The sequence below is a fragment of the Podarcis bocagei genome (genome assembly GCF_964188305.1).
Source record: "Podarcis bocagei genome assembly, chromosome: 8".
Taxonomy (NCBI): Eukaryota; Metazoa; Chordata; class Lepidosauria; order Squamata; family Lacertidae; genus Podarcis; species Podarcis bocagei.
In genome coordinates, this window is record NC_138133.1 from 13,150,448 (window position 1) to 13,222,536 (window position 72,089).

General features: G+C 43.6%; 3 long non-coding RNA genes across 4 annotated transcripts; 2 read left to right on the plus strand and 1 right to left on the minus strand.

The window, feature by feature from the left end:
• Nucleotides 1–2,127: 2,127 nt before the first annotated feature.
• On the plus strand, nucleotides 2,128–6,434 carry LOC308594017. Of its 2 annotated transcripts, none has more exons than XR_014011228.1 (3): nucleotides 2,128–5,267; nucleotides 5,723–5,778; nucleotides 6,225–6,434. It is a non-coding gene; the product is annotated as an uncharacterized lncRNA (long non-coding RNA). The 2 variants fall into 2 exon arrangements; XR_014011229.1 differs by having other exon boundaries at nucleotides 2,128–5,126.
• A 6,974-nt stretch (nucleotides 6,435–13,408) lies between these two features.
• LOC308593991 lies at nucleotides 13,409–33,971 on the minus strand. The gene is made up of 3 exons (XR_014011195.1): nucleotides 32,801–33,971; nucleotides 16,716–16,894; nucleotides 13,409–13,661 (listed from the first exon to the last, which is right to left on the minus strand). It is a non-coding gene; the product is annotated as an uncharacterized lncRNA (long non-coding RNA).
• A 7,786-nt stretch (nucleotides 33,972–41,757) lies between these two features.
• LOC308593964 lies at nucleotides 41,758–46,215 on the plus strand. Its single transcript, XR_014011157.1, has 2 exons — nucleotides 41,758–42,709; nucleotides 45,191–46,215. It is a non-coding gene; the product is annotated as an uncharacterized lncRNA (long non-coding RNA).
• Nucleotides 46,216–72,089: the final 25,874 nt, after the last annotated feature.

Genomic DNA, 72,089 nt, shown 5'->3' on the forward strand with positions numbered 1-72,089 from the left:
GATCCTGAAGCTGAAGCTCCAATACTTTGGCCACCTCATGAGAAGAGAAGACTCCCTGGAAAAGACCCTGATGTTGGGAAAGATGGAGGGCACAAGGAGAAGGGGACGACAGAGGATGATATGGTTGGACAGTGTTCTCGAAGCTACCAACATGAGTTTGACCAAACTGTGGTAGGCAGTGGAATACAGGAGTGCCTGGCATGCTCTGGTCCATGGGATCACGAAGAGTCGGACACGACTAAATGACTAAACAACAACAACAAGAGCTGGAAGGGATCCCAAGAGTAATCTACTCCAACCTTCTGCAATGCAGGAATCACAGTTAAAGAACTCCTGACAGATGGCTTTCCAAACTCAGTTAAAAAAAACTTGTAACGAAAGTGATTCCACCACCTTCCAAGGCAGTTTGTTCGACTGTTGAACAGCTCTTAGCATCAGAAACTTATTCCTAATGCTTAGTCAGAATCTCCTTTCTTGTAATTTGAATCCATTGATTTAGGTCCTACTGTCTGGAGCAGCAGAAAATAAGCATACCATTCAGATAGCAAGTTGTCTCCTAAATCTTCCCACTTTCTAGCTATTGTCAGGTGTGTTGCTGATAGGAATACTTTCCGTTTTATCACTTTTTTTATTAAAAAAAGGAAGCTCTGTCCTACTCTGTCCTACTGCCACTCTCTGCAGTGTCTCACCAGCCACACCTCTTGGGATAACTTCTTGACACTTTGTGCAATATCATATTGCTCCCAAAGGCATTCCAGGAAGTTGTGGCCAGCAAAAAGCAACATGAAACTCTCTCCACAATTTTCTTCCATCTGCACTTTCTGCGGAGTTGCATTAAGGTAAGCAGCAACCACCTCCTGAAAATTTCAGAGAATTTTTTTAGCCACCCTCCCACCAAAACAGCACCAAAAATGCCCCCCTGCAATTTTCTCAGAGGGATAATTTGTCATGGGAAACCGGAATGGGAAACCTAGTTCAGCAATCAGCTAAACAATACTGTATGTATTGATGAACACATACCTGTCTACTTTTGCTGTTAGGCAAAGATCAGAAGATGACCTGGATGGTACCCAGATTCTGTGTACATATCTGTAGGCACAGACCATCACCCAACTCAAAATAGTCCAGCATGAAAATCCCCAAACTCAGTTCCATGGGTGACTCTGAGTCAACTCCCTGGGATAGTTTATTGTTGTACATTGCTTCTAAATTTATTGTTGTACATTGTTTTAATTGTCTGTTTTAACCATATTTGCACATCAGTTTCTAATGTTGTGAGTGTCCTCTATTTCAGAGGCTTCTACTCTGCAGCCTCTTATAGTTGTTTTAACTGCGAGTCTTTTAGTTCTTATGCTCTTACAGTTGTTTTAACTGCATGGTTTTTATTTGTTTTTAGTTCTTATCTGTTTTAATTATCAGTTTTTATCCATCCATTATCTGTGTTTAATCTTGTATTTTATTCAGATGTTTTATCCTATGCTTGTTTCTTTGTCCTTATTTGCTCTAACAATTGTCGGTTAAAAAAATAAATCCTAACTGCTATTTTATTTATATGGGGTTGTTGTTTTTTATCCTGGTCTATGACCGTAATAAAGTTCATTCATACCTGTCTATATTACATTAGAATGCCATGTAAGGATGCAGGTGGTGCTGTGGTCTAAACCACTGAGCCTCTCGGGCTTGCCGATCAGAAGGTCAGCGGTTCAAATCTCTGTGATGGGGTGAGCTCCCATTGCTCTGTCCCAACTCCTGCCAACCTAGCAGTTTGGAAGCACGCCAGTGCAAGTAGATAGATAGGTACCACTGCAATGGGAAGGTAAACGGCATATCCATGTGCTCTGGTTTCTGTCACAGTGTTCCATTGCGCCAGAAGTGGTTTAATTATGCTGGCCACGTGACTCGGAAAGCTGTCTGTGGACAAACACTGGCTCCCTCAGCCTGAAAGCGAGATGAGCATCGCAACCCCATAGTCGCCTTTGACTGGACTTAACTGTCCAGGGGTCCTTTACCTTTTACCTTTTATCTTTTAGAATGTCATGTGTTCCAGAGTAAAAATCTGTTGGATTCTGATTCATATTTATTATCGTTTTATCTTTTAGACAACCCTATAAAATAAACAGTTCCGCATACATACTATTTTTGAGCAGGTTCACTTTGCAGCAATGTTATGGACACCTCCTACCAAGCTACCAGGCTGTTGCTTGCATCTTTGTACACAAGCATAATTTAACAACAACAACAATTTATTATTTATACCCCACCCATCTGGCTGGGTTTCCCCAGCCACTCTGGGCAACTTCCAACAAAATATTAAAATACAATAGTCTGTCAAACATTAAAAGCTTCCCTAAACAGGGCTGCCTTCAGATGTCTTCTAAAAGTCTGGTAGTTGTTTTTCTCTTTGACATCTGGTGGGAGATTCCCATTGTGGCTTCTAGCTGAAGATTCCTGCAGATTGGCTAACCAATTTTAAGGCATATCCATAGACAAGCTGTCCTCCCTCATTACATTTTTTTCCTGTTAATTTCCTTAAATTTTCATGTGCTTACAGGCATTTTGCATTCTGAGAGTCATCTCCATGATCTCCACACTATGTTTCTTCTTCATCTCCTATTTTGCTGTTTACGTTTTCCAGTTGGAATGATTCATTTTGGCTCATCAAGTTTTGAGAGATACCAAATGGGAAACAAAACAACAGAAGCGCAAATTTGTGCTAAGCTATACAGAAACTTGGAAACAGAACACCCAGAATATCACATTGTGTATGTAGCCTGTTGTGCGGAAGAGACTAATCAGGGATTTAATTCAGCCATGTTTTGGCAAGCTTAGCCCTGGAACTTGTGCTTAATGCTCAGTATTAGTTGGAATCAGACTGAACAATGTGTGCCTGTGTATGTCCACAGGGTTTTTCATTCCCTGTGAAGAGTTTATGAAAATAACGTAGAAAAATCTTTGAGGGACTTGGTATATGTGTACAGCAGAATGATGGGAAACAGGTGGTAGAATGAAGACAGAATGACAGTAGACTTCAGGGAACAACACAAGAGAAAGGATATTGTCGCCATGTTAACATATGGTATGCAGGCCTCTTTTTAAAAAACATGGAGGAGCATTTAAAAGCATCCCCGCACCCCTGCACTCTGAAGTAGTAAATTCCATTTTATCACTTTGAGATTCTACCCACCTTCATGTGTAGACCACACCTCAGACTGTACCACTTCAGAATGCAGGTGGGAACGCCACAATAAGAGACTGAAACAGCCCACACTCTGTCTTTATATAAGGCTGGATCGACAGTGATCTTCTAAATGTTACTAAATAAAACATTCTATAACACTTAATAGCCGATTTCCACTGCTGGTGGCTTGCTGCTCAGCAGTGCCCTCTGGTTCACATTTTAATAACGCATTTTTAACGTTATAAATGACAAGTGTAGACCTACCCTAAATAATCGCCCTTCTCTGATTCACTATTCAGTCAACCCAACTGTAGTCCTAGCATAGCTGCCTGATTCTTAATTATGACATTGAACATCAAATACCATATTACAAAGTAGGAATGTTTCCAGAACTTGAAAGAATATTATTACTCTTTCTTCTCAGTCTTCCTTTGAACACACAGCCAGCAACATTGAGCTCCATGCCATTGAAATCCCTATTTGTATAATGGGAAATTTACCACTGCTGCAAACAAAGCACAACTGTGAGATTAGTAACTAGCAGGATATAGTGGTCCATGTAACTCAATATTTTCCACACTGACAGACAGCAACAGTGACGCAATACTACTTATCTAATGCCAAGGGACCAAGATTACTCATCACTAAAGTCAATGCCAGGTGTAAAAATTTTGAGAATATGGAAGAGAGTTAACACGTGGAAATATTGTTTCAGAAAACAAAAAAAGGACCAGGCTTTATGCTTTGTACTTTCATGGTAGCTGCTATATTTTAAAGGACTTTGGTCCTGCTATACTAAGGAATTGCTTGGCACATAAAGAATTACCAGTAGATCACTACTTTCTCTTGTGCCAAGTCCCAGAAGACGACCATAGGTCAAGTACCTAAAACAACTTAAAATGGCAGTGAGAACATGGCGGGGGGGGGGGGGGAGAGTCTAGAAGGCAACACATGAAACCATTTCAGCTAACCAGACAGCTTTCTGTGAGCTTAAACCCAGATGAATGTAAAGCCCAAAAGTAATTTACATTTGATGCTGATGAATGTACATCTGAAGAATAATTCATACCCTACTGCTGTGTAATAAAACTACTTGAGAGTGTGGCTTTTTAAAAAAAGGTGTCACAGTAGGATGACTTGAGGGGAGGAAACACTGCTCATTTGCATATATCGGTGCAGTTTTATTGACTGACAAAATGAAAATGAACAAAACAACTGGTTGTAAGGCAAATAGTGACTATTTTGACCAGAGTTTGAGTTAAGGAAATGCCTACTGATTCTATTGTCAAACAATAACACAGTGAAATCTCCCTCTTAGACAGCAGAGTGGGTGGGGAGAGGGAGAGAGAAAGAAAGAGAGAGAGAGAGACTATAATTTGTGATAATTTTGTTTGAATTACCAACATGGTGAATTTTGATGTGGTAGCATCCAGTGCTAGATTTCTCAGCTAAATTGTCCAGTCGGCTAACTTGGTCTAAGTAATAACTTGGTTCACAGCCACATATATATCTAACGGGAAGGCAATTATGAGCTCATACTGCCACAGTAGGGGTGATAATTCCAGTGGGCAGGGATTGGGAGGGAATAGGTTCAGCCTTCTAGAAACAATTCCAAAAAAACAGAGTTTCAGACTTAAGGAGCACCAGGAACCATCGTTCCCATGGTTCCCAGTCACAACCGATGTTGCTCATCCCATGGTTCCCAGGGAAACAGAATGGGGGGGATGGGTAAGTGTTAGCAGAGTGACTGAAATAAAGCAGATGGAGTCCAGAGAGTAAATAAAATGGATAATGTTTTAGTTAGATGAATGGAACATAAACCATATATATATTGAGGGAAACCTTCTTTTCAGGCCTAGTTGAGGGCAGGGAGACATATTCAGCCACACATACGGAGGTAAAGCTCCTTCGGAAGTACTTTTCCCTCCAACTCCTCCAACTGTCAAAGGTCAGCCATCTTCTTCATTGACAGCTAACTCCTAACTGACTAGAACTTCCAGCTGATCAACGTCTGCTGTCATCCAAGCCAACAACAGAATTAAACCCTTAGGTCATGCACTGAGTAACCCCTGCTGTTGTACTTCCAACAGTAAGAAGAATGCTTCAAAATGCTTGTCTCAAAGGGATAATTAATAGGCCATGGGGGGGGGAGTGCTTAGAAAATAAAAACTTCAGGACAGGTCTACCCTTCCCCTCAGTTTCTCACTTTACTTATAGCATGGGTCTGTGGCACATTACTGAGCTCTCTCTCTCTAGACTTTGTGAAATAATCAGGGGTCCTTTTTACTCTTTAGGTCAAGGTTTCTATGCTGTGTGATTTTAAACATTTGGACTAAAAATTTTGAGGAGATTGTCCCCACCCCCAAGTTGACAGGCATTGCCATTCAAATGGCATGTATGCACCGTGTCTCATGATCAATTACGTAGGGTGGGATTGTCTGGGTCCACCAATATTTTATTCAAGTTGGCACCCTGTTTGTCTGAATGCAGCATTTATCTATTCTGTCACTTTCATTTCATGTAATTAAGCTTTCCCACATTCAGATTACAGAGCTTGTGATTCGCTGTCTATCACCATTTCTCCAAACTTGGGAGCAGAGGTGAGTGAACTTGCCTATGGGAACACAGCCACCAGTTGCTATCACAACAAAGGCCCAGTAGAGATGGGAAGTTTTATATCACTTGTCCTGTTCATCTTCTGAATCCCAGTGCACAACTAGTCCTTCTTTGGTGCCTCTCTACTGCCTAGTTGGCTCCTAGTGGTGAAGTCCTCTGGCTGCTAGGTGTATACTCCTCCACCAGCTCTTGACATTGGCAGGTCCAACACCATCTCAGTTCCTGGAAGTCTGGGCTGAAGAGAAAAAGTCTTGGGTCATGGTCCAGTTGTAGTGAGTGAGACCATGGTGGGGAAACTGCTTAGAAAAAACATAAATAAATTCCCAGACACTCTCCACTGGCAGTCCTACAAAGAGTGCATTGCAGTAGTCCAGATATGATATAACTGAGATATACATTTTGCATTATGAATACTCCTTCACCCATTTAGAAGAGAAGATGCTCACCATCGCCTGGATGACAGGAAGCCTTGCATCCGATCATCTAACGAGGGCAGTCTCCTGTAATTGCAATGCATGCAAAATGTCAAGAAGGGAAGTGCTCTTGTCACATCCCTGGAGCTGAAACCATGTTGCACTGATCGATGCTCGTGTCAGATAGTGAGACGAATGAGAAAAAATTCCTAATCACACCATTAAAATTGATGATGGATCTGATTAGTGTGATTTGGAAGATGGTAGTCTGATTTTTTTTGAAACTGAGCAATCAAAACAGCTTTTGGAAAATACTTACTAAAACATAAGCTAACATGTAAATGGTTATAGACAATTCAAGGATAGCATTTCCCTGAATATTTTATCCTTGGTGAAAGCACTGATACCAACCCTGTTGGACATGTTAATTTATTTTTCATTATATTTGTGTATTCAAATTTCCTATACATACTGCCAGATGAGGACACTATTATTATTTCCCCATGGAAGAATGTGCAGTTGTCATAATTCTTAAAGAAATTATTCTGAGCTATCCATGCATTGACTTTCAAGCTACTTTACATGGAATGAAAATTGAACACGCATACAGTAGCGTTGCGGTGTGTACCAATATGATTCCCACCCCCCAATGGTGTGAAGTTAGCATAACTTCTTATAAAATACATCTCTCAATGGACTGCCTTGATCCTGTTTCTAGCCCTTATTGTAAACATGTTCTAGAAGGGATGAGTAAATATTCTGACCTCCTAATACTTAATGTAAAGATCACACACTAATCCTCTGTTACTAGTGTGATGGGAATTGGGGTTGCTTGTGCGTAAACTGCAAACTGCTCCAAGCTAAGCCAAGCCGTGTAGCTAAAACTTTCCCCGGTTGACAGCCCTTGAAACGCGACTGTCTTAGTCACTGGCAGAATCCGTCAGTGTGCGGGACCTAAATTTGCGCCAACATAGGAGTTGTTTGACTCCAAGTCTCCTCCTAGATTCCCTGCGTGGAAGCCTTTTGCGCAGCGTGGACGTGCCAAGCGGAGGTCCTGTGCTCTCTCCGCTGATTTCACTGGAAGAGTCTCTGAGCCTCCCCTCCGCCTTGCTCTCGGCTTCCCCTTTCTCCCTGGTGTCCCCTGGATTTCTTTCCCCCGTGGGAACCCTCTCTCTCTCCTTGCTAGTTCCCTCCCCTGCATCACTGGAGCGACTTTCCTCTCCTCTTCCCTCTGATGGCAGTTCACTGACATCCAGCAAGGATTAATGATCACCTTCTATAGGAAAGATTGGGTTCTGCATAACCAAAGAATCTTACTCCAAAGGTAAACTCAAGATTTGGGAAGTATACAAGATAACCAGTAGTCATTTCTCTCTAGGGCCATGTTCATTCAACTACAAACTGGGCACGCTAAATAAAATTGCAAACAGACAGGAACTTGTAGGAAATAAAGTTACAAAGGAATAAAAATGTTAGCAACTCAGTATTTCCTGAACTCTTCTATCTAGCCTGTGTGTATTTTTCTGGTAAAAGCCTCTTGCATATTCTACTTATATATAATCATGCTGTTCACATATATTTTGTGCTCAGAAACTGCAAAGTAGACAAACAGACACTGTGGTACATGGGATCGTGTATTTGATTTGCGTGAGGACGATGGGTGAGGTGGACCACTCAGTCATGAAACTCTGGGTGGCTGTGGGAAAATCACTATATTTCTGTCTCCTTCTCAATTACCTCAGGTTGTTGTGAGGATAACATGGAAAAGGTGGGAGGAAACTGGAGAATGAGCTAAACTACAAGACAACCAATCAGTTAACAGTCATTGTCCCCTCTCAAGAGTCCACATAAGAATACTGAATACTGAAAACAAGGTACACGTGACATCCCATCTTTCATGGCATTCTTTGACCCACATGAACAGAAAACAAAGAGGAAAGTCCATGTATTAGGCCTGGCCTCCAGTTTTCCCAGCTTCCTTGGACGATAAATGTCAGTCGTAATTAAAGTTACTCAATTTCTGATAAAAGCTGATGACCTAGAAAACAAAGCCAAAGACCTAAGGCTAGCTGGGATGCCAGCAGAAATGAAACCCTTAGGATTAGCCCTTCTTCAAATCCCTCTTGTTCTGTGACAAGTTTCATTAGCTGCTGACTTAGTTTAAACTGTCTTGCATTGATAGGCACTTAATAAAGGTGCAGCCTCACAAAGCATATTTTCAATATTCACTCTCAACGTAAGTAAATGCCCTTGAGAAATCTCTTCTGGAGGAAAAGAAAGAACCATCCTGCAACCATTTTCTTGATAGCTCACTCTTTTGCATTTCAGTCCAAATCTTTAAAAAATATTTGTATATTCATTTTAGGACACACACACCCCTGGCAAAAAGGTAGAATAAAATACTTTTCATGAGTATATTCTGTTGTGTAAAATTCCCTTCTCTACACAACTAATTAACTACGCATCAATGTCAATCAACCAATTCACAATACCAAATTCACAATACCAATATTATAAATATGTCAGGAATAATGATGAAATACATGTTTGTTTCAAAATATACTACAAATACATTAACATCATTCAATAAATACTCATATCAATGTCAATAATACTATCTTTTTCTTCTTTGGCGATCAGTTGTAGCCAAGTAAGTTTTTCTTCCATAAACACGGTTTTATCAATGAGTCCTTAAGTGACTGTGGAGGCCAATTCTGGATCCACAAGTCCTTCCACAGTGGGGACATTGGTTTCCAGGCAGGTATTGATCACTGGAAGAAGCAAAGATCACCAGCGTTGAAGCAATGATTCTTCAACATCAACTTTGCTGGACTGGTCATGTTGTGCGGATGCCTGATGATCGTCTTCCAAAGCAGCTATTCTATTCCGAACTTAAAAATGGAAAGCGTAATGCTGGTGGTCAACAAAAGAGGTTTAAAGATTGTCTAAAGGCAAACCTTAAAAAAAGTAATATAAACATTGACAACTGGGAAACACTGGCCTGCGAGCACTCCAGTTGGAGAACAGCCTTTACCAAAGATGTTGTGGGCTTTGAAGACACTCAAACTCAGAACGCAAGGGAGAAATGTGCTAAGAGGAAGGCATGCTTGGCAAATCCACACTGTGACCAATTCCCACCTGGAAACCAATGTCCCCACTGTGGAAGGACATGTGGATCCAAAATTGGCCTCCATAGTCACATACTGTATAAATGTATTCACACCCACATTTAACTCGAAGAAATCCAAAGGCTAAATCCTGAGCAATTTTTAGCACATGACTGCTGTGTTTAAAAGGCATCCCCAAATAAAAGAGAGAATGGGGGGGGGAATAGTAGTGTTAAAGCTATGGTTTTCCCAGTAGTGATGTACGGAAGTGAGAGCTGGACCATAAAGAAGGCTGATTGCCAAACAATTGATGCTTTTGAATTATGGTGCTGGAGGAGACTCTTGAAAGTCCCATGGACAGCAAGAAAACTAAACCTCTCAATTCTTAAGGAAATCAGCCCTGAGTGCTCACTGGAAGGACAGATCCTGAAGCTGAGGCTCCAATACTTTGGCCGCCTCATGAGAAGACCTCCTGGAAAAGACCCTGATGTTGGGAAAGAGAAGGGGACGACAGAGAACGAGATGGTTGGACAGTGTTCTCGAAGCTACGAACATGAGTCTGACCAAACTGCAGGAGGCAATGGAAGACAGAAGTGCCTGGTGTGCTCTGGTCCATGGGGTCACGAAGAGTTGGACACGACTAAACGACTAAACAACAACAGTGGTGTTTTACCTTGAGAACAATAATTGTCCCTGTTTTATTTTTTATTTTTAAGGAACAACTTACTGTGGCTTCTCTTGAAAAAGACTTGCATTCTCCTCCATTGAGAATACAACTCAATACACCTTGCAGCATGCTAATTTTAAATGCTGTTTGTAATATCTTATGAAATAGATTTTCTAGGGTGTTTTTTCCCTCTCCATACACCATACCGACTATGCCAAAGCCTCAGTGCTAAATCCCTTAACAATTTCATTGGCATATCTAATCGAGTTACATAAAGATTTAAGTCATTTGGGGAGCCGCGGTGCCTCATCCGCAGCTTTACAGCAGACGGTAATTCCATTTATTGAAGGCTTGAAAGTATTTAGGTTTAAAATGCAGAAGACAAGAAATGACTCAAGCTTCCAAGGCAACACATCTTATGAACCAGTCCAGCGAACATTCAGGCCTCGGGGCAATAGGGGTGGCAGTGGGTGAGTGGCTGCACAGAGCCAGCAGATGTCCAACAGCAGGGGGGAAACTAATGGCAAAGAAATGCCCCACAGCTTGGAGGGAGGGTTGCTGAGGAGCTTTAAGGTGTGCAAGAAAGGGAATGGCAATGGAGAAGGCATAAGTGTGTGTGTATGTGTGTGTGTGTGTGTGTGTGTGTCAGAGACATGGTGTGATGGCCTGGGAATCCGATTCAGAGGCTGAACCTGAGGAATCCCAGCCTGAACAGGAGTCCCCGCCTCCAGGGCCATCTGAGCTGGGGCAGGGGCTTGAACCTGAAGGGCCCTTACCTGTGCCGGATCTTCAGGAGCAGACACCAGCTGAATCCACTCTGGCTCCGGAGGTGATCGAGGACCCATTGCTTGCAGGTGCTACTCTCCCAGCCCTGTCAGGGGAAGGTGAGGTTGCCTCTGGGTCCAGTAACCCTCCAGCCTCTCCGGAGCTGCAGAGGCTCAGGGCAGAGAGGCGGAGGGAACTAAGTTCTCACAGGAGGAGCGCTCGCCTTAATGCCAGGAGAGGCGAGTCACCTGTGGGCCAGGACTTCCCTATGCCTCAGAGGAGATAAAGGCCAGTCAGCCCAGTCCCAGGTTGCAACATCGTTGGTCGGCGGTTCGAATCCCCGCGATGAAGCAGCTTAGTCATGCTGGCCACATAACCCGGAAGCTGTACGCTGGCTCCCTCGGCCAATAAAGTGAGATGAGCACTGCAACCCCAGAGTCAGCTATGACTGGACCTAATGGTCAGGGGTCCCTTTACCTTGACCTTTAGTTAAACTGCCAGAATGTTGTGTCTTGTGTGAGAGAAGTGCTAAACCTGACAGTGTGTGTATACTTCACTTTCTCTTTAAAGGTAGACTTTTGGTTATTGGAATTTTTATTGGCTAAGTCAAGCAAACAACGAGAAATGGAGCAACAGAGAAGAACCATAAAACTATATACAGTGGTACCTCAGTTTTCAAACGTAATCCATTCCGGAAGATCGTTCGAGTTGTGAAATGTTCAAAAACTGAAAACTCAATAGCCGACAGCTAGGCCTCAGGATCTTGCACTCAGTGGAAGCCGCGTGGCATATTCAACTTCCAAGGTGTGTTCGAAAACCAAAGCATTTACTTCCAGGTTTATGGCGTTCAAAAACCAAAATATTCGTCAATGGAGACGTTCGAAAACCGAAGTACCACTGTACTAAGTCTATGTTTTGGCTCTATGTGTGCCCTAAATTATGAGATGATTCAGGGAAGCTTCCCATGTTCCTGAGCCCTTCCCGACTAAACTCTGCCCCCTGTTTGGTCTGGTGTGAGTGACCTTCTTCATATTTCATTTTTTCCTGTCATCGCTTAATATCACTATTACTTGTTAACACTATACTTTGCAGTCATCATCACCATCATTTGTTGTAATTACAAGTTGGAAACTAGTACAGCTACAATTCAATGTTTCCCCCTCCTACTTTCAATCTTGTCCTGTATGGCTTGGTGTGAACAGGACGCAGCATCCAGAAATCCTTCTCACTGAGCCTCAATATTTTCCCAATATTATCATGTGTCATTTACATTTCCTCTACTGTTAATCTGCAAGTTAAAAAGATGCACTCTCTCTCTCTCTCTCAATGTTCTTTCCTTGCTGCTGGGTCTGACATTCTGATGTTTCAGTTAGAGAGGTCCAAGAGGTTCTCTTTGCTGTGACTCAATAATTTCCCATCATTCTGATGGCAAACAGGATTGGGAGAGAGTGATTATTCACATTCCAGATTGTGTTTCCTTTTGTTAAAAGATAAATAAATCTGCATGAAAATTCATAGGGAATTTCCATGTGCATGTCTCCTAAAAGACACATTTCCTCTCGTATAATGCATTTTGTTCATTGTTTTCATGAATATCAGCACTTGTATCTGTATGTGTTCTTTTCCCTAATATACACATTTTTTGTACATTGCATTGCAAAATTCAGCCAAAGACATAATGACTTTTAAAAGAGGCCTTTTTGGACTGTAAAAATATTTTAGCGATATGAAATCGTGCACAGAATTTGAGAAATGAGCAGCGTGGGTGGGATGAAATGATATTAAGATGGACTTAGGGGGGTTAGTAACAAGTATAATGCAGCAACTAAGGATAAGAATAAAAACACCAGTGCAGAAGGGGTGGGGAGTCAAAAAGAAAAAATATAAGTGAATGATACATTGTCTGTGTAGTGAATTTTTAAAAAAGTTTTGAAAAACCCATTAAAAATTAATAATAACAAAATTCGGTCAAGGGTGAATTTTGTGGTTTACATCCTGCATAGGTTCAGAAAGTCCAAATTAGGTTGGTTCATGTTAACTCCAGAGTTTACTCCCATCCCTCGAGTGAGCAATCTGCTCCTACTTTCAGAGCTCTTGAACTTGGCTGCAACACCAAGGGTTGCTTCAGCTCAGCAATAGCTTTCACCTCAGCCTGTCTTGAAGAATACATTTCCCTATATATATATAACTTTGCATTCCTGACTGAACACTGCTGACTTGTTTTATAAAACATCTTTGGGGAGAAGAAATGTGCCAAACTTGTTTCAAGGCCTGCCAATGAATGTCACCTGAAGGTGTGTCGCCCTCAATGCTATCTTTTTTTGTTCTGTTTCAATGCGGCTGCCTTCATGCGTTCGAACCCTTTCACATTACGTTTTCCAATAAATTAATAAGCAAGAATGAGAGAAAACATGATACGCAGTCCATGTGCATCTCACACAGAGAGCTCTTGTTTGGTTACCTCTGCCTTCTTGTGTGAAAAACAAGGAGTGTGAAGCCAAACCAGAGAGAATAGTGTAATGAATGTTTCTATGGCTACAAGGGGAGTTGCTGTGCACTGAGCCTTTTCGATGAAGACATTAAGACAGTTTGACAAAGTACCAGTAAAGAGGGGAGAAAGGAAAGCTAAAGAACTGAGAAAGGTCAAACGTGGACTCGACACTTGTACAAAGCATGCCACTTTTATTTGATTACGAAGAGGCCTGCAAATTAATATGCCATTGTGGCAATAGTAACATTTCCAGTTTTAATACTGTTCCTTCTCTGAGTTCATGGGAGTCATGGTTAAGAAAAATATGCAAATCTGTGCTTTTTGTTTCTTTCCTTTTTTTGATATCATACACGACTTCACTTAACAATAATTTTTACTGACAGCAGCAGATCTTCAGCAAACTGGAAACCCAGAGCTGTGAATCCTATAGGCAAAGAGGAACAGTTGAGAGATCATTTACCAAGCAAAAGGAGATTGGTGAGTAGAATTAAAGTATGTTCTTACTGCTAAACGGGGTGGGCTTGGAGAGGGGAGAGTATGACAAGCAGCACATTTTCCCTCAGACCCTTCTTCCACAAGTAGCCAAATTTCTTAAGCTTTTCTGTTGCAAATTCTTCATAAGGCCAAGAGTCATGACACACCACGTTCCTTAACATCTCTGTAGAGTGCCTTCTAAACCTCCTTTCCAACCAGTGGCATGAGGTAAAGGATGGTTGCCCCAGCCACAAAATTTCAACCCCTGGTGCTGCCTCAATACATCTGTGTGCTTCCATTGCTGGGCTCCATTGAAAATGGTTTCTCCATGCGAACCAGGAAGTGACCTCTGTAGACAATGAAACTACTCCTAAAAAATATATTATAATAATCTCTGTGGCTGCGATCTCCTGGGTGATGCGGATGCCATTAGGCAGTTCAATGTGCATGCACTTTCTTGGTTCCCCTCCCTCCCAATACCCCTCTCCGTAAGGACCCAGACACTAGCAAACCATGTTATGCCACTGTTTCCAACTCCAGACTTGCTTTCTTCTCTCTCACAAGTCCCAGCTAAACCGTGTTTATTAAAAGGCAATGGATGGTTTGTACCCCTTCCCATGTACCAAAGCAAACTGTTAACTGAATTTAGGTTATTATTTTTATTATTTTCAAAAAAAATGGTTTTCCAAATTTATAACAAACATATCCACAAACATAAAAAGAAAACATCAAAAAACAAGCAAGCAAGCAAACAAACAAACAAACAAACAAACATATATACTAACTGTAAAAATTCCACTTTTGTTATCACTGTTGGTGACTTCCTCAAATCCCCCTGGCTGAGTTTCCATATACATCATTGTAGCAGTTTTCCAAAACTAGTTTCACATAAATTTACTTGGTCCATTAACATCTTTCTTTCTTTTCATTTTGAGTGTTATTATTAAGACTGGTTTCAGGACAGCATTATCCACTACACCTGAGGAGAGAACCCTGGCTCTAAAATGAAAAGACTCCTACAATCAGAGTAGTGGCTGAAGTTTCAATGTGCTACCTGAGGACAGAAACTGCAAGTTGCTAGTCAACCGGGAGCTGCGAATTTGGTGCGTGGTACTCTGATCTTAGGGGACAGAAGGGCAGACAGCCACGGGCAGAGGAAGGGGTGTGTGGTGGGGGCAGTCCGCCCCAGGTGTCTTCGCTGAGGGGGTGACATCGTTTTGACAGCTGGGGGAGACCTGGGAGTCACGGGCACGTGGTGCGCCAAATGTTTGCCCTTGGCGGCTCACTCCGCCCCCGGCTACAGGGTGCAGGCACTGTTCCATGCCCCCAAGTGGCTATTTCATGCCTGGGAGGGCACCCTCTGTGCCCTGCACCCCTTGGGAGTGCCCCTCCCTGGGGAGCACGAGAGGGTGAAATACTTTGCTAGAAAAATGAAGTTGCTGTGAGTTGCTCAGTTTAGAACCAGGAAACCATTCTAATAAGATAATAACCTGACTGTCTCATCTAGCATCCTGGTCTCACAGCGGCCAATCAGATGCCTGTGGGAAACCAGCAATCAGGATTAGAGCATAAGAGCTCTCTCTCTTCCTGTGGTTTCTAGCAACTGGTATTCAGAAGCATTGAAACCAGTATGCTTCCGAGCACAATTCAAAGTGTTGGTGCTGACCTTGAAAGCCCTAAGTGGCCTCGGGCCTGTATACCTGAAGGAGCGTCTCCACCCCCATCGTTTAGCCCGGACACTGAGATCCAGCGCCGAGGGCCTTCTGGCGGGTCCCTCATTGCGAGAAGTGATGTTACAGGGAACCAGACAGAGGGCCTTTTCGGTAGTGGCGCCCACCCTGTGGAACACCCTCCCTTCAGCTATTCTATCTTTAAAAGACATCTGAAGGCAGCCCTGTTTAGGGAAGTTTTTAATATTTAATGCTGTACAGTGGTACCTCAGGTTGAGTACTTATTTCATTCTGGAGGTCCGTACTTAACCTGAAACTGTTCTTAACCTGAAGCACCACTTTAGCTAATGGGGCTTCCCGCTGCTGCTGCGCCGCCGGAGCCCGATTTCTGTTCTTATCCTGAAGCAATGTTCATAACCTGAAGCACTATTTCTGGGTTAGTGGAGTCTGTAACCTGAAGCGTATGTAACCTGAAGCGTATGTAACCCGAGGTACCACTGTACTGTTTTTAATCATTTGATTGGGAGCTGCCCAGAGTGGCTGGGGAAACTCAGCCAGATGGGCGGGGTATAAATAATAAATTGTTATTGTTATTGTTATTGCTGCAACCAACTGTGGAGGCAGAGCATCAATAGCGCTCTCTTCCATGAATGTGTCTGGTCCTCTTTTAAAGCCTTCCAAGTTGGGAGCCATCACTGCCTCCTTTATGAAGTGAGTTCCTTAGTTTTATTTTGGGTTTGCGGAAAGTAATGGCCAGCGATGATTTTTATTTCATTTAAGAAACCAAAACAAAACTCCAGTGCAATTTCATATAACTTTCTAATGTGAGCGGCTAGATGCTGGAAACTAAGGCAGATGGGCTACATTTTACTAAGAATAATAGTACATCCATCACCTGCAAGTTAGATGTTTAAGGCTTAATGAAATATTCCAGCCAAGGCAAGCAGATTTGTTCATATGTCAATAACTGGGAAACTGATTATTTTGCAAGGAAAATAAAGCAAAGAAATAAAATGAGTCAGCCATTAAGACAATCTACGGAAAATTTATGAGTCTGCAAAAAAACCCGGCTTGCTGAGCATTGGAACAAATTGGAAAAATCGAAGAGAAAACTGGATGTGAACCTTTAAATGTGCTTCTGACCTATGCAAAGTGACTTTGCAAACAAAAGAAATAAATGGCATCATATAGTTAATTATTAAATCAGTATACATATGGGGGGGGAATCTGTTTGCAAACTCAGCAGGAACCCCTCCATGCAGTCTGATTTTTTCTCATGTTAATCTTTTAGTCCCAATTTCATTCCTTTATTCATAAGTCTGAAAGCCCATTACCTTAAAGGGTTTTTTAATGCTCTCAAATTTGTCTTAAGTAACACGGTGCAAGTTAAAGCCAGTCAAGTCAGGTGTGAAAGTCTAGCTGAATGCCATACTAAACATTTCCTGAGAATATTTTGTCTTTGGAAGACAGGTCAAAATTTCATCAAGCGCTGTTTCAACTGGAAACACACTACCTGTGGGGAGGAGGGGGAATAAGAAACAACAGTTGACAGAAAATATAGCACAAGGCAGTAAGACAACATGTACACCAAACATGGAGAAGATGAGGTAGAGACAAAGAACTGAAGAAGCAATAGAAAGTGGGACTGGGAAGAGATGGAAGGGGCTGTGCCTTATTGGGGTACAAGAAGCAGACAGACTAAGGATGGGGCAGAAAGTGTAGGGTTCATTTTCCCTGTTGATGTTCAGTTCCAGGTTCCCCCCTCCGCAACACACACACACACGCACACACACAATATTTCCCTCCCATTGAAACAAACAACAGTGGTTCTGGACTTGGCGTAGAGACCATCTGATCCTGGAAAACCTGCTCCCTGCCTTGCAGTCCTTTTGCCACCTGGCCTGGGAGGACTGACTCCACCTACAAAACCTGAGGCTGCTGAACAGACTCTTCGGCTGGGGTGCTGTTTGGGGCTTTTTGCTGTAGGGGTGGTGGTTGTTGCTGTGGTTGGTGGGTTGCTGTTGTCTTTTGTATCTTTATTTTAGTTCTTGTGATTTATGTGGAAATTGTTTAGTTTGGTTGTGTATTTTTTATGTTTTCCTTATTGTTTATGACTACTATTGTAATGATCTACAGTACATTGATCTACCACTGTGATCTACCCTCCCATCAGATGTCAAAGAGATAAATAATTATATGACCATCCATAAACATCTGAAGGTGGCCCTGTACAGTGGTACCTCTGGTTACGAACTTAATTCATTCCGGAGGTCCGTTCTTAACCTGAAACCGTTCATAACCTGAGGTACCACTTTAGCTAATGGGGCCTCCCGCTGCCGCCGCCGCTACATGATTTCTGTTCTCATCCTGAGGTAAAGTTCTTAACCCGAAGTACTACTTCTGGATTAGTGGAGTCTGTAACCCGAAGTGTTTGTAACCCGAGGTGTTTGTAACCCAAGGTACCACTGTATTGGGAAGCTTTTAATGTGTGGTGATCTGTTGTGCTTTTGTATATTCTGTTGGAAGCTGCCCAGAGTGACTGGGGCAACCCAGTCAGATGGGTGGGGTATGAAAAAATATTATTATTAAGTTATGTATTTTATGTTGTAAGCTGCCTTGAGCATGGTTTGAACTCTGGAAAGGCAGCATGCAATCAAATTACATATGTATATTCATGCCTCTCCTGACATGCCCCCCAGAATGCCTCTTGTTTTCCCTCTCCAAGTCGGAAGTCCAACATGGTGGAGGACTTTACCACCACCTCAGAGAGGTGGCATCTCTCTCTCTCTCTCTCTCTCTCTCTCTCTCTCTCTCTCTCTCTCTCTCTCTCTCTTTCTCTTTCTCTCTTTTGGATGGACCTCTTTCTATGCACTGAGAGAGGGAGAGCCCAGGTACCCTTTTGATGCCCCCCCCAGGGACCACAAAACTGCACCCTAATACATTTTTGGACAGAATTCTTATGGGAGTTTTACTATCTCATACCACAATTGTCATGGGATATCTTGCTTTATAGTGTTTAAACTGCCTGATTCTAAGGATGTGTAATAGAGACCCACACATACATCTATATTGGATTCGTCCCCCCAGTCGCTGATTCACTTAGTTCTTCCCTAGGCATTCAGAGCTGCTTAGGAATCTAATTGCCCACATCACACCCTGATGAGCTGCTTTTCAAAGTGGCAGCAAAGTCTGAAAATCAGAGCCCAAACTTACAAGATTTCAGGCTGTTCCTGTGGCAGATAGAATTCATATTTCAGACCTTAGTTCATCTAATTTAAGGATTTCAGCCACATTACCCACATATATCTCACAAGGAAGTCTGTTTTCCTTTTCCTTTTTACAGGTTTTCTTTTGATTTGGGATCTTATTATTTTGAGCTATTGGTCAAAGAAGAACGGTCTGCCTTTCATTCTGAAACATAGCATTTTGAAAGCCACTATAGTATGAAAGATGGTCCTTTTTATTATTGCAATAGAAATAATAGGTCTGGAAACTCTTCTTCTTAAGACTGTGAGATGGTTTCATTTGACATCAAATCAGACTCATTTGGATTCAATAGTAAGAGTTCAAGAGTGAGCTCAACTGCCTATTATGGAAATTAAGACTCCGCCTTCCATGAAGACTAAAGAGTATTATCATATTATAGCATAAAAGCCATAACACTTGTGGACTGGTGCAAGTGAACTCTCATGATAGTCTACTACAGGTGCAAGATTAGGAAACACAGGATTTTATTACTTACCATGAGTTTAATAAGAGAAGCAATGAGAAATGACAAGCATAGCTGCAGAAGAGATTGTATTTCTCAGACTTTTTCAAGAATATACAGGATACATATAAACTGTATACTGTTGTTATACTGTTGTTGTTTAGTCGTTTAGTCGTGTCCGACTCTTTGTGACCCCATGGACCAGAGCACGCCAGGCACTCCTGTCTTCCAGTGCCTCCTGCAGTTTGGTCAAACTCATGCTGGTAGCTTCGAGAACACTATCCAACCACCTCGTCCTCTGTCGTCCCCTTCTCCTTGTGCCCTCCATCTTTCCCAACATCAGGGTCTTTTGCAGGGAGTCTTGTCTTCTCATGAGGTGGCCAAAGTATTGGAGTCTCAGCTTCAGGATCTGTCCTTCCAGTGAGCACTCAGGGCTGATTTCCTTAAGAATGGATAGGTTTGATCTTCTTGCAGTCCATGGGACTCTCAAGAGTCTCCTCCTGCACCATAATTCAAAAACATCAATTCTTCGGCGATCAGCCTTCTTTATGGTCCAGCTCTCACTTCCATACATCACTACTGGGAAAACCATAGCTTTTACTATACCTGGAGGAGGAACCGGCAAGCCACTCCGGTATCCCTGCCAAGAAAACCCCATGGACAAAGACAACAGGCAACTGTATACTAGGCTTCAGATATTAATAGTGCAAGCACATTGGAGCCAGAGCAAATGGTGATGTGCACTGAGGCCTGAGCATGCACTGTTGCTGGGATCATTAGTTGGCATGATGTCACAACTGATAAAAGAGTTCTGCAGTTGCCATGGACTCTGTACTTAGTGCATCTTAGTACTTGAACCTGTCATGTTCACTCAGGAGCATAGGCACATAGAAAACTGCCATATGAGCTCTGACTTTGGTGGCAAAGGGGTGGAAAGAAGAAGTCCCGACAATAACGGATTGGCATAACAAGCTACAAGAATTTGCTGAAATGGCGCAGTTGACAATAGTCTGAGAGGCAATTCAAAACAAAAATGTATGGGAAAGTGGGATAGATATAAGATATATGTTCAAAAATACAGTAAAGGTTCGCTACTTATGCTAGCATTTGATTGACGTTGGAGAGAGACTGAGTTGAGAAATAAGACCAAGGGTACATATTGATATAGGAATGTATTGGATAAAATGTAAAGAAACATACAATAATAAGGGTACATTCATTTGTAAAAAAAGGAATATACCACGGGATAGAAAGGAAGTCCAAAGTGTTGGTATATATATATTATTTGGGAGTTATTTTTTTTGTCCTTTTTTTTTCCCCTTCTCCTTTAAGTATATAAACTTTCTCCTTTAAGTATATAAACTTTGTATACATGCTGAAAATTATAGTATAATAAGCATAGCTGTCAAGTGTCCATTATTTGGAGGGGCAGTCCCTTATTCCAGCACCATGTCCCGCTGCTGTCCCTTATTGATGGATGTCCCTTAAATGATGTCCCTTAAATTTCAAAGGAAGCAGCTCCTCTCCCTCCCTCCCTGCCGGCCAGGGAGGAGGGAGGCTCCAACTGTGTTGCTTGGCTGTGTTGCTCACCCAATAAGAAGTCTAAGAACGACTGGGGGGGGTGGAGCTTGCATGCCTTGTGCTGATCAAATTGGCTGCATTGCCTGGGGACTCGCCTTTGCTCAGCGCTTCCCAGCGGAGAGGTAGCGGTGGTTTTCCTTGAGGCTTCGTTTGGCTGCTGGCTGGGCATTCTGCCTTTGGCTCAGAGGGGCTCAGAAGTTGAACATACCTGTGCTGAGTGCTTGGATAGAATTGGATGGATACGTCATCGACGGCCCACTCACCCTTGCCGGCGAAAAGGTCTGTCTGGAGCGGGGGCACATGGTGGGGGAAAAGGAAAGGAGATCTCGTGGGAGGGGGGGCTTTTTAATTTGTTTTGGAGGCTCCTTCGATTGACTTATGGGGGGAAAGAAAGAAGCTGGTTGACTAAAATGGTGGGTGACTGGCGATCTCATGGCGAGGAGGGGAGGCTCTGTGTGTGTGGCTAGTTAATGCAAGCTGCGGGGGGTTTTGAATGCTGGACGCCATTTTGTTGCATGTGCTGCTGCAAACTTTGCAGTGCAAAGCCAGGCCGGGGAGCCATCTTAAGTTGAGGCTGCATAGGCCTTGTGGTACATGTGATTCAGATTCTATTCAATTGAAGCTCTGGGTACAAAGTTGGTTGGACAGTGTTCTCGAAGCTACCAGTATGAGTTTGATCAGACTGCAGGAGGACAGGAAGACTAGAGTGCCTGGAACAGGTGAGGCTGCAAGTCCCTTATTTTGGCTGCTGATCCCTTATTTTTGAGGCTGCTGGTCCCTTATTTTCAAATCTATAAGTTGACAGCTATGATAATAAGTCTTGTGATGTAATATGGTAATGTTTACCGATGTAACATAAGAACTTTAATAAATAAAACTGCAAAAAAGAGAAAAAAACTGCCATATGAATATCTAGCTCACTAATTATTCACCTGCAGCTGCTCTACAGGACCTCAGATCAGTTTCTCCGAGACCTACCTAGAGATGCTGGGGACTGAAGCTTGGACCTTCACAATTCAAAGCAGTTGTTGTTTAACTGACAGCTAAGTTGGTCCTTCCTCAACTAAGTCCCACTTGCTCACTGTGGGTTACTTTCAAGTAAGTGGCCCCATGGTTATAGCATTAGTGTTCTCTGAATTTTGTTATTGTGTTGTGTGGTGCTGCCTGCTGAGGACAAGACACTTGACCTAGCTTCTGCAAAGAAAGGCACAGCCAGCAGCCATTTTATCCCTAAAACCAGAACGCCATTTTTCATAGCAATCTGGTGAAAAGGTTTCTTAATATTAATGTGGTCAATGGTGCTACTCAGAGAGGTGTGTGTGTTTGTAATCTTAGCCTGCACGGCGGCACACCTGTGAGCTATCGACAATTCAGCACACCTGTGGTATGTTAGCAATTTGCCTAACTAGCAGGGGGAGTTTACCTGCTGCAATGAATGCAGCGATGTGGTAGGATAATGGATTGTTTTGACTACAGTATCTAAGTTGACCAAATGCTTTGTATCATATCTTGCTATCTTACTCTCTTATTTTGTACTCTCTGTTTGACTTACTAATCGACTAGTGTAGTGTTAAAGAATTTGGTTAATGACTGGGGGAGTGTGTAGTGGTGAGAAGGGGTGTTTTGCAGCTTTTTTACTAAATTATTACTAAAAATAAAGCTAAGCAAAGATATTGCGGGCAAGTTTTTATTCCATCGCAAACTTGGTTGGCAAAGAAAAGTCCAGTGTAAGAGGACAAATAGTTGGATTAAATCACTAGAGAGAAATCCTTCCTCAACTATGATGTTTATTGGGTGGCCTTTGCCCAGTGACTAACTCTCACCCCAACCTATCCCATAGCATGGCTTGTATGGACATTTCAGGGCCGGCCTGCTCATAAGGTGGGCTGAAGGAGCTGCCTCGGGTGGCAGAAGCCCAAGAGGTGGTACCCACCTTGCTCAGCCACCCTGCTGCCTCCACCACCAGTGGAGAAGCAGTGCTGGCTTCTGGCAATATCTTGCCCAAATCTCTCAATAACAACAACAAACAAACAAACAAACAAATTATTATTTATACCCCGCCCATCTGACTGGGTTTCCCCAGCCACTCTGGGCAGCTTCCAACACAATATTAAAATACAATAGTTTATTAAACATTAAAAGCCTGCCTAAACAGGGCTGCCTTCAGATGTCTTCTAAAAGTTTGGTAGTTGTTGTTCTCTTTGACATCTGGTGGGAGGGCATTCCACAGGGCGGGTGCCACTACAGAGAAGGCCCTCTGCCTGGTTCCCTGTAACTTGGCTTCTCGCAGTGAGGGAACCACCAGAAGGCCCTCAGCACTAGACCTCAGTGTCCGGGCAGAACGATGGGGGTGGAGACGCTCCTTCATATATACTGGACCGAGGCCATTTAGGGCTTTAAAGGTCAGCACCAACACTTTGAATTGTGCTCGGAAACATACTCAAGATCTTGCTGAAATCTTGCAAGATCTCGTGGAGTGCATGAGATCATGCTATATCTCACCGGAGCCTGTCACCACTTCATGTGTGCTGCCACGCAACCCAGGTAAGGGAGGGGTGACGCAAAAGTGGCAGGGCAGGATGGCACCTTCCCGTTTGCCTCAGGTGGCAAAATGGGACACTCCGCCCCCATCCATTTATAACAAATGTGATGGAAACTTGAATACAGTGGTACCTCAGGTTACAGATGCTTCAGGTTACAGATGCTTCAAGTTACAGACTCTGCTAACCCAGAAATAGTACCTTGAGTTAAGAACTTTGCTTCAGGATGAGAACAGAAATTGTGCTCCGGCGGCACGGTGGCAGCAGGAGGCCCCATTAGCTAAAGTGGTGCTTCAGGTTAAGAACAGTTTCAGGTTAAGAACGGACCTCCAGAACGAATTAAGTACTTAACCCAAGGTACCACTGTATTTGATTTGGAAGCATTATAAACATGCGTCTCAGAAATATGCTGTAATACATGAGCTTTAATTGCTCCAGAGTAACGATAGGACAACATTTCAGAGGGAACAGGTTGGGCATGGTTTGCTTTGGGATTTTTTGAAAAAGTACTTTTTTTAAAGTAGCTTTTTTTTGAAAAAGTCATTTCTTTTGGGATTCTTCAAACATTTAACAGAAACTTAGGGGAGGAATCATTCTAGGTTTTGAAACAGTCTCTTTTCACTTTGCCTGAAGATGCCTTCAAGAAGCTGAAATGTAAGATATTCATCTTGGCTCACATTACCAACCTTTCAGAGCAGATTATATCCCCAACCAAAAAAACCTCCGTTATTAGGCTTTTTTTGTTTGAAGGCTTCTTTTCTTTGGCCCCAAGCTTGTTGAAAATACTAGCCATTCATTTCTGCAGCATAAGAATTGTTCTCCCCTTCAAGTAGAAAAATTTGATTACCAGTATTTATCACAAAAAGAAATGGAAGAGAGAAATATGTTTTCTGATTTTCAAGAGAAGACCAGTGCTGCCACCTTTAAAAAAAGAAAAGAAAAAAGGAATACACTGGATGGCAATTATATTTTAATAATTTGGCTTGGAATCTTAAAACGAGGTCTTGTTCCCTGTTTAAAAATTCTCTTCTTGGCTCCCTGAAACAAGAAAGGGAACTTTAGACTAGTCAGATCATTGCAATCATTTGGAGAAACCTTCCTGAATGTTCCACAGTTTAGTTTCTACCCAAACTATAGCTTTTAGTATAGAGTCACTAGTAGGGAACCAGACAGAGGGCCTTTTCAGTAGTGGCACCCACCCCAGCAGATGTCAAACAGATAAACAGCTATGTGATTTTTAAAAGACATCTGAAGGCAACTTTGTTTAGGGAAGTTTTGATGTTGTTGTTGTTGTTGTTGTTGTTGTTGTTGTTGTTGTTGTTGTTGTTGTGAGCCACCCAGAATGGCTTGGGCAGCCCAGTCAGATGGACAGCATATAAATATATTATTATTATTATTATTATTATTATTATTATTATTATTATTATTATTATTATTATTATGGAATGCTGCTCCTACTGAAATAAGACAGTTCTGATATTTCATCATCTGCTGAAAATTTACTGTTTAGAGAATTGTTTTGAATCAGTTTTGGTCTGCTGTGTATTTTAAGTTTTTATACAATTGTTGTTGTTGTTTAGTCATTTAGTCGTGTCCGACTCTTCATGACTCCATGGACCAGAGCACACCAGGCACTCCTGTCTTCCATGAAGTGTTAATAATCTTATTGAACACTGCCATGATATTGTTCATGAGTTGGTGATTCATAAATACTTTTATAAATCAATAAAAACAGGGGATTAGACAAATTCATGGGGGATAAAGCCATTACTCAGAATGAGGCAATCGCCTCAAGTAGCATATGCTGGTGGGCAGTCTCAATGACTGTGCCTTGGGATGGAAGGGATGAACATCTCCTTCTAGCATGCTGTGGTCCTGACAATTAGGCCACCCATGCCTGTGATTAATTAACAAACCCACCCCTGAAGCTGATCCTGAAGCTGAGACTCCAATACTTTGGCCACCTCATGAGAAGAGAAGACTCCTTGGAAAAGACCCTGATGTTGGGAAAGGTGGAGGGCACAAGGAGAAGGGGACGACAGAGGACGAGATGGCTGGACAGTGTTCTTGAAGCTACCAGCATGAGTTTGACCAAACTGTGGGAGGCAGTGGAAGACAGGAGTGCCTGGTGTGCTCTGGTCCATGGGGTCATGAAGAGTCGGACACGACTAAATGACTAAACAACAATAACTCACATTTAGCATAACACAAGGCCAATTTATCCCTGAGCTATATGGCTCAGCCCTGCAAAGCATTGCTCATGCATGTGCAGACACAGAGACTCCAACTTCTTGCAGGACATGTAGGCCTTCCTCCTACACTTATATGACATTGTGTGTCATAGAGAACATTAAGAAAGTTACTGGTATGGACTCTGTTTCTACACTGCTAAACCCATTGCCTGTCAGTTCCATCTTAACTCTCAAAACACTGATTATTTTATTTATTTATTGAATTTATATACCACCCTATACCCAGAGGTCTCAGGGCGGTTCGCAGAAAAGATCACAATATAGAAAATCAAAATAAGAGCAACATCCCAATAACACCCTCCCAGAAAAAAGCCACATTTTAAAAGGGTATAAGATGTCAACCAGGTCAACCAAAGGCCTGGTTAAAAAGGAACGTTTTTGCCTGGTGCCTAAAGGTGTATAATGAAGGCGCCAGGTGAACTTCCCTGGGGAGAGCATTCCACAGACGGGGAGCCACTGCAGAGAAGGCCCCGTTCTCATGTTGCCCCCCACTGGACCTCTTGAGGAGGGGGCACATGAAGGAGGGCCTCAGAAGATGAACTCAGGGTCCGGGTAGGTTCATATGGAAAGAGGCGGTCCCTTGAGGTATTGCGGTCCTGAGCCGTTTAAGGCTTTATAGGTCAAAACCAGCACTTTGAATTGGGCCCAGAAACTAATTGGTAGCCAGTGCAGTCGGACCAGGATCACTATATTATATGCTCAAACCATCCTGCTCCAGTGAGCAAACTGGCAGCTGAATTCTGCACTAGCTGAAGTTTCTGAACTGTCTTCAGAGGCAGCCCTAAGTATAATGCATTGCAGTAATCAATTAAATCCTAACACCCAGGAATCAAGGGTGAGGAAGACACTCAGAAACCCAAGGGAGTCAGGGCATCCACAGATCCACTAAACTTCTATTTCCAGTATTTAGGCATGAGTGCCAATGCTTGTGTAAGCAAAACACAAGGGGGAGCTTTGGAGAACCTCATTTTTTTCAGTATGAATATATTGTCCATGGAATGCTGATGGACTGTTGTAGATGAGTGAGTCAGGAAAACCAGGTGGAAAAGAGGAATAGTATCCTGAAGGAAGTCAAGACTATCTGGCTGGGTGGCTGGATCACTATACAAGAGAACTCCACTTTGCAGCATTTAGTTGCTGGATCCACATGTGTTGTCCAAAGCTGGCAGACTTGGAAGCTTCTATTGAGGAGTGTCATTCAAGAACTTTTAAGAGAAATGAAAGGATTTTGGAAAAGACTAATGACATGACTCAGAAAGGGTCCTACACCATTTTCCATTTTGGAAAATGGAATGAAGCAGAAGTCCCAGCAAAGGAAGAATGGATACAAAAACTTATGGAACATGCAGAAATGAAATCAAGACAACAAACTTTTTACCAAAGAATGGAAATGGTTTATTGAATATTTACAGATAAATTGTAGACAGATAAGAACATTGGCAGGATTATTGAAATAACGTGCAGTTTTCTAAGAGTATGTATTTATAGTAGATGAATAAATGAGCAAATTAAGTTAATTTGGATATGCAGAAGATCTTAAAAACAAATTTAAGGAACCTCAGAAAGAGGGGGAAGGAAGTCAAGTTTGGAAATGTTAACATGATCGTAAAATTAGTGAAATGTATAAGTCTGAAAAGCATAAATAAAATGTAAAGAAAGAAAGAAAGAAAGAAAGAAAGAAAGAAAGAAAGAAAGAAAGAAAGAAAGGGTCCTACACATTGCTACCTAAGAGATTCAAACCACGGCAGGACAACTGAAGGACGTTTTCGTTCCATTTGAATATACACTTTACATCTCCATTGTTCCATTTTGTAATTTGCGGAACTGAATGTATGTATATCAAGTAATTTAAGTTTTTCTTTCTTTTATATTTAAGCAATCCAAGCCAGGCCAAAATATAAAATGAGAGATTCATTTTCTGCAAGGGAAAAAAGGGCAATTTAACGAAATTGACCTAAATATTTAGCCATGCTCCACTTAAGGATTAGAAGGAAGGATTCAACCACTTCTTATGTTATGAAAGAGCAGTCTTCCATCCCCACTTTTAAGTCCCCTTTAAGCTCCTCTCAGAGATCAAATGAAGTTTGTTTGCCAAATCTCTATGTAAGGAAACCTGTTCTGTATTAGACTTTTAAAAGAGAGAGTGAGAGAGCAAAAAGTATACTAAGCTCAGTAAATCCGGTTAGCAGGATAAACCTCCCTAAATCATTTTGCCCCCTCCTCGGATATTCTGGAAGCAGCATCAGCAGCAGTTTTTTTGTAACTTGATCCTATTTTCTTTGTGGTACAGCTTGCAAGCCCTGAATTGAACAAGGTAATTCAAAGTAGCCGCATTCGCCCAGCACAATCTCCTCCTGCTCGTTGGCGCATATTTGGGTTGGGGTTGGGAGTGGGGGCAGCACACTCCTAGATGTAACAATTTTAGGAATGGGGAAGGAAGGCTGAGCATTTAATACAGCCTTTTGCATGCACAATCTATAATCGCTGAAACCCTATAGACGGTTAGGCTGTTGAAATCCCAGTGGCTTCCGCAGAATTTAAACAATCCAGCTGTTCAGAGGATTGTTGCAGCCAATATGGATAAGCTGAAAGCACAATGCAAAAACGGCTTTGGAAATTGTTAAAGTTCTCTCTCCCCCCCCCCCCCGGCTCCTGATTGCCCAGGCAAACTTTCCCTCCCACTCTCTCACTCGGCATTAAAACTGGAGGCACACTTTGCTCTTACATTTGAAAATAGCTTTTTATTTTTACGCTTACGTGTAAGAGTGAATTGTGTTGCCACTCGCCGCACAAGCTGTGTGCAGATGCCTCGAACAGACAGAGGCAACCCCAGAAGAAAAAAAAGCTTGCTCAAGGCTTCTGAACAGAGCAAAATCCATATGTTTACATACTTGGCTCCAGCAGATGTTCTTTGAAACCGTCCTGTTTTTAAAATGAGTAATGACCAAACTAGGACGCAGGTGGCGCTGTGGTTTAAACAACTGTGCCACTTGGACTTGCCAATTGGAAGTTCGGCTGTACGAGGCCCCGCGATGGGGCAATCTCCTGTTGTTCAGTCCCAGCTCCTGCCAACCTAGCAGTTCGAAAGCATGCAGTACAAGTAGATAAATAGGTACTGCTCCAGCAGGAAGGTAAACGGTGTTTCTGTGCACTGCTGTGGCTTTGCTAGAAGCGGCTTAGTCATGCTGGTCACATGACCCGGAAAAACTGTCTGTGGAAGTGGACTGTGGCGATCACACAGGGTCCCCGGACGTTTGACGGTCTATTGATCCCTGTGCCACCACTGTGATCACTTCCCCACTGCCACCAACCCGTTTCTCTTGGGTACACACAGAGTCCAGACAGTTGTTAACATTAAACCAAATAAACAAGTTTATTTTATAAGCATTAACAAGTTTATGGTTTCAGGTAATTTTTCTTGTCAGTTTCTTAATCTTAGCTTCTTTACTGACCTATACCTTCCTAATACTTCTAACTGATTATCCCAACTGTTTAACTGACTCCTCTTAACAGTTTCTCTCACTCTCTCACATCAAAGTAGCCCAACCCACGGACTATTCCTCCCTCTCCCTTCTCTAACTCCAGACTGACTTCTTAACAACTCTAACTCTAACTCCTCCCCTTGGGTTCCTATTGGTTAATCATTTTACACTTAGTTAACCCTTTCTTTATGACCTAGTATGAAGTCACACACCTAGGAGGGCAAACGCCACACAGACAAACACCGGCTCCCTTGGCCCGTAGAGCGAGATGAGCGCCGCAACCCTAGAGTCATTCGCGACTGGACTTAACTGTCAGGGGTACCTTTACCTTTAATGGCCAAACTGCATGTGTCCCTAAAGGAACAATGCACTAGACAAGAAGCTGGTGGGAAGCAAGGGTGGCATAAGTTAAGCTAGTGTAAAGTTACACCGGATCGAAACTCCATTCCGCATAGGAATTGCTGCTGGCTGAGCTCGCCTAAGCCTGGCAGAGGTGAAACAAGCCTTTGAAATAGACTTTGAGTTATGCCATCCATTTTCCCAGCCTAATTTGCAGTGTGCTGTCAAGTCACATGACCGAGTAGAATGGGCTTAATATCCAGAATACGTCCACCACCTTCTGATCACATCCCCACTATGCCTCTCCCTGTCATCTTACACCCAGTCTAATGGGTAGCACTGCTGTCAACTTCTTCCTCTTTAGCCTCATTTTTGCCCCTGAAGCTCAGCAGGGAAGAGGGTGTCCTTTGTTCCGGCTCCCTTGGTCTCCTTGCCTTCTGCCCACCAGTCCTAATGGGCACCAACCACCACTAGTTTGGGGATGCTCTATTTCGGAATTTCTGCACTAAGCAGAAGGGATGGCTTGAGCAACCTACAAGACCTCCTCCGACTCTATGATTCTTTGATTCCATGAACTGTGCAAAGGCACAGCAGGCAGACCCTAGATTGGTAGATAATTTGGACTCATAGATGCCTTAGCACACAGTTTGGGGATTGCTGATATATACTTTATACTGCCAGAACTGCATCAGCTTCCCCATAACATTTCTACAGCAGGAGTCTTCAGGTTATAAAATTGGCCACTGAAGAAGATTTATTCCCCTAATTGTTCATGAAAACGCAGATAATGAACATAAAGTAGGCAATAACACAGGGCCAGGTGTGTTTCTTGGCCAATATATACCCTCACTTGTCTGAGCCAAGAAGCAAGTTGCAGATGGATGGATGCTTTAACGTGCCCAAAGTGGTTATACAGTGATGGACAAACATACAGCTACTGTCCATATGCAAGCCTACTGAAATAGCCATTTAAAAAGAGGAAATATCATGCAAATTGTGATTTGCCAAGCCTGATAGCTCCTGGGGTGTAGTTATTCCGTGCCATTATGGAAGACGTGCCTGGGCATTTTCTGGATTGTGCAATCATCATTAAAGCAACATTTGAGGATTCTGCAATCATTCTGATCTCTAGAGCACATGAGGCAACATTAACTGCAAAATTAAAAATCTGCCCAATGTGTCTTTTATTCTGCCTGCTGCATGTTCTAGGTTTCCTCCTTAGCTGGTCCCTCCTTCTACACCCCCCATTCTCTGTTGATGCTAACTGTCAATACAGTACAGTGGTGCCTCGCAAGACGAAAAGAATCAGTTCTGTGATTCTCTTCTTCTAGCGGTTTTTTTCGTCTTGCAAAGCAAGCCCATTGAAGGATTAGCGGATTAGCGCTATTAGCGCTATTAGCGGCTTTTAGAGGCTTTTAGCGGCTTATCTGCTGATCGGATCAGCTGATAAGCGTCTTAGCAGCTTAGAAAAAGGGGGGGAGGAAAAAAAACCCAGCAGGAACTCGCAAGACATTGTCGTCTTGCGAAGCAAGCTCATAGGAGATTCGTTTTGCGAAGCACCTCCAAAACGGAAAACTCTTTCGTCTAGCGAGTTTTTCGTCTTGCGAGGCATTCGTCTTGTGGGGCACCACTGTAAATGGTTTCCCAAGATGAGTACAGTGGTACCCCGCAAGACGAACGCCTCGCGAGACGAAAAACTCGCAAAACGAAACTCGCAAAACGCCTCGCAAGACGAATTTCCCTATGGGCTTGCTTCGCAAAACGAAGCTTGCCCCGGGGACAGCGGGTCTTCTCTTTTGAAGCAAGGGGCGGCTGGGAGATCGCTTCTCCCCACCGCCCCTTGCTTCAAAAGAGGTCCGGGGGCAGCGGGAAGCGATCCCGCTGCCCCCGGACCTCTTTTGAAGCAAGCAGCTGCGGGGAGATCACTTCTCCCCACCGCCCCTTGCTTCAAAAGAGGTCCGGGGGCAGCGGGAAGCGCTCCGCTGCCCCCGGACCTCTTTTGAAGCAAGGGGCGGTGGGGAGAAGCGATCTCCCCGTGCTCCGAAGCCGGGCGGGGGGGTGGGAACACCTGCCCCAGCCACCCCGCTTCGGAACGCTGCTCCGAAGCGGGGTGGGGGGGGAACACCTGCCCCAGCCGCCGGGCTTCGTAGCGCTGCTGCGAAGCCGGGCGGGGGGGTGGGAACACCTGCCCCAGCCACCCCGCTTCGGAACGCTGCTCCGAAGCGGGGGGGGGCAGGAGCACCTGCCCCAGCCGCCGGGCTTCGGAGCGCTGCTGCGAAGCCGGGCGGGGGGTGGGAACACCTGCCCCAGCCACCCCGCTTCGAAACGCTGCTCCTGCCTTCCCAGGGGCTCCCTGCCTGCCTTCCCAGGGGCTTTTAAATCGCCCCGGACAGCGGAGAAGTCCTCCGCTGTCCGGGGCGATTTTAAAATGCCACCCGCCAGCATTTTAAGATCGCCCGGACAGCGGAGAAGTCCTCCGCTGTCCCAGGGTTTTTTAAAATGCTGGGGGTGAGAAGAAAAGCCCTTGTCCCCCCCCCAGCCTTCAGAAGAGGTCCGGGGACAGACTGTCCCCGGACCTGGTCTGAAGGCGGTTTCCCTAGGAACGCATTAATTGATTTTCAATGCATTCCTATGGGAAACCGTGCATCGCAAGACGAAAAAACCGCAAGACGAAGAGACTTGCGGAACGAATTAATTTCGTCTTGCGAGGCACCACTGTACACAATTAATGTTCTACTATGCACATAGATTTTCCTGTGACAAAGAAATTGATGCTTCATTCTCTCCCATAGCCATGATGAAGTGGGCTAGTTTTCATTACAACCATAGCCCGACATCTCTCCCCCCCCTGCATGTATGGTGGTTCCTTCACTTCTGGATATCAATAAGACAAGAAAGGTTTGTGTGTCTCCTTGTATGTAGGGTGGGACTGCAGTTTCTGTCAGCAAGGGCTAAGCCACCCAGACTCAGTGGAGGTGGGCAGGCTGTTTCTTCACTAGAAGTGTCCCTAAGCATTGTCTCTCCCTATCAGTAAGGTAATCCACAGGTCATTAACACTACGAAAGTTCAAGAACTCCCACCCAGGATTTACACACAAAAGCGCAGTAATAGTTCAGGAAGAAGCTCTGCTGACCTTTCTCCCCTTATGGTGCTGCAGGAGACTCTTGAGAGTCCCATGGACTGCAAGAAGATCAAACATATTCATTCTGAAGGAAATCAGCCCTGAGTGCTCACTGGAAGGACAGATCGTGAAGCTGAGGCTCCAATACTTTGGCCACCTCATGAGAAGACAAGACTCCCTGGAAAAGACCCTGATGTTGGGAAAGATGGAAGGTACAAGGAGAAGGGGACGACAGAGGATGAGATGGTTGGACAGTGCTCTCGAAGCTACAAACATGAGTCTGACCAAACTGTGGGAGGCGGTGGAAGACAGGAGCGCCTGGTGTGCTCTGGTCCATAGGGTCACAAAGAGTCGGACACGACTAAACGACTAAACAACAACAACACAGAACTCACCTTCAACTTTTTACCCCGCACCAAAAGCCAGGGAACTTGTGTCCACCAGCTTCCATGGTGGGATAATGACTCCAGATCACTTTCCTGCTAAATCACTCTCCCTTTGTCAAGGGTACACCTCTTTGCCAAGGAAGCAGGAGAGTTGTGGCCCCCAGTCGTTTCATGGACTATTGACCCATACACCACTAATCCGCTGCCACCAACCAGGTTCTCCCCGGTAAAACACTTAGTCTCAGTCTGGTTCTCAAGTTAACAACGAAGATTGTAGTTTATTGCAAACACAAACAAACTTTAAATGCATTCAAAACGCTCTTACCCTTTACCCTCTTAGTCTTATTTTCTCCTGTCTCTAACTCACTCTAACTCCTCTACCTCCCCTCACACAAGAAACAACTGCACTAACTGTCTCTCTATTTCCAACTGTCTTCCAACTGCTTTTTCCCAACTGTCTAAACTTCTGGCTAAGCCTTTTAAAAACAGGTAGGCTCCACTTCTGGGCTATTCTATTTCTACCTATTAACCCTTTCTCTCCCCCTGTACAGACATTTCCAAAAGAACAGGCAAACGCCACAGTCCTCTCCCATATTAACCCCACAGTCTTCATGAAATCTCTCCTGGGACAGATATTTCCAGCCCAAGTTAGTTTGGCTCCCCTTTCTACCCTCACCAGCATTTCCTGTTGTCCTTCCATGTTTGTTACTCTGTGCTTGGTCTAGTTAGGAACCTATGGAAAGGCATCTTGTGTTCTTCCCTTGAACCATTTCCACCAGTTAAGAGGGTTCCGGTTGCCATGTTTTGGACAATGCACTAGGTGGAGTTCAAGGGAAACTTTGCCTGGATGGGAATGAAAACAATCCACAATGGCCCTGCTTCTTGCACTCTTTGAATGTTTTTTGGCTGGCAGAGATGTGCTCTGCTAATGGCTCTTAACTTGCCTGGGTAGAAGACAGAGAGGGGTGTCTGAGTATACAGAAACTATCCTACCATACAATGATAACATTTACATTCATGGATCTGTCCACTTTGCCTCTAGCCCATTCTTGACACAAGCCCCCACCCTCCCCAGAAGGCTGTTCAGAAGTGAATGTGTCCCCTACCACAGACTTAAATTGGGGAGATATGGCAAGTGGAATATTTTCTTGAGTTAGTGCTTTTGCAGACATATTCGCAAGGCTGCCGTAAGTCACCATGCTCAAAAAGTACTCTTGTGCGGGGTTTTTTTTTTTTTTTAAAAAAAAGAAAAACTATTAAAGTTGCTGCTGAAAATTGAATTGAAAATACTACAGTCAGGTAGATATCACCTATATTGGGGATATATAGAGTTTCAACATAACAAAATACCAAGAAGGATCAAATTGTCTACTTAGATCAGCCAGTTATCTCACCAGTCTTCTTTTTTTGGCAGGGGGAGAAGGGGGCTTTTAATTTTAAAAAAGACATTCTTAAGGCAGATGAGTTACACAAGCATACAGAGTAGGGTGGGGTGACAATCCTAACCATATTTTCTTTATTTACTTCCCTAGACATTTTGGGACACAAAGGGGTAAGAAAACCATGGGAGAAGAAAGAAGATGAAATCAAATTTGCAATATAAGTTACAAAGAGAGAAATCTATGGAAATCCCTTCCCCCTCCAACCCTTGCCGATACCTGCATAAGGCAGATAGTAAAGGGAGAAAAGCACTATGTCGTCTTTAGAAGCCAGGCTGCACTCACTCACTCGTCCTTTTTCTTATCTATATTCATGGGTTTTTCAGGGGCCCAGCAGTTACATGTCAGAATGATGAGTCTCAACCTTGTTTCAGGATAAAGCATCAATCTGCCGGTGCATACTGAGTCTGACCTGATAGAATTTAAGAGGTACTGTAGGCTCTGTGATTCCTCTACAGAATGTAATTTTTGAACTCAGTCCTCAGTGATAGACAAGATATTCTATCAAAGCTGCCTCTCTGAATTGAGGAAAGAGCTGTCCCAGGAGTATATCTCGAAGGTTTTGCCAATCTGTGTTCACGTGGAGACTAACAACCGTCTTACAAGTGACTTTTCTCCCTTCTGCTTAGCATGGACCTACGCTCTGTCCTCCCACCTTTCACTTTACTTCCAGACAGATGCAATATATTATTTGTCTGCTATGTGCACTTATTTCCCTGCTGATCTAGGAGCAGCCGTGGAAAAGGGGAATTTCATGTTGAGGGTCGTTTGATAGCAGGAGCTGAAGCGCTTCCTCTGTAAAGTGTGAGATCAGAAAGAAAGTTAATGATAATGACTGTTAAATCTTATGTAAGCACAGCAGATTTAATGCTTGTTGGGGAGGGTGGAGATGAGTAAGTGTTAATCAAATATATCTGGGTGCCAGCCAAAGGAAAATCCTAATCTCTGGTGGTTACCTGTCTATTTACTAAAGCAGGGGTGCTTGGAGAAAGGTCTCTAGTGACCAATGGCACCATCTCTAAGGGGCTGTGGGTGTCCCAACCTCCTCAATATTTGTAGGCAGGGGGCCAAGCCCCCAAAATTTTGTGGGGGTAGAGGAGGTCTCCTCCCCAAAATGTGTGCTTGGCTGGCTGCACCACCCCCACCGCTGCCGCAGTGACCAGGCCAGGGCCTCTACCGCCCTCACCTCCACGGCCTCTTCGGCAACGAGGCCAAGACCTCCAGTGTGAGGCCTCCACCGAGTCCCACCACAGCCATAGCCGCACCCCAGGAAGCCAGGCTGCACTTCCAGGAGCGCAACCACATCTGTAGAGGGCCCCAACGGAGGCCATGTGGCAGAAGTGGAGGCCCTGGCTCAGTCGCCACCATAGCAGCAAGCCAGCAGATGCAAAGCAGTGGGAAGCAGCCGAGCATGGAGCCCAGCGTCATGAGCACGTGATGCACAAGTAATGTTACAATGTCACATTGCACATGCGCCGCTGAGCACCCACAATGTTGGGCGCAAGTCGGTGCCTCTGCTAATGGCTATCACAGCAAATGGCTAAGTTCATACAGGAGAAGAAGAGTTTGGATTTGATATCCCGCTTTATCACTACCTGAAGGAGTCTCAAAGCGGCTAACATTCTCCTTTCCCTTCCTCCCTCACAACAAACACTCTGTGAGGTGAGTGGGGCTGAGAGACTTCAAAGAAGTGTGACTAGCCCAAGGTCACCCAGCAGCTGCATGTGGAGGAGCGGAGACGCGAACCCGGTTCCCCAGATTACGAGTCTATCACTCCTAACAACTACACCACACTGGCTCTCCAAACTTCAGAAACATAAGCCATGTAGCACCTCAGTGAGAACTAGTCCCTAGTCCACTGAATTGTGAAACTGATTCCACAAGTTGGACCTGCATCAAAGTTTACGGTTCAGGGTTCCAGACATTATCTTTTTGAGGATAATCCATTGCATTTCCCTCTTTGCTTAGTTTTTCTATCCTCTGCATAACAGTCAGCATACTGGGACCACTCGTCATGTTCAGCCTCCTCTAGACCGAACATTTGGGCAGAACCCTTTGTTTGTAAAACCGTTATCCTGCCACCACCCCCTTTTATGCATGGATGGTACCACTTCGACTACATAAGGATCCAATTCTATTGGTATATATATCATATCAGCCTTTGCCAACCAGATGTCCTGCAGATGGTTTGGATTACAATTCCCATCAGCACCAGCCAATTGTGCTGGCAATCTAGAATTGGACTGGTATTCCTGGTCCAGTGAGTTTGTTTATTTAATTAATTCTATTTAAGAATCACTTCCCATAAAACGAGAGGAAATTTAGGATGGGAAAGTGGGGGTGAATAGTTTTATTGAACGGCAGTATATTGTTGAAATGGGTATATTTATAGTATTCCATTGCCCCCACCTTTTAAAAAAATAGTATATGAGTGACTATGTGGACACACACACACACACACACACACACACACCATTTTACATAATTAAAAAACAAACAACTTGCATGATTGTCCAGTGCATGAATGTGCACTCTCTGCAAACTTGAGGCAATAGTGCTAGTTACAGCTTCTTATGTTCCAAACGATAAACAAGGACTCATCAGTAGGGATGGGATTAGCTGTTCTGTACCTGTTCATCATTTGACCGAGTGATCGTTACTCAAACTTGGAAGCTTAAAGAAATGGGAATCACAACACACCACGGTTGGTGGTTTGCAAAAATAGCATTTTTGGATTTGAACCTTCTTGCAACATTGCAGCATTTATGGAATGGGTGTAGTTCTTCACAGTACTGCTGCTGTTATTCATTGCTCATCATCAAGCAGTAATTTGCATGCCTCCAGAGGTATTGTAATCTGTCTGTCTTGTGGTGTCACATTAGGTTTGATGTGACCCCTTCTTCTGTCCTTATTTTCTTTGGGAGTTTAATGTAGCTTGCAAAAACAGCTGAACAAAGTACTTCATTTTACTATTTTGCTATTTTTCAAGTTGACTCCATCATCGATCCTCAGTTGTACCATTGACCCTAACTGGGTTGTTTGTTTTGCGGTAGGGATCTGTATTGTTTATTTTAAGCCTTGTTTGTAAAAATCATTTTCTTTAGAAATAAAAGCCCTTTTTTGACAAATATGCATTTGGTTGATCAATATAAGTAAACAACATTAACATTTATTATTTTTAGAAAAAATGATACTTTAAATAGGTTTGCCATTGAGCTAGTTTTAAGGAAATTTGGCAAAATCTAGACATCCGACATGGGTTGACATCTGTCCAGAATTTCCCAGACATTTTAGCGATTTCTGCCTGGACACTGGTACCGACAAAAGTATTCCAGTATGACAACCCTAACTTTAAACATAAGCATTCAAACATTTCACACATTTAAACATTCGGTTGGGTGTGCAATGGTAGGGGTGGAATTATAATGCAATTATATAGTGGAATTATAACTTTCTCTTTGAAGAAAGTTGTGTGTATTGTTTCCTCATCTGTATAAGAAATGAATGAAAAACATAGCCTTAATATATGATGAATTGAGGATGAAAGCTGAGGAGATGAAATCAAATTTATATAATTCAGAATGACCTAAGTTTTGTACGCAGCAGATGAGACTACGTATGTGACTCTGAGAGAAACTCAAAAAATCATTCTTTCTTTTAAAGAAAGCTACTGGTACCATTAGTCATTACTAATGTCTACACACATGTAACAGAAAGCTATATAAGTAGGGAGACAGGATAAGAAACATTAACAGTGGATGTTAAGCTACCTTCATTTCATACCCTTCTACTGCCCCGATTAAATCGGGGCATCCCGTTTATGGGTGCTGTTTTCTTGAGAGCAGAATGCCCAAAACCACACATTTAGGGGCACCATGATCTCATGCGGTTCATGTGATTCATGTAGCCGTGCATCCTGGTTTTCTGCAGCAATGTGTTTGTCAGGGGCCAGACTGAGGAGGAATGGTGGGAGCCGCCCCACTCCCTTCTCCTGAACATTCCCAAGGGCATGAGGACAGTATTGATTTAGAACAGTGGTTTGCAGAGGGGCATAGTCCAGAGGAGGAAAGCTGGGAAATACCGGGTGAAAAACAGCTAGAAGAGGGCACACCAGGAGAGAGATGGCTGTCAGATTCAGTGTCCTTGGACAGCATTCTTGACCCCCCCCCTTCGCCTAGGACTAGACGGGCTCTGAGAGTGATAGAACAGAAAGAGCAGAGGCAACAAGCTCAGATTACCCGGCGTAGGAGTTACGTAGATTAATGGGGACAGAGGGAGTAAACCTTAACTGGGAGCAATGCCATTTTTAGAGAGAGATGCATTCCTTTGTCTGTCACTGTGATTATTAAAGAAACTATCTGGTAAGAATGTTCCTTTCATTCGATCTTCTTAATTACTGCCACCGGGGGAGGGATTCGATTCCCCGAAGCCTGACAGTGGTGGAGGGTATATCATTGCCTCCCTACACATTTTAGCACATTGCATCCGATGTAAATTCCAAAACATTGACAACAAATGGAGTATTGTTTGTATAATGGCCTGAGTTTGAAAATGTTGTTAGGTTGGTGCTTTTAAAAAAAAATCAGTACTGTTCAATAAAGCTAGTGGTCATATGGAAACTAATTGGCTCACATGGTTAGCAAATGAATGAAAAGCACAGAGCCCACATTAAAGTTCAATTACCATTCCACATAAGAGTCAAGCACATAATAGCAGACAACACAAGCTCCTCTTTATTCTCTTGTATCACTGTCACAACTGTGATAACCACACCCAGGGCTTTTTCCCCCAGTTGGAACTCACTGGAACTCAGTTCCGGCACCTCTCAGGTGCCATTATAATTGCCATTATAAGAGAACAAATGTGGTATTCATGGTGAGTTCAGGCATCTTTTTTTCTAGAAAAATACCACTGACCACACCAGGTAAAGGTAAAGGGACCCCTGACCATTAGGCCCAGTCGTGGATGACTCTGGGGTTGCGGTGCTCATCTCGCTTTATTGGCCGAAGGAGCCGGCTTACAGCTTCCAGGTCATGTGGCCAGCATGGCTAAGCCGCTTCTGGCGAACCAGAGCAGCACACAGAAATGCAGTATACTTTCCTGCTGGAGCGGAGCCTATTTATCTACGTGCACTTCATGCTTTCAAACTGCTAGGTTGGCAGGAGCAGGGACCGAGCAATGGGAGCTCACCCCGTCGCAGGGATTCGAACCGCCGACCTTCTGATCGGGCAAGCCCTAGGCTCTGTGGTTTAACCCACAGTGCCACCCGTGACCACACCAGAAACTGTATTTAAAAAAACCCCTCCTAGATTACCAAAACTTGTATAATCTCTTAAATCTAGGGTACCTGTCTAGTATATTACAATTTCAAACCAGAACCCCAAAGATATGTGACTGATGAACTGAAAGATTCAAAAGCACCCTGAAGAAAACAGGGAAGGTTTTTGAGAAGTGTTTCACTTAAACACTTCATCTGATCTTCATAAAGTATTCATGCTGCACATCATTAACTCCAGACCCGAGTCCATCAGCTGTGAAATTCAATGTTTGCATGCAGAAAACCAAGGCTCTGGCTGGCTTTTATTCATAATATAAATCTGCAGATGCACCATCCTTCTTAAGATGACATAGTGATTCAGAAAATAAAGGATTGTAAAGATTAAGGGAACTTTGAAGAGAAGAATGTCATTCTTTACAGAGTGCACAGCGCCATTGTCCCCAATTATGCTTCTGAAGGAATGTGTTGGGTTTTGGTTTCTCTCTCTCTCTCTCTCCCTCTCCCCCCCCCCCCCGTCCATCTCTGAGGACAAAAGCTGAAGGACAGTTTTAAATGAAAGTCTCCTTTAGGAATACAAAATCATGAGCTAGACAGATTCGGCACTGACTGTGCCATGCGAGTGGTGACAAAGAGAGACGGAATACATGCCAATAAAGGATTGAGAAACATGAAGAGGCCATGAAAACAACCCAAAATTGTAGCAGAAGAAGAAAAGGAGGTAGAGTACAGTGAGGAGAGAGGTTTGTTTCATGCATTCAGAAATGGACAATAAAATTCTCAACAGAGAACACATTATTCCTGCCATTACAAATACATCTGTAGGCATTGCCATCACATTTTGCATAAGGCAACTTTTTGATGAATGCTTAGGGCCCCAGACTATATGCCACACTTTGAAAGGGGGGAAAAGGCTGTGCTTAAAGCAGCCACTTCTATTTTTTAAGGAAAAGCCACGGGGAATAATGTTTCCAATCCAGATTGAGGCCTACACCTAATTCCTACCCCAAAACACCATACCCAGGTGTGATTGCTCAGTCAGTAGAGACTGAGCAGGAGAATTTTAATCTGAAGGTCATGGGTTCAAGCCCCATCTTGGGCCTAAGATTCCTGTATGGCAGGGGGTTGGACTAGATGACCCTGGTGGTTCCCTTCCAACTCTGTGAAAGGTTCATCTCGCTCATCTCGCTTTATTGGCCGAGGGAGCCGGCGTACAGTTTCCGGGTCATGTGGCCAGCATGACTAAGCAACTTCTGGCGAACCAGAGCAGCGCATGGAAACGCGGTTTACCTTCCCGCCAGAGTGGTACCTATTTATCTACTTGCACTTTGACGTGCTTTTGAACGTCAAAGGTTGGCAGGAGTCTCTCTGATTCTACTTGCCCTTAAATGGCGCTTCTGGAGCTAACATCTAGGAAGGAGGCAATTTTTGATAGAAGACTGCTCTGGGCCAGGATCAGGACCATATTTCAGATCAGGACTACATTTCTCCATCTGGATCAGGACCATATTTCAGACCAGTGCCCCAATGCTGCTTTTTCTTAAAGCAGACCCCCTGACATCAACTGCACTTAAGTCAGTCCCATTGATTTGTATGGGTCTACTTGAAGTATGACTACGCCTCGATCTAATGTAGTGAGTTTGACCTCATGTAAAAGGTCAAGATGAGCTTCCTGCTTTGGGCAAAACAGCCAACCGATTTCAGTCGACCCAAAAGAGCTCTGAGAAGGCTCAGCACATTCCTCCATGGATCTAGAGATATCCCCACTCAGAATACCACTTAATGGCTTCTGTGACGTTACATGGAACTGATTGAGCATAGTGACTCTTGAGTGTGAGCTGGAGAGCATTCAAATCTTACTGTGTGGTTTTGGGCAAGCCAAAAATTTTAGCTTAAGACCCTCTATAAGCAACATTAGAAAAGTAATATACTGGCTTACCTTTCAGGACTATTAAAAGGATTTGTGAGGTAATGTACATGAACTGATTTTAAGACACAAAATAAGTGCTAAACATCACTACCATTTGAGCATTAGAATTGACCACATTTTATGTGAATGCTTTATAGCTATATTTAAGAACAATAAAACTGGAAAGACACCAATGGATAACCTAGTTTCCCCCCGCCACAGAATGTTTCCATTATATTGTATATTTAGCCAATTCCAATCGATCTTTATTCAGCTTTCAGTGTGTACATTTGTCCTACAGTTCATGTAAATAATAAATAATAATAATAATTTTATTTATACCCCATCCATCTGGCTAGATTTGCCTAGCAGTTAAATAAACAAAAAGGAGGTATATCTTGGGTGTACTCTCCAGATTATGGTGGAAAACAAGGTGGGACCCAGTTTTCAGCTATAGTTTAGCTTCCTCTTATGTTCCCTACACATAAATATGCAGTGCTTTTCTTCTAGAAAAAAGAGGTGCCAATACTGAGTACCCTTGAGTACCCCCAGAAAAAAGCACTGTCCATATTAAAGATCATTGACAGTGTAATGCTATACATAGGATAGAAGTCTGCTCAGAAGCAAGTCCCTCCAAGTTCAAGAGCTTTACTCCCAGGTAAGTGAGCTTAGGATTGTAGCCTTACTGTGGTTTAGCTTTCTCTTAGCCTCTTTTATGCTGGACTTCCCATTCTCAGCAATCAGAACTGCTGGTTTGCACAGCACACCGAGCAAAGACAATAGAAAATGTCTGTGTAAGGTCATCATGGGCTGAACAAGTTCTGGTAGTTAAGCCCCACTCCTTTGCCTTCGAGGTCCTCAGTGAGAATTGTTGCCAGGCAACGGCCAATTGCCAGCAAGGAAAGACTTGCCTCCATTATGAGCTGAGTGAATTCAAGCTGCTCAATTCCCACTCTGTCCTCCAAGATTCTCAGTAGGCTTTGCTGCCTCTACGGTTTGAGGGTGAAGGTCAAAATCAGGGCAGACCCAAGAATGAGGGCAGGAAATGTCACCTGAGTTCCTCTGCTTGAAACCAGACTTGCCATTTTTCATCTGGGAATCTTTTATAAGCCGGTCTGAGAACTTCTCATAAGGCTATAAAGTGAGCTTCCTAGGGTTGATGGGAGTTGTTGAGTTGAGAGAGCTGGCATCCATTGTCTTGGGAGATGATGGAAGAAAGTGCCTTCGGGGGTAAAGTCAAACCACTGGAGAGTTACTTTCAGGATGCTGTCAGTGGCTCCCAGCTGGTTGCCCAGGTAAGTATAAAGACAAGGGAAAGTTTCTTACGGTCCTTTTTTAGGACCCTCGTACCTACGGGACCACCTCTCCCGGTATGCCCCACGGAGAGCCTCAAGGTCCATAAATAGCAACACCCTAGTGGTCCCGGGCCCTAAGGAAGTTAGATTAGCTTCAACCAGAGCCAGGGCCTTTTCAACACTGGCTCCGGCCTGGTGGAACGCTCTGCCTCATGAGACCAGGGCCCTGCAGGATCTTCTTTCTTTCCGCAGGGCCTGTAAGATAGAGTTGTTCCACCTGGCCTTTGGCTTGGAGCCAATTTGATTCTCTCCCCCTCTTTCTTTTTTCTTTTCCTTTCTCCTCCTGCGATGAGGCTACATTTTAATATTTTAATGTTTCAATATTTTAATGTTGTATTTTAATTTTGTTTTTAAGTTGTATTCATTCAACTTGTTTTTATTATAGCTTGTTAGCCGCCCTGAGCCTGGCCTTGACTGGGGAGGGCGGGGTATAAATAAAAACTTATTATTATTATTATTTCAATGTTTACAGAGAGATGCTATAGAACACAGCCTCTAGGATAATGGCGTTGTCCCGAGTGAATCTCCACCCCCATCTCTCCCATTTCCTCATTCGTCATTCTCACCATCTCCTCTGTGGGTGCTGCTACATGCCCTCTGTCTTTGAGCTCTTTGCTCTCCTACTTTTAAGGCTTGCCAGGTTCTGGGAGATGGATCGTTTACTAAAGACACCATGTCAGCTGGGTGTTGTACCGGTTCTCCCATGACTTCCCAGCTTTTCCCCTCATCTACCTCTGAGCTGCTACCTCCCTCAACGCCCTGTTGTAAATATATAGTGTCTTCCTCTTCCTCCTCCCTGGAAAGGTCAGGATGGGGAGGCAGTCTTCACCATTCCTCCTCTGCCCAGTCCTTGACAGTTACAGCACCTGCTGTAGCTGTAGAGACTGACATGGGAGGGACATGTTTTATTGCAGAGGGAGATGAAGATATCCAGTTCTGCTGCTACAGGTGCACCATGGTGTTTTATCTCTCCAAGCTCCCCCCAGGAGTCACTCCTCCTCTGGTCACTGCTCTGGATGCATAAACTGACTGTCTCCAGTGACGGGTATTGAAGTTCAACAACACCTAGGGAGCCAATGTTTCCTCACTCCTGCTCTAAATAAATAAATAAAATTAAAACTGCTGCCTGTCCCAGCTTCTCTAGGAACCTACCATGCAGAATATGTAGTTTGATAGTTAATCGTTTATCTCTATCTCTGTCTCTCTGCTATACAGTGGTACCTCAGGTTAAGTACTTAATTCATTCCGGAGGTCCGTACTTAACCTGAAACTGTTCTTAACCTGAAGCACCACTTTAGCTAATGGGGCCTCCTGCTGCTGCCGCACCGCCAGAACACGATTTCTGTTCTCATCCTCAAGGAAAGTTCTTAACCTGAAGCACTATTTCTGGGTTAGCGGAGTCTGTAACCTGAAGCGTATGTAACCTGAAGTGTATGTAACCTGAGGTACCACTGTAATGCTTTACATCAACTGGACAGACATTGTTTACCCATTGTGCCTCTTTCTTTCTTTCTTTCTTTCTTTCTTTCTTTCTTTCTTTCTTTCTTTCATCCATCCCCAACCCTCTTTCTTTCCTTTTCTCATTCCCTTACTTACAAGGACCTTACTTACATCACATTCAGACATTATCCAACAAAATAAACTCATCTCCCAGTTCCAGTCTCAATTCCTGACAGGGTGTTTCCTGTTTGCCCTTTTAGCTCACTCACTGGTAGATGGAGATATTCTCTTTCGGTTGACACACAGCCACTGCTAGCCTTGTCTGACTGACTGCGTTCTTATCCTGCCTTAGCTCTGCCTAATTTCTATTCATGCTCCCATATGAATACTGCAAACAGTTATTTAGGCCTGCAGAAGCTTCCTGTGACCGGTGGCTGAAAAGGTGCTGAATAAAATTCAAAACATGAAGTCAGTAATAATGAGGTTTTGACAGTGCTACTGATAGTAGCCGGGCTTGAGAAATGATTTTAAACAGATTGCTCCTTGGGGGGAATAAAACATTTTATTTCAACCTGAGTTGCATAGGAGCAGCGCTAAAAATAACATCTATTAACTGTTCCATTCAAAGGAAAATGAATCAAGGAGTAATTACAATGCCTTAAGAAAAAAGTCAAGGATCTCCATCAGTTGGATGCATGGGGATTGTATTTCATTTATATTGTGCTAAAGAGAAGTTGAGCTCCGTATGAGGAGTCCAAAATTCATTGGGTGATTATTGGTCTGTGTTAAATTTAAAATCACGAAATAGTCTAGCAGTCAAGTTTGCAAAGATTGAAAGATCCAAAAGTCACAATGCCTAGTGCAAGTAAGAAGTAATAGGAACAGATTGTCAAACAATGTTATTCTCTGGCACTTTCAAGTACAGTTTCTTTTGCAAATGTGGTTCACCACTGACAAGAACAATTTTCTTTGTTTCTGCAGCTTCTAAGGACATTCCTTACAGCCCAGTCCTGGTCATAGGCTTCAGCTGCTGCAGTGCAAGCACAAAGGAGAATATGTGAAACAACAAACAGCCTTGAGAGATACTTTAGATGACCAAAGTTTGGATGGCAAACACTTTCATGGAGCACAGTCCATTTCATCATCCGATTCATATTCCTGGAAGAGCAGCCAATCAAGGAGCAGCCAGTTGGCTTACAAACAAGGCGAGGAAAGGTTTTTTTCCTGGTATGTTTTGGAGGTTCTGAAAGCATTGCATTCATTCTTTCTTTTCTGTAGCACCACCAGTGTCCTTCACTCAATACGAGTAGTCAGGTCCCAGCTCTGAGGACTATGTTTGCACTGAAAATATACCTCGGTACAAATATGGTGCAACTCTAAATAAAATCGGGGGGCAGATGCTACCAGCCAGCTTGATTTGACAACAATTTCACCGAAGGCAATTTAATGAATAAACATTTTTTTTGCAGAGGCAGGACAGTGTGGAAATGCTATCCTAGCTTTGGGTAACTGTTGCTTAACCGGAGAAAGAGGCAGGGAGGTCAGCATGGTGCAAACCCACTGGCAGGATCACCAAATTGGTCAGCATGGTGCAAACCCACTGGCAGGATCACCACATTGACTCCACTATTGTATTTGCACTGACTTCACCATCTCACCCCTCTCTCTCCTTGCATAGCTGCTCCACCCCATCTGGTAAGCTGCTTCCCCCTTTTCGCAAGCAGAAACTGTAAGCGCAAACACTACAAAAAGGCTTTTTATCATTTCTGGCATTTTTTGCAAAAAAAGAAAAGGAAAAGTGATTCTGCTCCTGCACTAGGTTTGAATAGGACACAACCACGTTTTAAGAAAAATTGAGAATGGATCTCTTTAATCCATAGCAGATGCTGCTATGACAGTTGCAATGAAAAGGCTAATATGAAGTGCACACCCCTGTATGTCCTTGCCTTTGGTCAGCAGTACCCAAAAGCTAAGGAGAAAATTATTAAAAGCTTGCTTTTCTGATATCTCTTTGTCTCGGTCGTTGTATGGAAAAGAAATGTTACCAATAGGATTGTTCAGGATATAGATTGTCTTGTTCCACACTTCTGACCTACACTGCAATGTTAACATAGATTAACAACTCACGACCTAAGAGGATTATTACAGTTTCTCAGATAAAGCAGGTAATTAATTCCCCGAGGGGACTAATGAAGCCATGTTTTGCTATAATCATGTTTAGTTTTCTGACTGTTTGAAAGGCAGCGCTAAAAACTGGACAAGCGGGGCAACAGCAAAGCATCAGGATGATATTTTACAGCAGGCTCATACCGTTAATCATTTAGTGAATTTCACACTCGACACCCCTGCGTATGAAGTAATCACATTATTGTGTCGCTTCTGGGCTATATTTCATGCAGTTTTGTGAGGCAGGCGCCAGCACCCACATAGCACAAAGCCCACAAGAGAGGCTATTGCTCTTTCAAAGTGGGCTGGTCATTGAAAACACAAGGCACTGATCACTTTACAGAGACGGAAATAAGCATTTTCTCCCTTCTCCAGATGCCAGAGCATTCAGGAGGCTGGAAGAAGGTATTTGTCCTCCCTGTAAGCAGTTTTAGGAGTCCCTGAAGGAAATTCTAAGGGGCTTGAAATGTATTGGATTTTTTTCTTTAACGGCTTTTTAACTGGTTGTTTCACAATAAAGGACTATTTTTTATCTATGTCAGCAAACACTGGCCAATATGGTTTTTACAGCCGTAAAGACTAGGAATTGCCACTGAAGCTCGTGGAGTCAGACCAAGATATGGAGTCCAGGGGCTCAAAGAAGAGAGAAGTGTAAACAACTTGAATTGTGCTCTGGCTCAGATTAAAATCTGAGCTGGAGACAAATTCCTAGATGGCCGGGGCCCCCTCACAACCAGTCAGCACCAAAACAGACCCCAGCCACCAACCCTGCCCCACTTCCCTTAAATTCAACTGGGCCAGCCATCACAGGCAGCTGAACTAAGAGGCTACGGTTTTGAAAACAACTGGAAAGGAGGCAGGGAATGTCCTCCATCAGTAAATACCCATTAGAACAAGGGCGTCCCTGGAGGGAGCTGGGACTTCCTCTTCCACAATACACACCTGTGGTTTGGAGGAGACTTTTTTGTCTCTGTGCAACCTCCCAAACTCAATGATGTGTCTGTGCATAGTAGATGTGTCCCTCCATAGGGGTGATAAGGGCCTTTGATGTGCATCCTCTCGGTCTCTTTCCCTTACCTGTGTTTGCTTATTGATAGCCACAGCAACCAAGTTTATGAGGTTTGGAGATCAGACATTAGTGGGATGGAAGAAGGCAGGCTGGGGTGAAAGGGGCTTGAAGCCTCACGGTGGGAAACAATAGGCCGACCTTGAATTAGGCAACTTCCTGAATTTTGAATACAGTGGTACCTCAGGTTAAGTACTTAATTTGTTCCGGAGGTCCATACTTAACCTGAAACTGTTCTTAACCTGAAGCACCACTTTAGCTAATGGGGCCTCCCACTGCTGCCGCGCCGCCGGAGCACGATTTCTGTTCTCTTCCTGAAGCAAAGTTCTTAACCTGAAGCACTATTTCTGGGTTAGCGGAGTCTGTAACCTGAAGCTTATGTAACCTGAAGCGTATGTAACCTGAGGCACCACTGCAATTTGGCTTCTTTCTGAGCAACTGAATGGAAAGAACAGGTGGCTTACTTCCTTCTTCATTGGGACCAGAAACTTGGTTTCTTTAAATAAATTAAAGCTGAGATCCTCAGAGATCTCAATTCTGCATCCAGGACCACATTCTATACTTTCCCCATGCTCTCAGGACCCAGTGTTGGTCCAGAAATCAGGGGTACACTATCTCTAAACATGGAGGGTCTATTTAACCTTTTAATAACCTAACAATACAGTGGTACCTCGGGTTACAGATGCTTCAGGTTACAGACTCTGCTAACCCAGAAATAGTACCTCAGGTTAGGAACTTTGCTTCAGGATGAGAACAGAAATCGTGGTCCAGCGACAGTGGGAGGCCCCATTAGCTAAAGTGGTACCTCAGGTTAAGAACAGTTTCAGGTTAAGAATGGACCTCCGGAACGAATTAAGTTCTTAACCCTAGTTACCACTGTACAGGGAATATGATGAAGGTGTTCAGGAGGAGAACGAATTGGCTCACTGAAGAGTATTACCTGTATTATGCATTAGTTTTGCATGCTGAAGTACTTTGGTAAATAATTACTAGGGGGTAATAGTAACCAGAGGGACGCGGGTGGTGCTGTGGGTTAAACCACAGAGCCTAGGACTTGCCGATCGGAAGGTCGGTGGTTTGAATCCCCGTGACGGGGTGAGCTCCCGTTGCTCGGTCTCTGCTCCTGCCAACCTAGCAGTTCGAAAGCACATCAAAGTGCAAGTAGATAAATAGATACCGCTCCAGCGGGAAGGTAAACGGCGTTTCCGTGCACTGCTCTGGTTCGCCAGAAGCGGCTTAGATATGCTGGCCACATGACCCGGAAGCTGTACACCGGCTCCCTCGGCCAATAAAGCGAGATGAGTGCTGCAACCCCAGAGTCAGCCACAACTGGACCTAATGGTCAGGGGTCCCTTTACCTTTACCTTTTTAATAGTAACCAGAGGCAGTGGTGGAGCAACATGCTGCAGCCCCCAGAGCAGAGAACAGGTGGGAGCGTGGCTGGTGCATGTCCTGGGGGCATTGTGTGTCGGCCGTGGGGGCATGGCACATTGCCTGCGGGAGTGTGGCACACATCTGGGGTTGTGCGTCCCTGGAGGGGGCAGCCGGGATGGCAACCTTTCCCCCAAATGGTGCCTGGGTGTCCGCCCCCGCCCCCCTCCATACACCAGTGACCAGAGGTTCGAAGAATATGTGACCTTTCTGACTGAAGCGTTGATTTTAAGAAGAGAAGCTCTCAATTTCAGAATTTATGGAAGCGTGCCTTCCCCCCGCCCCCCAAAGTGGGAGTGGGAGGGTATGTCCATTTCTTCTGTCTTCCCACTCACTGTCCAAGCTAAACATTCTGGGAACAAAAGAGTGAGTACAATGAGGAGAATGGATATGCACAAATGAGCCTCTCTCTTTTTGACATACACAATGGAATTGGCATCAGGGCAGCTACAAAATCAGTTTTGACGTCTGCTCCTATGTCAACACATTAATTACCTGCTTCTGTTCCTTTGCCTGCAGGCACTTCAGCTGAGGCTTACCCATTCCAACATTTCTTTCTTTCTTTCTTTCCTTTCATTAGCCAGCCTTAGTTTTGTAGGAGATCTGTGGCAGAAATGGACCAAGTACAAAGAACTGAGGCTGGGGGTGGAGAGAAAGACGCTATTCAGACCTCAGTATGTTTACTTGCCTTCCTTGTAAAAAAAATGGGGTGTGTTCTGGAATTTCTAAAGCAATTTTCTCACTCTGGTTTTTTCTTTTTTCTTTTTAGGTAGTTGATTCAAACTTCTTTTGAGAGCCGGTGTGGTGTAATGGTTAAGAGCAGTAGACTCGTAATCTGGTGAACCGGGTTCGCGTCTCCGCTCCTCCACTTGTAGCTGCTGGGTGACCTTGGGCTAGTCACACTTCTCTGAAGTTTCTCAGCCTCACTCACCTCACAGAGTGTTTGTTGTGGGGGAGGAAGAGAAAGGAGAATGTTAGCCACTTTGAGACTCCTTCAGGTAGTGATAAAGCGGGATATCAAATCCAAACTCCTCCTCCTCTTCTTCTTCTTCTTTAAATTTCTGATACTATTAGCCAGCATAAGTGGATCCTCCAGAGCGGCAGAGTCACAGCGCGAGCTTCGCAGCAGGACAGTTGCCGTCAATTAATGGGAGGGTGAGGGGTGAGGAAGTAAGGGGGCAGGCGCTTCCCTCCCCATTATTTCTCCCCTCTCCCTATCAGTAAGTGGTGATAACCTCACTAATGGAAAGTTAGCTTTGTGTCTCCCCTACCCCACTGTCAGGGACTAGGCAGAGGAGGAATGGTGGAGACCGCCTCCCCAGCCTGTCCCTTCCAGAGAAGAAGGAGACAGTTCAGAATTACAGCAGGGGTTTGAGGGAGATCACAGCTCAGAGTCAGATGATGGGGAAAGCTGGGGAATAATGGGAGAGGAGGATGAGGAAGAAGAAGAACCAGGGGAGCGACAGCTGATGGACTTTTAGAGAGCATTCCAGACCTCCTTTCACTCCCAGAACATGGCGGGCCTTGAAGGTAGGAGAGCAAAGAGCTCAAAGGCAGACGGCACGTCCCAACACCTGTAGTGATGACTCATGAGGAAGTGGGAGGGGTGGAGATTTACTCGGAGCAACACCATTATTCTGAGAGGCCACATCCCCAAGCTTCTCTCTGTGAATATTGAATAAAAGCAGGTAGTAAGGACTTTCCTTTGTCTTGTCCATTCCTGGCAACCTGCCGTGGGAATTGGTTCCTCTGCACTTCTATTAGTCCTCAGTGCTAAGAACTGAACCAAACATTCATTCAGCAATACCTTCAGTGCCATTAATTTTTTCAGTGCTAGAAAAATGCAATCTGTGCTGTTGATAGAAGTAGTACTACTCATGCAACATGTTGGCGACTAATATACATACAATAATTACCAAAATGATTATGCTTTCTTTATCAGTCTTCTGAGAAATATACAAAACCTTATGCAAAGCCACAGAGACTTGCAAACTACACAACCTAAGGTGAACTTATAATGTCTGATTTCAATGGATTTTTTCAAGTGCTTAACTCAGTCTTTTGTTTTCTTTATCTTTTTAGGTAAGTTCATGAAGATGCCAACCAAAGGTAAGTTTGGTGTTCACAATACCAAGAGATGCTAGTGAAGTTGTAGATGGATGTTAATGAAGTTGTAGACAGGGTGCCGGTGTTTTGCACCTGTTTCGCCCTGGCAGTCCAAGTAATCAAGAAGCCGCTGTTCACCCCCGATGGGGCCCTTTTACTGGGGCTTGCAAATAGCACACTCCCAAGGTAGTTTTCCGAGCTTCTTCAGTGGTCTAATCTCAAAGCCTTGATATGTATATTGATATTCAATTTCACAGAGAATACTATTTCTTGGCTTAAGTTCAAGAGACTGATTTGCTTAATTTTTTCAAAGCTGGGGTACACCTTTAACCCTAACTTGCAATATCACACCCACCTTTACATTTTTCCCGTCTATCCCTCTACCTCCCATTCTCACTCTTCACCAGCTCTCTGCAAGTGCAGACATTCACACACGCTCCATCTCTTTAAAAAGTAGAAACCTTAGAAACCTTTTTTAAAAAATTGTGCTAGTAGTGTTAGCATGGTCCATTTTAGGTTGGACCACAAATCACCAGCTGAAGACCAACAGAGTGCCCTACATCATATCGGCTCCCACATTCCTGTTCTCTTATTCCTTTGACTAATTTTTCCTCCTGTGACAGATGCTGCTAGATGGTTCATTTCTGCAGAGTAATAACCCACAACTCATGTAGAAAACCAAGGAGCCAAGGGCATCTTAATTTAACATTTATGTTCTCCACTATATTATATAGTAGCAATAATATGCTGTTCTATTGACTTTTTCATCATTATTTATTTGTATTGGCAGGACATTCTACCCAATGGAATTGAGGGAGGCTTTTTGTTCTCCACAGCTGAGAAGGGAGATACATTTCAGCGTCTCAAAACGAAAAGGGATATGCACATATTTCGACTTCTGGTTGAGTACATTGGGGGGAAATTATTCTACGAGGGTCAATTCAACATCAGTAGTTTATTCATGTTTTAAGACGAAAATAAACAATGAATTCATACATAAAATTAAATAAGTCAGCCCAGCCTGCTGTAGCAACATATATACACTGGAAAATATAAGAAAATTATCCAAGCTAAAAACTGGTTGATATAAAAGATGCCTTTAAGGATTGGCAGCGGTGGGGGTGTCATTGCAAAACCACACAGTCCTTAAGAAGACCCAATATGACCACCCCACTTAAAAAATAACTGAAGCAGAGTTGGCAAAGCTGACAAATAACCTACGGGTTAAGGACAATCGGGACTTCAGAGAAGATTGGGAAGTTTTTACAGACTATTTTAAAAAAACAACAAAATGATTTGGACTCTGTGGCAGGTTTTGAATAAACATCCACAAAATTATTAATAGAATATAGGACATTGACCGAATGATATGTACAGTTCTTTTACATGCAGAGAGCAATATGTGCAAATAAATCAGAGAGGGGAGCTGAGGGAAGTCTTGGGGGGGGAGAGGGAGGGATGGGGGGAATAAAAAGGGGGGAATGTAATTGATTATTTGAATAATTTGTTTGGTTGAAATTGTTTAATAAAAATATTTTTTTTAAAAAAAAAGGTAACTCAAGCACATGTTTCTCATACAAAAAGTCCTAAGTTAAGTCCCACATTGGGCAAAAGCAGAGCTTTTTTCAGGGGGAACTCACAGGAACTCCATTCTGGCACCTCCCAAGTGGATGCCATTGCCAGAGAACAAGGGAGATATTCAAAGTGAGTTATGGCAGCTTTTTCTAGAAAAATAGCACTGGGCAATAGATTCCTATATTGCAGGGTGTTGGAGTAGAGGACCCTCATGGTCAGTGGCGTAGCGTGGGGGGTGCAGGGGGGGCCGGCCGCACCGGCCGCAACATCTGGGGGTTAGGGTTAGGGGGCGCAAATCCACGGGTTAGGGGGCGCAAATTACTTGCCTTGCCCCGGGTGCTGACAACCCACGCTACGCCACTGCTCATGGTCCCTTCCAACTCTATGATTGTATGATTCTTTAAGCCCTTGGCATCTCCAGATATGACAGGAAAATGCAAAACTAAGGTAGATCTACCAATGATTTGACTCAGTATAAGAACACTTCCTTTACTCCTAGAAGCAATGGCTGCCCCTAATAAACAGATTGCCTCATGGGACTTTAGGATTTTAGCAAATCTAATTAATGTATAGATCATCATCATTTTTAATTTGTATACCGCTTTTCTATCTTACAATACTCAAGGCGGTTTACAAGCTGAAGAAACAAAAAAATGTACATCTTGCAACAATCTAATGCAATACAAAAATGTGATAATAAAACATAACGTTAAAATAGGCAACCTCCATCAAAAAGGTAACATTCAACAATCATTAGAATAGTAAAAAGTAATTATATCAACATATGAAAGTTCAACAGAAATCCACTCAACAGTTACAATAATATCTGAACTATAATCAATAAAACAACGGCAAGCCACAGTACATAAAACAATACAATACCCATTGAGAAGCAGAGGGTAGAGCAAGGCGGGTGGAAGGAGGCCTTGCGTGATGGAGTCTCTCCCCTCACATGAGGGGATGAGGAATGTGTGCCCTCCCAATATATTGTTGGAGTGTAACTCCCACAAGCCCCAGCTAGCATGGCCAATGGACAGAGAAAATGGGAGTTGTAGTCAAACTACATCTGTAGGGCCACAGATTGCTCATCCCTAGATTATGAAGCTGGGATGAAAATTCAGATGCATTCAAACAATTGCTAGACCAGGGGTCAGCAACCTTTTTCAGCTGTGGGCCAGTCCACCATCCCTCAGACCATGTGGTGGGCTGGACTATATATTTTTTGGGGGGGGGGATGAACAAATTCCTATGCCCCGCAAATAACCCAAAAATGCATTTTAAATAACACATTCTACTCATGTAAAAACACGCTGATTCCCGGACTGTCCGTGGGCCGGATTGAGAAGGATATTGGCCCCCGGGCCTTAGGTTGCCTAACCCTGTGCTAGACTCTTGCTAACAAAGGCCATCGAAACAGTTGTGGTACTTTCAGAAGACCAGGCATGGATTTCCCTGAAGGTTGGTCAGGATTCTCAGCAATAGTAAACATGTCGTCTTTAATTCAAAATTAGAGAGGGGAAATGCCATGCATTTTTAGAGTGTTTCATAAAACGGAGTTACATAAGGAAAGAAATATATTTAGAGGGTTGGTTTGTTATTTGAAATTCAGTCTTTGAGAATTCCCATACAAACTGACATGATCTACACTTCCCAAGCTATGTGCATCGGAAGTTGAACAGAACTATTGGGGCTATTGGGGTTTTTATGTTTATTAGGTATTTAGTGGTTTTATATCTTGATTTTATTCTGTGAACTGCCCTGAGACCCCCGGGTATAGGGTGGTATATAAATTCAAATCATCACCATCATCATCATCAGCTCTCTTGTTTCCAAAATGTTCTGATGAAGCTGGTGAAGCTAAAAAAAACCCTTCCAAGACATGTTTTTAAGCTGCACATTTTTGAGGGGGAGCGTAAGTACTTCGTTAAATGCAAGTGAATTTTTAAAAGTGTATTAATATGGAAACAGAACAAAATGGATGATACAGCTGAACATTTATGGACGTGTCACTGGCTGACTGGCTGTGGGAGATTTCATAGGTAGAGGCATCCATCTGCTCAGCTCTGCCAGCTGAGCTGTCTTCCACCAGTGCAGTGACCTCCATCTTCCACCCAGGTGGGTGAGAGGTCTGCTCGTGGTATCCTGCATCTGACTTACACCCATTTCACCAACCACAGCTAATTGCACCCTGTCCCGTGTCATTCTGGGGTGGAGCAAGGGGCTGTGTTGGGCAGGAAATATGGTGGTGTCAGTAGCGAGCCAGTCAGCAGTAAATCACACAGGAGTGAACTCTTTATTAGAAAAACAGGATCTGAACATGAACAGAGCAACTCTTCAGTAGGCCCCTTATGTAGCAGTTCCCCACCTCCCCACAGCTACGTCCCCTCCTCTTCAGAGTTTCCCCCAAGCAATCTGAGACTACACCTGTGTGCTTGTCATTGCTCCTCCTGCTTCATGCCTCTACTGGTTCTGAGATAGCGGGAGACAGGGGAACCTGACACAGCAGGAGGGGGAGACACCTGTGACTCTTCACCAGCCTGACTCATCTCTGCCCCTTGGCCTCCCTTGTCATACTCTCCTGCTGAAGCTTCTAGCTCTGATTCTGGACTGCTCTCTACCGCAGCCTCTTCCTGCTCACTAAGCCCTGTTACCTCTTTAGCTTCTAACACCTCAGACTAGTCTTCTCCCTGTGACCATTCATTGTTGTCCGTCCACCAAGCCCCAGGCTCTGGGGGTTCCCCAGCTGGTTCTTCCCACCATTCCTCTGTATCCAGACAGCATGAAACTTCTATTCGCACAGCTTATTCTAATCTAATCCCTTGACTTTAATGAGTTATTCTAACTGAGGTAGGAGCAGGTTAAGGGGTTCATTTTGTTAAAACTATTATACTGGCTGCCATAACAGCTTCTAATAGTAAAACATAGCACTAATTGCTTCAGGAAAAAGCAGCATCAATCTATCTGCAATCCTAAGCATATTTAAAGGTAAAGATAAAGGTGCCCCTGCCCTTACGGGCCAGTCGTGACCGACTCTGGGGTTGCGTGCTCATCTCGCCGGTCACGTGGCCAGCGTGACGAAGCTGCTCTGGCGAGCCAGCACCAGCGCAGCGCATGGAAACGCTGTTTATCTTCCCGCTATAAAGCGGTACCTATTTATCTACTTGCACTTAGGGGTGCTTTTGAACTGCTAGGTGGGCAGGAGCTGGGACCGAACGACGGGAGCTCACCCCACCGCAGGGATTCGAACCGCCGACCATACGATTGGCAAGTCCTAGGCACTGAGGTTTTACCCACAGCGCCACCCGCATATTTACTAGGAAGTAAACCCCACTGGATGTAGTAAATTTGTCCAATGGGACTGATAAGTAAGTAAGTAGGTAGGTAAAATGGAGTGGGATTGAGCCCCCAAACCATACAAAATTGTTTAATCTTTCCTAGAATATTTTTGCTTTACCTTCTCCTAATTAATCAAAATCCCATATGTTTTAGATATTAATTCTATAAGCTTTAGTGTTCATTTTAGAATTCGTTCAAAAGGAGAAAATTCCCGTGACCCTTGATTCATGCAAAAGATTTTAATAAAATGAGCTAAGCCGTATTATTTAGAAAAGCCCTTTCCCCTCCAGAATGAAAACTCTGCGTCTTTTCTTATTCAATCATATTGTGGGTAATATAATCCAAAGATCAAAGGAGGAAGATCAGGAGATATTGTGTATGCCAAATGTTCAATAGAACTAGGACTTGCAATTTGGGTTTTTACACATGAAAGTCTATCTCTTGCACCTCGCTAGCACAAAGTAGATAATGGTATATCGAACTGATCTTGTTCAGTATTGTATCAAGCAGGTGTTAGTTCATTTTGGCATTATGAAAACACTTTTAGTTGGCTTCTTCTGCATTGTGCTCCTCTTTAACAAAGAGCGGTATATTTTAAGAGCATCTGTTAAGGATATATATATATATATATATATATGCAGGTTTTGGTGTCTTCGGGTGTCTTCCCGTGTAAGAGTTGGGGTGTCTAGGCGACGTTTCGACGAGGTCTCACTCGTCATCTTCAGGCTGGTGCTTTCGGCTTCTTGTTACTGGAACAGAGCAGGATCTCAGTGTTTGAGTTCCTATAAATACTGTTGAGGGGGTGTGGTGTATAGCCTCCAACGTTCTGGGCAGAGAGGAAGTTCCCAGGTTAGTGTGCCTTATCTTCTTTTGTTCATTAATTACTTGAGGGATATCTTGAGTGATTTCTTGAGTGATATTCTGAGTACCACTTAGGAGGGTCATTAGGTGTGGATTAGTTGCTAAAGCTTTCGTGTCTTGACCTCTTGAGCTTGTGAATAGTTTTTCTGAGAAGATGGTTGTACTGCAAATAGTTGTGCTCTGGCTTGGCTTCGTGTATAGGGGCGAGCTGTGGTTTTGTGCCCTGTGCCAGCCAGATCTGTGTAGGGATTGCAGGGGGGTGCAGCATCCGGAGGTGCCACTATGGTTTGGTTACTGGATGGTGTCTGTAATTTATCTGTGGAGAGGGTCTGGGTTTGGGTCTGGTGTGGTTGATTGGAGATGGCGTTCTGTGTGCCTCTGGTTCTGGTGTCGGTTTTTGTGGGGAGGGCTAATTTCCAGATGTCTGGCAGGCGGGACGTGTCGTCACGCTTGTTCATGTTGTGAGGGTTTTTCTCTATCTCGATGGCTTCCATGATTATTCTCTTGTGGTGATGTTCCATGTTAAAGAGCAATTTGGAATCTGCAAAATTAATTTCGTGTCCTGTTTCTTTCATGTGTTGGTAAAGAGAGGAAGTTTTTTCTTCTTTTTTGACGGCATTCTTGTGTTCTGCGATACGTGCATTTATTCGTCTGTTTGTTTGTCCAATGTACGTGGCTGGGCAGACTTTGCAGGGTATTTCATAGACCCCTTGGTTTTCTAACTGGATTTTATCTTTGGGGTTTCTGAGGATATTGCCTATTTTTTGGTTGGTGCAAAAGGCTGTTTTGATATTGTGTTTATGGAGGATTTTGCTAATTTTATCTGTAGTGCCCTTGATATAAGGAAGGAGGGCCATGCCATTGTTTTCTTCTGTGTCTTGGTTTTTGGGGGGTGTTTCTTTTTGGATTAGCTTCGTAACCCTGTTTTGCTGGTATCCGTTGGCGATTAACACATTTGAGAGATTCTGTAACTCAGTTGTCAAGTGGTCTTTGTCAGCCAGGCGTTTGGTTCTGGAGATGAGAGTCTTGGCTACGGAGTTTATTTGTGCAGGGTGGTGGTGTGATTGTGCATGTAAGTAGCGGTTGGTGTGTGGTTTTTTCCGATAGATAGTGTGTCCTAGGGAGCCATCAGGTTTTTTGTAGATTAGGACGTCAAGGAAGGGAAGTGGCTGGGCAGACTTTGCAGGGTATTTCATAGACCCCTTGGTTTTCTAGCTGGATTTTATCTTTGGGGTTTCTGAGGATATTGGCTATTTTTTGGTTGGTGCAAAAGGCTGTTTTGATATTGTGTTTATGGAGGATTTTGCTAATTTTATCTGTAGTGCCCTTGATATAAGGAAGGAGGGCCATGCCATTGTTTTCTTCTGTGTCTTGGTTTTTGGGGGGTGTTTCTTTTTGGATTAGCTTCGTAACCCTGTTTTGCTGGTATCCGTTGGCGATTAACACATTTGAGAGATTCTGTAACTCAGTTGTCAAGTGGTCTTTGTCAGCCAGGCGTTTGGTTCTGGAGATGAGAGTCTTGGCTACGGAGTTTATTTGTGCAGGGTGGTGGTGTGATTGTGCATGTAAGTAGCGGTTGGTGTGTGTTTTTTTTCCGGTAGATAGTGTGTCCTAGGGAGCCATCAGGTTTTTTGTAGATTAGGACGTCAAGGAAGGGACCACACCAGACCCAAACCCAGACCCTCTCCACAGATAAATTACAGACACCATCCAGTAACCAAACCATAGTGGCACCTCCGGATGCTGCACCCCCCTGCAATCCCTACACAGATCTGGCTGGCACAGGGCACAAAACCACAGCTCGCCCCTATACACGAAGCCAAGCCAGAGCACAACTATTTGCAGTACAACCATCTTCTCAGAAAAACTATTCACAAGCTCAAGAGGTCAAGACACGAAAGCTTTAGCAACTAATCCACACCTAATGACCCTCCTAAGTGGTACTCAGAATATCACTCAAGAAATCACTCAAGATATCCCTCAAGTAATTAATGAACAAAAGAAGATAAGGCACACTAACCTGGGAACTTCCTCTCTGCCCAGAACGTTGGAGGCTATACACCACACCCCCTCAACAGTATTTATAGGAACTCAAACACTGAGATCCTGCTCTGTTCCAGTAACAAGAAGCCGAAAGCACCAGCCTGAAGATGACGAGTGAGACCTCGTCGAAACGTCGCCTAGACACCCCAACTCTTACACGGGAAGACACCCGAAGACACCAAAACCTGCATTCCTGTACCCGTGAAAATCTACGAAAGCATATATATATATATATATATATATATATATATATATATATATATATATTCTTAACACAATAACTATTACAAAGTTATCAATATGGTTCAGATAGTTGTTTTAAAGCAAAAAGTGATACGTGCTAAAGCTGCACATTTGTCGTGGACTCATACTTCATTCAAGATTAGGGTTCCTGCCTCAGAGATACTAAGACAACTTTGGAATCAACAGAGAAGACATAGAAGGCTTTGCAAATTAAGTCAAGGTGACCCTCTGCCTTGGATTGGAAGTGAAGCCTGGTGTTATTCTGAGACACCAAGCAGAAGACCCCCTCCCCTCCATCAGAGCCAAGGAGGCTGGTTCAAGTGCGATTCCCCCTGCCCCACTGTATACAGCCTTAATGTGTGACTTTGGCATGCATGCCAAATGTTTGTTGTTTATTACCAATAGTAACTCCAAGTACAGAGGTAAAAAGGTAAAGGTTAAGGACCCCTGGACAGTCAAGCCCTGTCAAAGGTGACTATGGGGTTGCGGCGCTCATCTTGCTTTCAGGCCGAGGGAGCCAGCATTTGTCAACAGACAGCTTTTTGGGTCATGTGGCCAGCATGACTAAACCACTTCTGGTGCAACGGGATACCATGACGGAAACCAGAGGACACGGAAGCGCTGTTTACCTTCCCGCCACAGCAGTACCTATTTATCTACTTGCACTGGCATGCTTTAGAACTGATGATTCACTTTAAAAGCAAAGTAACAACTTAATTTGCCTACACTCAATGTGGTCTAAACCCATTTAAACCCCCCTTTAAATCCATATCAACAAAAAGAAAAGAACTCACTCCGAAACTCACCTACAGGTGGTACCTAACACCAAGAAAACTAGCGCTACTACGCCCAGGAACCTCACCAAAATGCTGGAGAGGGTGCACCTCCAAAGGCACATACTTCCACATGTGGTGGGAGTGTCCCAAAATCCAACTATTCTGGACAGCAGCCATACGAGAAATATGTAAAATAACTAAGCAATTATTAGACATCACCCCAGAATTGGCACTACTAAACATCTTCCAAGACAACAATGCCCATTTACACCACAAAGAACTCATAACCCACCTACTTTCAGCAGCCAGAAACACCATAACCAGACACTGGAGAGACCTGTCAGGAGTAAGCATGGACCAATGGTACCAAATAGTATGGGAAACAGCCCTACTAGAAAAATTAATCAATAAGCTGAAACTGACATGGGGACAAACAGAAGACGACAGGTTAACCCTGGTATGGCTCCCCTTTATGACATACACAGCCCAACAAGACAATGACAATAATCCACCAACAGCATACAAATCAATATGGCTAACCTGATCCAAAACACCCACCCACCCCACTCACACACGAAAACAAAGATCACCATAGCCAATCACAAACAAACAACCATACCCTAGGCCAACTCCAACCTCTCTCACCACCAAAGAAACACAAATGAACAGCAGAGAACCTGCACGAGCAACGCTGACACCAAACCCTACATACATTAAGCAAAATAGAAACATCGCCACCCAACCCCAACCCCACCCATCTTCCCCCCCTCCACCCCTTATTTCCCCCTAATGTCTCAACAAATGAAACTGATTTGTAAAAATGTTACATGGAAAAAATACGAGAGACATTACACATACTTCTGTAAAACAAGAAAATCTTTAATAACAACAACAACAACAACAACAACAACAACAACAACAACAACAACAACAACAACAACAAAAGCGGCTGTAGCTTAGTGGTTACTTTTCCAAGGCATGACACTTTGTTTCAAATAAACATTCCTAACAGTGATGATTTACGAGTAACCATTTTAACTCAACACTTTAAATCTGCCACTGGACAGAGAAACTATTTATAGGATGGCCATAAAATACTTCCACCCCTCTTGCAGGTCTAGACTTTCCATCGGACACATAGATGTAGCCAAGCCAAAAACTATTCCTAACTCTAACTGAGATCCGCTTTGCAATCTGTTCCCTCCAACAGAGAAGCCCTATCTGAGTCTGCTCAAATAGCCAGTGACCCCCTGCTGCCCACTCAGATATAAAGTCCCTAATTCTAAAACTCAGGTCCCTAACTCACAGACAAACCCTGCCTGTTCCTTTCAAACCTCCATTTGCTCCACTGTTTCCTCTCATGGGAAACCCGATCTTTTGTGATGAACAGAACAAATAGCAAAGGACGTCCAATGAAAGTTCCTCCAAATTGACTATGATATCAATTCAGTTTCAAGAGGAAAGTTTTGATAGATAAATTGAATCTGACCAAGATAATTAGCTGTGCCAACAGTAATTAATTCACATATTTCCCTTTGATTAAAAAGGGAGGGGGATTATTTTGTACATGAATTCCAACATTTAAGGAAATTTAATAGCCGGATTCTTGATTGCCTATTATCTATTGTGCACAAGTTAATTCTACTGTCAATAATCAGACACTAAGTAATAAAAAAACATACCTTTTATCATACTAGTTTGCAGTGGAGACAGTCAAAGCCTGTAATAATCAGGATTATGCAAAATGTATTTGAGTATTTTCTAGCCACTTGAAGGCAGAACATAAATTATATGTTAATAAAGTGAAAATACAGTTAGCTCTGGGGTGAGAAAGTTTCTCATGGAGTTAAATGAAACCATTCTATTTGCAAGAGGAATCTAAGGCTCTCAATTTCCCCAAAGCAGAAAAAAAGTATTTCAAATGTCAGTTAATCTGTTCAATGAACAAAAAACTTGAGATGGGAATTATTATCTAGAACATTATCAAATTCTGCTGCTAATCCCCAACTTTATCAGAAAAAATGAAGCACTACATACTTTCTTTATTCAGCAAATAGAGGTTTTAATAATTACTGTTATATAATCAGTAATATTTTTCTAGAAAAAGATGTGCCGGAACTCACCACGAACACCCTCCTTGTTCTCTTAGAATGACAATAGCACCCACCTAGGAGGTGCAAGAACTGAATTCTAGTAAGTTCCGGCCAGGGCCATAGCTAGGGGGTTGGGGGGGGCTGACAGGGGTGCAGGCAAGGGTGTGTGTGTACAAAATCATCTTAAAATATGTCCATAAATACATTTATAAATAAAAATATTGATTATTGCCTCATAAGAAAATTTTTAAATAGAGGGTGACTTGAGGGGGGGTGGAGGAGAGGCAGAAAGAAAAGTTAATTTGTCCATGGCTAGGGGAGGCAATCTGGATGGTTCTGCCAAGGGCGCAAGATCTCCTAGTTACAACTCTGGTCTGGCTGAAAAAAGCCCTGTACATAATGTTTAAAAGATTAGAAAACCTTAGAATAAAAATAGATATGAAGCAAGTTCATTTTCCAGTAGGTTTAACTAAGAATAATGAAGGCAACAATGCCAACTTTGTGAGCATCACCTTCTGTTTCCACTAGAACAAAAAAAAAAAAAATTCCTCACATATAGCTGTTCCGATATTCCGTTCCATCTTAACAGATGTGTGGAGTTGTTGTATGTCACTGTTGGGATACTGCCAGGGAGATATAGTCCATCATGGTCCCAAGCCGTGTGCCGGACGTCCATCGATCTCCCGTAGTCACTCAGATTCAGCAATTAGCGACACGAGTTTCCTGGAAATACCTTGCCACATTCCAGGGCTCATGCACGCTCTATCAGCAGATAATGCGCAGCCAAAAGTTGCACGCAGAAGAGCATTATTTACAAGCTTTATTCAGCGTTGATCAGAAAAAAGAAAAACATGACTGTTCTGCGTCAGTGTCTCCAACAGACAGAAAAACGAAAGCAATAGCAAACTTAAACATCCTGTGAACAGGAAATACACAGGCTGTGACACAAACATCCTGCTCCCTTTTAAGGTGGAACGGAAATATCCTAACATCCTCCCCCTTTCCGTATAACCTGTAGTACCTGTGGTTCAACCCAATTGCAACCTTTGTACGTAAACCTTAAGTTGTTCTCTGTTAACAACCTTAGACAACAGATCAGCAGGAATTTCATTTCCTGGCATGTAGGACACCTGGATGAGTCCTTTCTGAATACACTCTCTTGCACGATGTAGCTTAATCTGCAAGTACTTGGTTCTTTGCTTGCAACTCTCTGAGTTCAGCAAAGCCAAACACGATCTATTGTCTTGATACACTTGTACAGGACATTTCACAGACACTCTGATGTCCTTAAACAGTTGCAACAACCATTCACAATCCATGAGTGAAAATGACAGAGCATTGAGTTCTGCTTCACAGGAACTTAGGCTCACTGTCGTCTGCTTCTTGCACAACCAGTCAAACAGGCAGTGGTTGTACATGTAGCATACTCCAGAAGTGCTTGTACCGTCCGTGGTGAACAGGAAATACGCAGGCTGTGACACAAACATCCTGCTCCCTTTTAAGGTGGAATGGAAATATCCTAACAGTCACATGTCTGTTTACATTCCAGCACAGCTTGCTGGGAACTTCCGTTGTGTGTATAACTTTTGCTTATGCTGTTTGCTTGCACACGAAAGGGAGAAGACATGTTTTTCCCTTTGTCCTGCTGCTGAATAAAATGCCTGTAAATACGCTTTACACAGCCTCTATCTGCCCTTCTGTTGCAAAGAGTTTTCTCTGCTGGCTTGCGTGCTCAGCTTCTGAAGGTTTCTGAAGCTACAGCTGCAGTTACATGCTGATCCAAGGACTGGAGATCGCCCGGCTGTCGGCCGGTGAGCTGGAACCAGCTGGGGGCTTGCCAATTGCCCCCGTTTCCTTGGACGCATCCCAACAACAACAGCCCTCTGAGGCAAAAGTCAAACCGCTTCTTAAGCAGCACCAAAGCGATCTCCCCATGACACAAGCCTGGGCAGTGTCTATGGACATCCTGGGTTGCCCAATTGAAAAGACCCACCCCTCACTCAGCCTCACTGATGTGGTCCAAAGGAAAGCAGAGCAATACGTCTGGCACCAGCTTGGCTGCAGGAGTCGCTGGAAGAAGGCGTACAAGATGCCATCCAAGCAATTTAGGGACTCATTGAACTCAGCAAGGGAAGAGAATCCCTGTGACAGGGTGAGCTCCCGTTGCTCTGTCCCAGTTCCTGCCAACCTAGCAGTTCGAAAGCATGCCTGTGCAAGTAGATAAATAGGTACTGCTGTGGCAGGAAGGTAAACAGTGCTTCCGTTCTGTTCACGCTCAAAATCAGGACGAAAGGGAGAATCATGCTAAGAGGGAGACACGCTTGGCAAACTCTCACCATGATCAACTCCCACCCGGAAGCCTGTGGAAGGACATGTGGATCCAGAATTGGCCTCCACAGTCACTTATGGACTCACTGTTAAGACCGTGTTCATGGAAGACAATCTTACTTGGCTATGAGTGATAGCAAAAGAAGAAGAAGAAGAAGAAGAAGAAGAAGAAGAAGAAGAAGAAGAAGAAGAGGAAGAGGAAGAAGAAGAAAGAGAGAGAAAGCCACTTCCGAGCTGGAGAGGAGGTGGGGTTGCGGGCCCACCCGCTCGCCACACACGCGGGGCTGGCTCTCAGCCCCCGCGAGAGCAGGGGAATCCTCGGGCGCGTCACCGACCCAGCCAGCCAATTGGCGGACCGGGGAGGCGTGGCCTGGTGCATTTAAGGCTGGCGTGCCCGGGGACTGCCCTCTCTTCCCCGTCCAAGCCCCTGGCTGGTGGTTAACCCTTCCCAGTCTCCATGCCGGGTAGTCAATAGGAGCCAATGCCTAAGGCCAATACCTTCCAATTCCTGTAATCAATAAAGTTGTGGCCTTTTTTCGCCCATTAACCTTAAACAATGTGTCTGGTGTCTTCATTTCACAATGGGGGAGGGGTATTGCCAGAGAGAGAGAGAGAGAGAGAGAGAGAGAGAGCGAGAGAGAGAGAGAGAGAGAAGCATTAAATTAAGGGAGTCCTACCCATAATCTGTAGTAGCACAGGCCAAACTCGTTTTATCACTGCAAATTAGAACAGCACCTCAGGCAGGGAATCATTTAATTCAGTGAAGAGAGAGGGTGCAACTCAAAATCCCTCATCCTCAGAATCCCAGATAGAAAATAGAAATGACAACAACCAGTCTCAAAAGAGCACAGGATGGAGTAAGAGAACACTTTGAAAGGGTTGTTTAAAAAAGGAGGCATTTGCGTCTGCCAATGCCTCATTTTTTACATTTAGACAAATGTGCCTTAAAAAGAGCTGAACACCACTGTGGCGCATTACTGTCTTCCACATGGGGGCTTTGCTTATACAGATATGTAATTCATAGCAATGTTTAGAGGCCTTCGCACAGTAGCCAGCTGACACCTGTCTCACTGCAGGGGATATAACTTCATTGTACCCCATAGCACGGTAGTCTTACAAGTAAAGGGGAAAGTATTGATCTTGTTTTACAGATGATATATCAAGGCAGAGAAAGATGAGTGTGCACTTTCCACAAAGCATTGAACTATCAGAAGCCCCATTTGTTTCCATGAGGATCAGGGTTATGGTATTGATCTACTCCATTGATCCTCCAAAAAGACCTGGTCATTAAGAGCCTGTTATGATGTAGCAATATCTGTGTTTATTTTGTAAGAGAGATTTTGTCCATCTTTCTAAACTCACTTAGCCCTGTTTATTCTCTTCAATCTGAAATGGGCTTTCAGCTGTAAACAGTTGCTTTTTTTGTGTACATGGGGAACGTTCGATTCAGTTAGCAATCACCTGGCAGAAAACGTTATAGTTTCCAACATTCTTGATTGTAACTATATTCCCAATAGCTTCTACCCATGGAACAAAATGCATATCATTAGCCCCCTCGTTTCTTGGAAAAATAATTAGTCCCTGATTTGAAATCAAAGCCACCCCATTCTGCCAGGCAGTAAGGATTGGATTTGATAGAAATCTTCTTTTTCTCAGCTATCCTGGTTGAGCTGATCTCCCGTGGCCAGCAAAGTCCATTCCCTTCCACCTGCAAAATGGGTGGGTGGCAGACTGCGTACTGGCAGTAGACATCAGAAGGCCCTGAAGTGACATATTGCAGGGGGTTGGACTGGATTACTGTATATACAGTGGTGCCCCGCAAGACGAATGCCTCGCAAGACGAAAAACTCGCTAGACGAAAGAGTTTTCCGTTTTGGAGGTGCTTCGCAAAACGAATCTCCTATGGGCTTGCTTCGCAAGACGAAAATGTCTTGCGAGTTCCTTTGGGTTTTTTCCCCTCCCCCCTTTTTCTAAGCCGCTAAGCCGCTTATCAGCTGATCCGATAAGCTGATAAGCCGCTAAAAGCCGCTAATAGCGCTAATAGCGCTAATCCTCTAATCCGTCAATGGGCTTGCTTCACAAGACAAAAAAACCGCTAGACGAAGAGAATCACAGAACGGATTCTTTTCGTCTTGCGAGGCACCACTGTATATATAAAGGTAAAGGGACCCCTGACTATTAGGTCCAGTCGTGACCGACTCTGGGGTTGTGGCGCTCATCTCGCTTTATTGGCCGAGGGAGCCGGCGTACAGCTTCCAGGTCATGTGGCCAGCATGACTAAGCCACTTCTGGCGAACCAGAGCAGCACACGGAAACGCCGTTTACCTTCCCGCCGAAGCTGTACCTATTTATCTACTTGCACTTGACGTGCTTTCGAACTGCTAGGTTGGCAGGAGCAGGGACCAAGCAACGGGAGCTCACCCCGTTGCAGGGATTTGAACCGCCGACCTTCTGATCAGCAAGTCCTAGGCTCTGTGGTTTAACCCACAGCGCCACCGGCGTCCCTCTACCATATATACACATCTCACTAATTTTAGATGTATTCAGTATTTTTACTATTTTTACAATTTTAAACTTCACTAATTTTACAATCATTTTAACCTTTCAAAACTTGACTTCCTCCCCCCCTTCTGCAGTTCCTTAAATTTATTTTTAATATCTTCTGCATATCCAATACTTTGGTCACCTCATGAGAAGAGAAGACTCCCTGGAAAAGACCCTGATGTTGGGAAAGATTGAGGGCACAAGGAGAAGGATGAGATGGTTGGACAGTGTTCTCGAAGCTACCAGCATGAGTTTGACCAAACTGTGGGAGGCAGTGGAAGACAGGAGTGCCTGGCGTGCTCTGGTCCATGGGGTCATGAAGAGTTGGACACGACTAAACAACAAGCATATCCAAAATAGCTAATTTGCTCGTTTATTCATCTACTTTAAATATATACTCTTATCAAACTGCAGCTTATTACAATAATCTTACCAATGTTCTTATCTGTTCACAATTTGTCTGTACATATTCAATAAACCATTTCCATTTTTTTATACAAAAAAAATTGTTATCTAGATTTCTTATTCTTCCAGTAAGTTTCGCCATTTCTGCATATTCTTTAAGTTTTTGTATCTTCCTTTGCTGGGACTTCTGCGTCTTTCCATTTTGGGGCAAGTGGCATTCTTGCGGCTGTAGTAGCATACATGAATAGGTTTCTATACAGTTTGGGTAGTTCTGTCCCGATAATTCCCAAAAGAAAACCTTCTTGTTTTTGTTGTACAAACGTTATTTCCAACATCCTTTTCAATTCATTATATATCATTTCCCAGTAAGCTTTAACCTTACTCCAAGACCACCACATATGATAAAAAGAACCTTCTTTCTCTTTACATTTCCAACACTTATTTGATTTAGATTTATACATTTTTGCCATTTTGGACTGGATTACCCCTGGGTCCCTTCCAATTCTATGATTGTATGATTCTATGAAAACACTCACAGCTTCCTTTGACATCTTTAAGATGTTTCTCCTGAGGCCCAAAATCTGAATTTCCTTTACACTTCATTTTCAGAGAAATGTCAGTGTGAATTTCACACACAATATTTCTTAAGCCTGGCACCCCAGTTATATTCGGTTTTTTGCACTGTGTGAGAATATTACAGCAATCCTTTTCTCTGCTCCATTTCCCATCATTTCCCAGTGCCTGCTCCAGAATATTCCCTCCTAATTGACATAAAAATCTAAGATCTATGGAGCTGGCCTGATACAGACCAAAACTAGTGGTCCAGCTATCCCTACCTATTCAGCTGGCAGAAACAGAGGCCATGGGAAATTGTTGTTGTTTAGTCATTTAGTCGTGTCCAACTCCTTGCGACCCCATGGACCATAGCACGCCAGGCACTCCTGTCTTCCACTGCCTCCCACAGTTTGGTCAAACTCATGCTGGTAGCTTCGAGAACACTGTCCAGCCATCTCGTCCTCTGCCGTCCCTTTCTCCTTGTGCCCTCAATCTTTCCCAACATCAGTGTCTTTTCCAGGGAGTCTTCTCTTCTCATGAGGTGGCCAAAGTATTGGAGCCTCAGCTTCAGGATATGCCCTTCCAGTGAGCACTCAGGGCTGATTTCCTTCAGAATGGTTAGGTTTAATCTTCTTGCAGTCCATGGGACTCTCAAGAGTCTCCTCCAGCACCATAATTCAAAAGCATCAATTCTTCGGCGATCAGCCTTCTTTATGGTCCAGCTCTCACTTCTATATATCACTACTGGGGAAAAGCCATCCCAGAAGAGAAGCTGAGACTGGGACTGTTCACTCGATCATCTACAGCTATTTGGTAGCAGCATAAATAAGCAGATTGTTTCTTTTAGGTATGGAGATTCTAAAGCCAAATTATCTCCAACTTCTACCTTTTCTCCTCTCTTTTTTTTTAATGAAAACGTCAAAGGAAATAAGAAGTTCTCTGGGAGAATCAAACTGTTTTTAGAAGGCAAATTGTTGCATGCACACACCAAAGCATCGCTCACCTTTGTGGAGCCTGGCAGAGTTTCTGCAGAACCCCAGGGCAGCAAGCAGAGCTAGTCTGTAAAAACAGTTGACAAGGAGAGAGGCTTGAGGTTAATAAGTATTATCTGATGGACAGCAATTGGCCAGAGCTGCCTCCTCAGATAGGAAGGTTTTGATCTTAAGCATCCCAATGTCACAGCAATGCAAAACAAAGCAGCAAACATATTTCTTAACACAGTTGGAGGAAGAGGGTGGGGGAAGCCTTCTGCCTGGAAACCTGCAAAAGCAGTAGAGAAACAAATAGCTTGGACATGACATCTGACATCCTCCTTGAGAGCAACAGGAGCAAAGTGTCATCTATTTGCCTGCCTGCTGACTGGCATGATGCGACCTGAGCTCATTTGTAACAAATATGAAATGTACAGCTACGGTTGCTTCTGCCTGCTGGAGTTTTTGCTCCCCCTCCGGATTAATTACACAAGCGAAGCATTCCTGGGCCCAAAATAAACAGCGGGGCTTGGGTCTGAAGAGTAATTAAGTGAACTAATTTTTCTTCAAGAGTCCAAGGCTATAATTACTTGTGATGACTAATTGGTTGATCAATACTTTGATGACTATCTCTTGTACTTTACACAGCTTAGGGGGAGGACTGGAATATGTCAGCAAATAACCCCATTGATTTTGCCATTCCAAAAGCATTTCTGCAAATGCTACTCCTTATTTAGTCTGCTCTTGGATATGTTCACAGGGCAGCCTTGTTAGCTTCTCACATGTCTCGGGGTTCAAAGGGCCCTTGCCCCTCTGCTCAGTCGTTCTTAAGGATTTAAGTAGAAAGGAAATTAATCCATTTAAAACAAATCTGCATACTATTGCTTAGCTCAGTAATTATTATTATTATTATTATTATTTATTTATTTATTTATTTATTTATTTATTTATTTATTTCTACCCCGCCCATCTTGCTAGGTTTCTCCAGCCACTCTGGTCGGCTTCCAACAGAAGATTAAAAATACATAAAACATCAGTCATCAAAAACTTCCCTAAACAGGGCTGCCTTCAGATGTCTTCTAAATGTCATATAGTTGTTTATTTCTTTGACATTTGATGGGAGGGTGTTCCACAGGGCAAGCACCACTACAGAGAAGGCCCTCTGCCTGGTTCTCTGTAACTTCGCTTCTCACAGTGAGGGGACCGCCAGTTAAGCTTACACAATGACATTCGGGTCCCTTCCCAAATATCTGATAGAACTCCTCTTTCAACCTATCCATGCATTAAGATCAGAGGAAGATGTTGGTCCTTGCATTAAATAAACTGCATAAGGAGCTTTTGGGATAATGCTGGCTCTTTGTCTTTGAAATGACCTTCCCATTGATGTGTCTCACAAAGACAGGTAAAAGCCCACCTTTTTAATTGGGTTGTCATTTTTATGATCTTGTTATTTATGTTCCTTATGATAATTATTTTGATGTTTCTTATTATTATGAGTTACAGTTACCCTATTTTTGTATACTGCCCTGTGACCATTTTTTTCTGGTACATGCTATGGAATTCTCTTAATAAATGTATATCAAGGCTATTGCTACTAACTGGAATTATTAAAGTCTGGATTTTTGGTAAAATGAGCACACTGAAATTTCATCAAAGGATTCTGAATACAGTGGTATGCATTGTGCTGTGCAATACGGTCAAGGACACTTTCAGTTTCTTGTCAATTTACAACCATTCCTTCTGGCAAAAGGTATTCAAGGAAAATCAATACCGGATTCAGTTTTCATCTGCATTTATTTAAATGATTTGTGCAATTGTTTACCAACAGGCAATCTATAGCATAGCAGCTGCAGATGGCAGTATCATTTTCCAAAGGGGAAACTTGCCAAACCATTTTGTGAGGAACGAAAAGCTGGAAAACATTTTATTTCAGATTGATCTACAGAGAAATAAATTGGCTCTCTCTTTCAGATTTCCAATATATTATACTGCAAATTTGTTTATACAAAAAAAAAACCCACTATACAGTTGAATTGGCTGTCAAATTCACAAGGATATTGGAAAGCCCATTGTTACTTTCATTAAACAAAAAAAATGAAATGCAAGAATCAACTCTCTCTTATTGTTAAACCTCTTAATTGCAGAATTTATTTCCCCAATACCTTGGCTGTGATCCAAGAAGCATACGGAGAGAGCCGTGTGTGCAATGGGGCCTTTTCTCTTTCTTTTAAAAAGCATTTCCCACCCCCTCTGACTTATCCTGCCAGCTGCTTTTAGAACTCAGGAGTTTTTAAAGAGAGATGTTGCTGCTGAGAAAGGGCCAGTAGCGGAACCCTGCTGCAAAAACACAGTCATTTTAAAGAAAAGAGGAATGCAGAGCACAAGTCAGTAACAAGGAAAAAAATCGTCATTCTTTATAGGCTTAGGCTCCCTTTCAGAAGGAAACCGAGACAAACGTGATGTGAAAACAGAATTTGGAGCAAATTCTGAAGCTACCCCACACCCCACACCCCACCTCTTAACCACTACACCAAACTGGTTCAGGTATGCCACACACTGTCCGGCGGCAGAGGATCCAACCCCCACAGCAGGTTGCCAGGAACGGATAAGACAAGGAAAAGTTCTTACCAACTGCTTTTTATTCAATATTCACAGAGAGATGCTTGGAAATGCAGCCTCTTGGAATAATGGCATTACCCCGAGTGGGCCTCCACCCCATCCCTCTCTCCCTTCATGCATCATCATGCATGAAGGTGCTGAGGTGCTATGGGTGCTGAGAAGTGCCCTCTGCCTCTGAGCTCTTTGCTCTCCTACTTTCAATGCTCACCGGGTTCTAGGAGAGAGGGGCTTGGAATGCTTTTGAAAGACATTGTGTCCATCGGCTGTTGCCCCTCTGGTGCATCTTCTTCCTCCTCTCCCATTATTCCCTAGCTTTCCCCCTCATCTGCCTCTGAGCTGTGATCTCCCTCAAACCCCTGTTGTAATTCTGTCTCCTTCTTCTCTGGAAGGGTCAGGCTGGGGAGGCAGTCTCCACCACTCCTCCTCTGACCAGTCCCTGACACACACTACCCAAAAATTGTACAGGAAAGTATTTAGCATGGAATTCTGCAAAAGATAGAAATGAACACCAGGCACATTCAAGTAACGTAAGCCAGGATCCAAAGGTGTATTTTAGGCTCCATGGCAAATTTGAGAACATTTAAATCAAGGGTCAGCAAACTTTTTCAGCAGGGGCCGGTCCACCGTCCCTCAGACCTTGTGGGGGGCCAGGCTATATTTTTTTTTTGGGGGGGGGTGAATGAATTCCTGTGCTCCACAATAACCCAGAGATGCATTTTAAATAAAAGCACATAGTCTACTCATGTAAAAACACCAGGCAGG